The 72,089-nt window shown below is 36.1% G+C and overlaps 3 protein-coding genes across 4 annotated transcripts in view; 2 read left to right on the top strand and 1 right to left on the bottom strand.

The window, feature by feature from the left end:
* Nucleotides 1–6,003, top strand: part of LOC109008772 (polyadenylate-binding protein-interacting protein 7) — a 7,524-nt gene extending 1,521 nt beyond the window's left edge. Inside the window, exons 2-6 of one of the 2 annotated variants that reach the window (XM_018988994.2) lie at nucleotides 1–537; nucleotides 1,658–2,105; nucleotides 2,237–2,307; nucleotides 4,526–4,650; nucleotides 5,202–6,003. The exon at nucleotides 1–537 is cut by the window's left edge and continues 334 nt beyond it. In XM_018988994.2, coding sequence (XP_018844539.1) covers nucleotides 1–537; nucleotides 1,658–2,105; nucleotides 2,237–2,307; nucleotides 4,526–4,650; nucleotides 5,202–5,505 — 1,485 coding nt within the window. In that variant the 3' untranslated portion in view covers nucleotides 5,506–6,003. The remainder of the gene's footprint in view (nucleotides 538–1,657; nucleotides 2,106–2,236; nucleotides 2,308–4,525; nucleotides 4,651–5,201) is intronic. The other variant, XM_035691070.1, reaches the window with a different exon arrangement.
* Nucleotides 6,004–20,483: 14,480 nt separating this feature from the next.
* On the top strand, nucleotides 20,484–24,005 carry LOC109008771 (pentatricopeptide repeat-containing protein At4g33170). Its single transcript, XM_018988992.2, has one exon. It carries the CDS (start codon nucleotides 20,929–20,931, stop codon nucleotides 23,911–23,913), a length of 2,985 nt encoding a protein of 994 aa, XP_018844537.1. The 5' UTR covers nucleotides 20,484–20,928; the 3' UTR covers nucleotides 23,914–24,005.
* A 4,175-nt stretch (nucleotides 24,006–28,180) lies between these two features.
* On the bottom strand, nucleotides 28,181–48,552 carry LOC109008773. The gene is made up of 10 exons (XM_018988995.2): nucleotides 47,917–48,552; nucleotides 47,352–47,443; nucleotides 46,390–46,492; nucleotides 32,673–32,935; nucleotides 32,376–32,507; nucleotides 31,891–32,013; nucleotides 31,167–31,292; nucleotides 29,940–30,157; nucleotides 29,435–29,588; nucleotides 28,181–29,073 (listed from the first exon to the last, which is right to left on the bottom strand). Exons 1-10 carry the CDS (start codon nucleotides 48,143–48,145, stop codon nucleotides 28,855–28,857), a joined length of 1,659 nt encoding a protein of 552 aa, XP_018844540.1. The 5' UTR covers nucleotides 48,146–48,552; the 3' UTR covers nucleotides 28,181–28,854.
* Between the last annotated feature and the right edge of the window lie 23,537 nt (nucleotides 48,553–72,089).

Below are 72,089 nucleotides of genomic sequence, written 5' to 3'. Positions count from 1 at the left end.
GAAGAGGCCCACCAATACTGGCGTTGTCAGCTCCCTGATGATATTACCCCTGACTTTAAGGTCATGGGAGAAGATGATTCTCAAGGCATTGGTAACCTCTCTTTGGCAGGTTTGTCCTTACATGATGATAGTGATGCGTCAAGGTTTCCTGCTTATGAGAAGCAAGAATTATCTTCACAAAGCATTAATGGTAATAGCTTTGTTGGAAAGTCGAGATTCTCTACTTCATCCTATGTGGCAGATGCCTCTTCAGCTAGTTTTCTGCATATGTCGGCTGAGCCATGGGACAGTCAAATTGTAAACCGTAATCAACTCATTTCCCATGATGCAGAGATGCCTCCTTATGATGGCAATTCCAGACATAGATCCATGAACGATATGTTGGTTGAGCAGGCAATAGTGAAGGATAGTGATATGAACCCTGTTGAGTTCTTGGCTTCTCAGTTCCCTGGTTTTGCTGCTGAAAGCCTTGCAGAAGTTTACTTTGCTAATGGATGCGACTTGAACCAGACTATAGAGATGCTCACTCAATTAGAGGTATGCCTAATTTTCCACAAGTAAACAAGCTGCTGCAAAATTGTGGCAGATTTTCTTATTTCCGCGTAAGTGTATGTTGAATAACAATTTCTAAATATATACTTCCACCGATGTGGTTTCTGCCCCCTTTACTCTTTGTGCTCTCAAAAATCAATTCAATTAAAGCATTTCTGAAAATTGCAATGTGAAAATGTTCAAAATGAAAATTTTAATATTTATCATTGTGATAAATCTGTGGTAAGGAGTCTGAGGTTGTGAATTAAGACTCACTGGATGGACATGTACCGATGACTAAAAAAAACTAGTAAACCATGGATAAACTCTGGTTTACTTGAATCTGTTTAACCGTTAGAATTTAAATTTAAAATTATATACTGGCACCTCTGCCACTTCTCACTCTGGTATTAGTTTGTTTTTTGGTATTTTGTACATGCTGTGTACCTGGGTTGCGCCCCTTGCACTTTAATAAAATTGTGTGAATTATAAAAAACTTGCACGTGTATAAGGCTCTGTGATTTAGTTTATTGCAATAAACATATTCTAAAATAGGCATTATGCTTCATGTTGTAGTATTTTCTGTAATGCATGCTTACTTCTAATGGGTAAGATGCTAGCCTTTTGTTTTTTTTTTTCTTTTGTTAAGTTGGTAAGATAGATGCTAAATATAGAGAGCAATATTTTGATGCCTTCTTTTGGCAGTGAAGAGCTGGGAGTTTTTAGGTGACTCAATGATTTGATAGTCTAGTATATAGCCTCCATTTCCTACTTATTAAAAAAAAAAATATAGCCTCCATTTCCTTGGTCATTTCCCTGGTACAGGGGGGGAGTTAGTGATTCTCATTGGGTCATTCTCTTCTTACTGTATAGCACTGTGTTATATCACAGTCACTACTGCAATACTTCTATAGGCTTCCTGGTTCTGACAGGGCGGTACTAGTTTTGAAGAGTAACTTCATGTAACCTGATCACTTCTTCTCTGTGGGTCATCCTCTTTTAATTTGTTATACATGTATTCTCTTTTGATTCTTTATAATTTATTTTCAGTTTTATGACTTTCAATGTCCTCAATGTGATTTTTTTATATAGGGCATTTCATTGTAGATTTTTGTTTTAATTGTAGCTTCAAGTTGATGGTGGTTTCAGTCAGAATATGAACTCAAAGACCTTGCCAGCCCCCAATCTCAATGCAATGGACTTCCCTGCTCTTACTGTTCCAAATAGTCTGAATGGTCCACCAAAATATGCTGGAGATGATCTCCAACAAAGTGGCAATCTTTTTCGATCTGACAAGGACAACATGCTTTTGTTCAAGTCTGGATCTTCCATTCCATCTCGGGGTGCTATAGATTTTGCTTCAGCTGTTAGGAAATTGGCATCTCAGGATTCTGGTATATGGAAGTATGACAGAAATGGTTCTGCTGATGATACTATTGGCTCAAGTAGAAGTTCCCATGTTTTGAATAGTGCTTACAATAGTGGAAATGGGAGAAGCATCTATGGTGACAGATTGCAAAATCGTGGTTCTGCTCGGGTGGCTCCTGTTTGGCTTGAAACTGGAGATGCAGTCGGTAATATTTTATGCTTAACAGACTGATAAAAAAAATATATGCTGAACAGAATTACTTGTCTTTGTCTGCCTTCAATTTGGTACATAGGATTTCTGCATTAATAATGACTTTAATATTTGTTGAGATTGCAGCAAATATGTATTCTGATCTGCGAGAAGAAGCTCGTGACCATGCACGCCTGCGTAATGCATACTTCGAACAGGTATATGTTAGAAGTTTGTCAAATTGCAAACATTACAAAAAATGAAAAATTTGATCTGTAATTTCCTGTGCTTTGCCACATTTGAGATTCATCCTCTGTGCAATTTGTTTTTAAGGAGTTGTCCGTGATACGAATAACTTGATATTTACTACGTGACGGAAAACACGTGGCAATCTTAGACCGTCACATGAAATTTCTTTTCCTAATTTAAAAATAATCAAAATTAGCAAGAGATGAAATTAATTTTTTTTTTTTTTAACAAAAAGAGACAGGCTGAGACCACCATGGGATGGCTTGGCTGGATTCAGCAATCCCATGGTGTCCTAGGTCTTGGCCACCATGTGGGTGGCTGGCCATTATTTTCAGCCATCCAAGCACTCACTAAATGCATTGGGATCAAATTGGTGTGGCACATAGGGATTTAAAATTTTCGGTCCGGATCGGAAAAATTGACCGGACCGGACCGGACCGAAAACTTGTTTGGTTGGTTTCGGTCTTCCATTTGTGGGACCGAATGGGTTTCAGTCCTGTCCTAGGGTGGGGTTTTTTCACCCCAGACCGAACCGACCGAACTGACCGAACTTATATATTTTTAAATATTCTTTGTTATAAATTATATATATTATTTTATATAATAGTTATATAAGTGAATTATGTAATTTTCATCTAACCTATGACTATTGACAATATAAAATGTTAAATATATAATTATTAATTAACTAATATCAATTAACTAATATATAATTATCAATTTTGATAATTTGAACAACTTTTTTTAGGCTATTTTTAAGTAAAAAATGTGCAAATAAAGTTAAATAGTTGTGTTATTCAAAATTATAAACATTGTGGCTTTTTTTTAATACTAATGGGCTGAAAATACAGGTTGCGGGCTTTTTTCTATGATTGGGCCCCCATTTAAAACTGGCCCGGACCGATAGCTAACGGTCCGGTCTGGAAAAATGGACCTAAAGTTTTGGTCCATCATCCCCCCTGGACCGGACCGATTTATACCCGTAGTGGCACACCATGAAAAGGGCCACCTTGTGCCAACCAAACCCGTGTGGTCTAGCTACCACGAGGTGGCGTGATTCAGGCCACCAAGTGGTGGCCCTTTTGTTGGCCTGGGGTCACTAGGGGCTGTTCAAATTTGTCCACTTCATGGTGCTTTTTTTTAAAAATATTTTTAAATTAGGAAAAAATGTTTAACAAACTGCCAGTGTTTTTGTTGAGCAAGACAAAATTAGTAACGGAGGGGACAAATCTCAAGTTTGTCATAATACATGAGGTTACTGTTGCCACCCATAGTTCCAATCCTAGGGTGGTGATCGGGTCACTTAGCTCCACCACCCGGTGGTGGAGGGGGAATGGCACAACCACATGATATTGTTCTACCCCTAGTGCATGGAGGGGGGAAGTGGATGAGGAAATCCCACCCAGAGGGTAAATGAGTCAAGTAGCCCCCCACTTGGTGGGGTGTTGCAGTAAAGGGCTTTCCTTTTATTTTTTATTTTTTTTGTTTTGTTTATTTCTTTTTTCTTCCTTTTTGTCTTAAAAATTTCTTTGTTACTTGGGGGAGGACATGTGGCATTATATGGCCACATGAAGAAATTGAAGGAAAATGAGACAAAAATCTGAAATTTCAAAATTTGTTACTCTAAGGCCCCGTTTGGATAGTGAGATGACATGAGATGGTTTTAGATGAAAATTGAAAGTTAAATAAAATAGTTAGAATATTATTTTTTTTAATATTATTATTGATTTGAGATTTGAAGAAATTGAATTGTTTATTATATTCTGTGTGAAAATTTGATAAAGTTGTAATGATGAAATGAAACCATTTTTGTATCCAAACGGGGCCTAAACGTAAATGTTCAAAACTTGTCAAGGTGTAGCCAGTTGTTAAATGGTGGGGTGATATGAACTGTAGACATAGACATCTTTAGTTTGATTCCCCATTGGGTGTCCTATACACGGTTTTGGTAGAAGGGATCTTGTATCGAAGATTTGCATTATGGGGGTGCATTCGAAGGGCTCTGGCTTTAGTGATGTTTTATGTTGTCACAAAAACTTGAAATTTGAAACTCAGTACTTAATGTAAAAATTGAAAAAGCACAGTGGGTGCTAGCATAATTTCCTTATTTTCTGCATAGTGCGCCATTGAGAACAACATTTATTTGCCGCACTAGTTACTTAGTTGATGGTGCATTATTCGAAATAGGCACGGCAAGCGTACATCATTGGCAATAAGGCTCTAGCAAAGGATCTGAGTGCTAAAGGGCAGGTGCACAACATGCAGATGAAAGCAGCTCATGGAAAAGCTCATGAATCTATTTATCGTCAGAGGTTTGTAGTCCCCCCTGCTACTTTTGCTTAGTCTCAGGAATGACCGATGTAGATGAGTTAAATGGTTAATTGGATTATATTTCCATCTTTTCTTTTATACGTCTCTGAATATTTGAAAGTGTTGATTAGATACTTGCCCGATGGCTGATTGACATCTCATTCTTGCTATCAGAATGATTATCTTGCAAATCCCAAGCTTACATATTTATTTTCAATCTCTCCCTCTCTCTCTCTCTCTCTCTCTCACACACACACACACACACACTCACAAACAATTGTATTGAAATCATTTTGCTGCAAGTGTTGCAACTGCTGCCCACTGTCTGCCTGTTTGAAGTTAGGCTGGAGCGGTGCTGCTGGATCCCCATAAAAAGGTATAGCTGTTGAATTGCTACAACTTGATGGAATGATATAGTGACGGTAGTCCCATGTTACTCAGCCTGATTTTGATAAACAGACTGCCAATTATGATAACTTCCCACACTCGCTGGTTTCAGCATTTATTATTGGTTTTGTTTAGCTAGTTACTGTGCTTCAAACCATTTTATTAGGAACCCAGTTCCTCCAGAGATGCAGGGTAATGGAAGAGGACAGGAGCGGATGATAGACTTGCATGGGCTGCATGTTAGTGAGGCAATTCATGTTTTGAAGCATGAGCTGGGTGTGCTGAGGAGCACCGCAAGGGCAGCAGAGCAGCGCCTACAAGTTTATATTTGTGTTGGAACAGGTCATCACACCAGGGGTTCCCGCACTCCAGCTAGACTTCCTATTGCCATACAGCAATATTTGCTCGAAGAAGAGGGCCTTGAATACACTGAGCCTCAGCCGGGGTTGCTTCGAGTTGTGATATATTGATCAGAGATGATAGTGAAGTATAGGACTTTTTTGATGCAGCAAAACCAGTCAAGTCATAGTCATCACATTCATTCTTGTATCTGTATATGGGAGGAAATGCAGAGAGAGTAGATCGAGATTCAAAAAGAAAAGAAAAAATGAAAGAAAAAAAGAAAAAGGAAAAATGAAGGAAAAGAGGGTTAGAGTGAAAAATGAAGCCAGTGTATGATTTAGGTTTAACCGGTTGACAGCGGCATCACATGTTGGCAGGCATCAGGGATTTCACATCAGTGATTAGCTGATCTGTTGCAACATTTTTTCTTTGTTGTACCTTAAGTTGTATTACTTTGTTACTTTACATTTTCAAGTTCCCAGTTGTAACTGATAGAATTGAATTAAATCATAGCACAATTCACCTTACCAATTGTGTAAAGTAGTAAACAAACTAAAAGGAAAGGGAATTAAGGGATGCTCCTATTCACATTTCACACACTTGAATGCATTCTTCCGACATTAAAATATGGCTCTCTCTCTCTCTCTCTCTCTCTCTCTCCCTGATGGGAGTGGTTTTTGTCTCTGTACAAGATTATTTGTTTCTGATAAACGTTGGTTTCTGTGTATTTGTTCTCTGTGATCCGAGTCTTAGGTGTTGAATCACCTTGTTCTAAGGAGGAAATAGCAGAAAAATGGGGAAAACTTTACCTAACTGAATGCGAACAAAAAGAAGTGAAGATTGATGATTGTTTACCGAAGGAAGCATCAGATAGGGTGCTGTTAAAGTTGCTGACTGATAAGTGATACAACGAGGATACAACGAGGGGCCCTTGAAGTCTATATTTGAAGACAAGGAAGACAAAGCAAAGGTAGTGAGATATAGTCCCTGGCTTTTATTTGAAGGAGAGCTCTAACCATCGAGGATCAAAAGATGACACAGGCAGCATTTTGGATCAGAGTATATGACTCGCATTTTGGATCAACTCCGTTTGGATTAAGAGATGAGATGAGCTGAGATTATTTATGAATAGTAGTGAGATTTATGAGTTGAAATTTGTAAATAGTAGTGAGATGAGATGAGTTGAGATCATTTCTTAATCCAAACCGGCTAAATTCAATGAATGCACCGAAAGATGTTGTAGGATGGGGCGAATACTTGACAATGAGGGTGAATCTCATTGTGTTGGAACCACTTCCAAGGGGTAAAAACATGACTGGGTGGAATGGAGTATGGGTAAAGTCTAAAGTATGAAAAACTTGCTATGTTACAGTTGTGGTCATCATAAGAAGGATTGCCAAATGGAGAAGCACAATTTAGGCAACGTAGATTGTCCTCTGCAATGAAGGATGCTACAAATAAGATAAGCCACATACGAGTCGATTTTTGAAGGTTTGTAGATATGGCATTGTCGGAGAAGTCTGGGGACAACGGCACAAGATAGGTGGCATAGCAGTTGAGAATTGGCGGCAAGGTTGATGGAGCCGTTATGGCAATTACTTTCAGTAATATACAAAGTAAAGAGAGTTGATGAGGACTGCGCTCAAGATGGGCTTCTGGATCTAATGGGCTAGAGTGAATTTTGGTCGGGGCAACTGAAGTTAGCTCGTATTATTAAGCCTGATATGTGTAATATGAATGGGATATTAGAGCACAAGACAGTGTGGTATCTATTAAAAGCTTGAGACGAAAGTCGGTTGTAAATACGCCAAAGTTTCCAATTGAAGCCAAAGGGGATTACAAAGAACAAGAAGTAAACAGTCCTGGATAAAATGAAAGCATTGCGTAGAGGAAGAAGATGAGACCAGCATAACTTATCGAAGGAGGCTGGTTGCCGGCCCGACAACCGTGAGGATCATAAGCTGGAACACCGTGCTCTTGAGGTTTTAATCCAAATCGAAGATCTCGATATCCTGGTCATCTAGGAATCAAAGATGAGTAGGATTCAAATAAAATGACTGAAGGTGAGATTGAGTTTTATGGATTGGAATCAGTAGATAGTAATAGCAGAAGTGGTGGTTTGGGCATTATGTGGAAAAAAGAGGTGATCTTGGTATTGTGTAGTTTTCTTAGAAACATACTGATGCTTGGATTGAAGATCAAATGAGGGTATGAAAATGGCAATTCATAGGTATCTATGGACATCCAGAAGCATAAAAAAGAGGAGAGGGCAGGTATGGAATCTAATTAGAAGTCGAGGGAGGAGATGATCAACTATGAGAAATATTTGATAATTTTATATGGCACTACTACAACTATGTCATAAAATAATATAGTAGGGATCTTTTATTTATTTATTTATTTGCATAAGTTTTTCCAGAAGTTGTATAATGATTAGAACTATATACAATATAAACTATATAGAGAGAAATTTTGATAATTTACAAAAGATGTTCAAGGGTATTGCATTCCCCATGTCAAATTAACAAAAGATGTCATGTAAGACATAAATTACTAATCATTCAGAGATTACTAGAAATACAAAAGTGGAAGTTATGAGTAACCTCCAGGATAGTAACCCAAATACGGCTCTTATGTTTATAAAACTAAAAAAAAGTAATAAGAGAATTGAATGATCACAATATATGAGACTAGTTATTCAGGAACTCATTATTATTTCTCTCAACTTTCTTGTTTTGTATCTACCACAAATGCTTCTCAAAGACTCCCTTTTATGGGCATGAGAAGATATATGATAATAAATAGATACATGAATTTAACAATACATGAATCAAGGGGATACATGAACATGAGAAATAAGAATACATGAATAGGTAAGAATTCTAATAGTCATCTATCAAGTATATGGAAAGTATTTTACTACATTCATGTATTTACAACACTTCCCCTTGGATGACCATACACAAAGAACATGTTTTGTTAAAACCTTGCTAAGAAAAAATTCGATGCGAAAAAAACCAACGACGAAGGAAAAATAGTACAATATTCTTGTGTATCTTGGAACTTTTTAGGATTGTCTCGTTAAAATCTTACAAAGGAAAACCTAGTGGGAAAAAACCTTAGCGAAAGAAAAATAGTACAATCTGTATAATCATTTTCTCTCCTTCAAAAGAATGTAGAGCTTCAATAGTTTACAATGAAAGATCTTTGAGTTAACGCATGTTGTGTACTAACTTTTTAAATATTACAGTTGGTAATGCTTTAGTGAATAGATCCGCCAAATTATCACATGATGATATTTGTTTGACATCAATATCACCGCTCTTCGAGAGCTCTTGTGTATAAAAGAACTTTGGCGAAACATATTTGGTTCTATCACCTTTGATATAACCTCTTTTGTTTTGTGTGATATAAACAATATTATCTTCATATAATGTTACTGAACTATCTTTAATTGTGAATAAAGCACACTTTTCTCAAATGTGTTGAATTATTGATCTTAACCAAATGTATTTTCGGCTTGTTTCATAAATTGTAATAATCTCTGAGTAGTTGGAAGAAGTAGCAACTAATGTTTGCTTGATAGATCTCCATGAAATAGTTGTACCTCCACAAGTGAACTGATATCAATCATGTTTGTGATCTTCCTTTATGGGGATCGGAAAGGCAACTCAAGTCTATATAACCAATTAATTGAGGATCTGATCATTCTAGATAAAATAATCACATGTCAACCATTCTACGAAGGTAGCGTAGAATATGTTTGACCTCATTTCAATGTGTTTGAGTTTGTACATAACTATATCTTGCTAGTAAGTTAACTGAAAATGCAATATTTAGTTGAATTGCAAGATACATCAAAGTAGTAAATTGCACTTAGATGTGGCACTTCAGGACCAGGAACTTCTTCGTCATCTTCCTGAGGGTGAAATTGATACTTTTCACATCAAGTGATCGGACAACCATTGGAGTACTAAAGGATGAGTTTTGTCCATGTAAAAGTATTTCAAGACTTTTTCTTTATATGCTGATTGATGAACAAGAACTCCATTTGAAAAATGTTTATTTGCAAATCAAGGCAAAATTTTGTTTTTTCAAAATCTTTCATTTCAGACTCATTTTTTAAATAATTTGTAGCTTTTATGAGGTCTTCTAGAGTTCTAACAAGATTTAAATCATCTACATCTATAGTAATAATAGCAAATCCGGAATTTGATTTTTTTATAAAAACACATGGGTAAATTAGATTATTCTCAAATCCTTCTTTTATTAGACATCCACTGAGACGATTGTACCAGATGTTTCCAGAGAGTTTTGAACTTGGGTTAAGAGCATTGATCAACTTTCACATGATTAGTGATATCTAAAACCATGTTTTAAGCTTAATTTTCCTTTTTAATCTTTTAGCCTTTTTTATCTTAACTTTATTATTTTTATTATTGTTTCTTTTTATCATTCTTAGACTAAATTAAGAGTTTAGACTAAATTAAGACATGTCAATGCCCAAACCATCACAATCGGCCCCTTGATACATCACTTGGTGCATTATACTAATTCAACCCCTAGTCCACGCCAGTTTCATTCTTTCCTCAAGGGTATTTTTGTCTTGTAACACCTCACATTATCCCCCTTAGTTCAATTTGAGTATTGGACATTTTTGCCCCAAGAAAACTAAGCCAAAGAAGCTAACTAATTTCGTTAAAGGCCTAGTTGAAGCCAAACCAAATGACTTGTGTTTCGGTTGCACTTCTGCACATGGCTGAGCCACCACCACATGCCACCTCCTTCCTCCTCCAATCCCCAAGAGCCATTCCAGTTATCATGGTGAACCTTGACTCAAAGCCACCTCAAAAGGAGCCAAAATTGATTGACTTTTGTTTAAGACATCACTCGGCAACCACCCTCATTTCACCCTCTTCTCTGAGCTGCACATACATCATCACATGATAGCCAAACCCTCTACCTTCTACCATTTGAAAAAGCCTTCAAGGAGTTTCATGATACCTACACAAATCATCCATGAAGATAAAACAAAGGTGATGCAAGAAAAAAATTGAAAATATGTCTAGATTTTTTCTGCTACCTAACGGCACCATGGCATGACCTTATGCCTCATTTTTTTTTGCCTTTTTTTTTTTCACCTCATGGAATCTCCTGCACCCACTTAGCACTTTACAACACTTGAAATAGAGAAAATCATGAGGTATAGGGCACTATTCACGTCTGCGCAAGGATGTATGCACTCATCACCACCACTTCTCACTCCACCAATCACAAGGCTGTCCTCCAGCCAAGGCCAGCATCCCCCTTCCCTCTTGAGCACTATAAAAATGCCCCCCTCCACTCCTTGATTTCTCCACACCTCTTCTTCAAGCTCCTCTTGAGTTCTTAAGAGCTCTTCATCCCTTAGTGTGCAAGAGAATGGAAACCGAGTGAGTTGGGTGAAGTGTGTTTGAGAGCTTTTGAGGCCACAATTTTGTTCAGTATTCTTACTTAATCTCTTGCTAATTATTAGAGCAACATGTTAGGTTTTAATTTATGGCATGAGAATGAATCTTGATTGAGCTTAAATAAGGTTTAGCATGCTAAGTTCAAAATTGGGTTAGATTTGAAGTTTTGTTGGAATTAATTATGTTGGGTTGAATTTTTAGGCATGGCATGAGTTGGTATGATTTTATATGATTCATAAATGTCTTATAATTATTTTTGAAGGTTTAAACTTGAGGTTGAAAGAACGTCATGATAGGTTTTCATTCTATCGTGTTGATCATCAAAGCATGCACAATTTGATTAATTTATGCTTAATTTATGAAGATTTGATTTATTTCACCTATGTTTGAAATATGAGCATTTAGAAAACCTTGTGATTGGAATAAGAAGGGAAGTCCATAATTTAATTCTAGTTTTTGAAACTTTTATTGATGAAAAGATTAAGAGATATCATGCATGCTTAAGGACTAGTTTACTAAAGATTAAAGTTTTTAACCATGACTAAATGTTGGGATGAACTTGTTCACCCAAGATTAAGATTTTATTATGTAATTAAGGATTATATTAATTATTTACAATTAATGAAAATTGAATATACATGCATTCATAAGGATCAATAGTTGAAATTACACTTGAGCATCAACTAGAGTGCATGCCATGGGTTGAGTGTATTTGGGCTAGTTCCATTTTGATTTTTGGAATTATAAGGGCATAGATGGTTTTAGATCATGAAAAATATGAGATTTATGAAGTTTGGTTAAATTTGGAATTCGTTTGCAAAAAGTAAAAAAGTAGGGCCTCAGTGGCAATTTTTAAAAGTTCAGGGGTATTTTTGTAAATACCTATTTTTGAAACTTTTTGATTATGAACATCTTCTATAGTAGTTCAAATCCTAACTAAGTACAACTTTTATTACAGATGTACGATGTGCCAAACATAGGCAGTTTGTAAGTTAACCTCTAACTTACACTTTGATAAGTTATTTATAATTTATTGATAAATGTCATATTCATATTTTAGTTGTCATTTTGAGTATGAAATATTATGTTATATGATACATTGAGTACATGACTACTTGCTTACATGACATGTGACATTTTCACTATTTTTAGCATATTGCATATAAATATCATTTTCATATGAAAGTTTGCTATATATGCATATGTCATGAATTACATTTTTCAAGTATAACATAAAAATAATTTTGTCACGATCCCAAAGGCTAAGATAGAGAATTATCCTAGTGGAACTCCTCTGTCTACTCAGAGTGAGTAAAAATGGAGTGATAACCCCTAGATTGACAAAAAATAGTCAACGAGTTTCAAATAGGTTCTTTTTAAATAACGCCGGAGCGAAATCAAATGTTATGACACCTAAGGCTGGTAGATGTACATGTTACGATGATGTTATATTATGTTACTAATGCATTGAGAATGAGTTTGCAGACAACGTAGTTTCAACGTGAGTTGTACTACGATCACCAGCAAGTACTCACAATCCATACAGGGAATTGTGACGATACCATATGTCATAATGCTATAATTATGATTAAATGTGAATTGCTAATAATGATGAAACGTTATGATCAAATATATGTTTTTGATAGTTGAAATGAAAAAGAAATGTTCTCTATAAGAAAATGTGTATCTCAACTTTTCCGAAATGTTGAGGAATCTTTATGAGAGACATATACTAATTTTTTTCTGCATCACACACATTTCATATTTATTATTCATTATGCATAATTTATCTTTGTGCATGTTGGTTGTCTAACTGATTAAGATTTTTAAGTAAATCTCATCCCTTGTGGACCCACTATCATTCCACTCGGAATGATAGAAAATGTGTTAGGATTCAGCGATGATGGACCAGTGGATTCGATTGATTGAAGAGGAGCCAGATCTCGACAAAAGACTAGAAGTCATTTTGATGTTTATAGCTCTAACCTTTCGTACATTAAAACACATGAAACAATTGATTTAGCTATGAAGACTTGTTATCTTGAATATTTGTATTAAGATTATGCTACCTTATGATTTGAACTTATGATGGTTATGAGTGATTTGGGATGTTTTAGTTTATTCTGGCATGAGTTTTATTTAGTCACCCTTATTTCGCTGTGGTTATTGCATAGATGCATTTATAGGATGCATTGCATATTAACTGTCATGAACGGTGGTATGTAACTTTGTGTTGTATGTCCCGATGTTCTAAATCTCCATTCTATCCCAAGCGAAGGTTGGGAGTGTCACATTATTTAAAATAGTAATATCATATCTTAACTTTTTAAATTATAACTTAGCATAACTAGATTTTATCCAAATTTGTAAAATCGTAGTGGCTCATAAAATAGACTTTAAAATTTTAGTAACTATTACTATAATCCAATCTTAAATTAGTACTTAACAATATATTTTAGTCCCTTAAATATATTCTGTAAAAATAGATTTTCTGGCTAATATCTTTATTTAAATTTAAACTAAGCCCAACACAACTTAAAACATCATTACAATTTCTGAAATAAAATGACCCAAGCCTATCATAAAATTAAGCCTAACATAAGATATAAGTATAAGTCTAATTAAAATCAACCCAAGACAGTAAAACAAAGTTTAAAACATATACTATCATGAGCACTTAGCAAAAGCATAATTACATCTAGCCTAATGCTACTATGCCAATCAAGTTTGCTTACTTGGCATGTCATTTATTGTAAATTGTAATTTTTTTTAAATATTTAAAAATAATAATAATAAAATATTAATTACTTTCTTAACTATTAAATAAAAAAATCTTAAAAAATAAAATAAAATACATATAAGGTCAAATTGAAAGAGCAAATTCGGTATCACTTTTCAATTTGTAATGCCAACCGACGTATGAAGTCTAAACATACTTTAAAGAGGCTACAAGATATGAAGTCTGAACATACATCAGTTTGTGAATTTACTTTTGTGTAATGGGAAAAGCTGGAGACAGGTATCAAACCCATTTTTGCACCACCCAATAGATGAATGACACGTAGGCAACGTAGGAAAAACTTCAATTAACTCGCGTGCATGCAAATCTATCTCTTTTCTTCTGCAATTTCCCTCCAGTGCCAATGGTTCTCCCTCCCGCATATCTGCACATCGTTTTGCAGTGAACCAAAATCCACCTCCCTTCGTTCACTCGACGCGATGCCCTCGCCGATGGGACTCGAAGCGACACAACGCCCTCACCCAGTTTTGCCAAAACGCTTACTCGATGCTACGCCCTCACTCCGAATCGTTCTCCCTCCCTCCCCCATCACTCGATGCGACCCACCACTACTTACGCCCATACTCTGCCAACGCGACCCACCGCGACGCCCACCTCCTGCACTCATCTTCAAAGCCGTTGGTAGGTAAATCACAATATCCCCAGTAATTTTTTTTGAATTTCGGCTTCTCTGCGTTAGAAATGTAGGGTTTCTTTTTAATTTCGGCTTCTCTGTGTTAGAAATTTGGGATTTTTTTTCGAATTTGTTTGAATTTCGGGGTGTTAGAAATGTAGGGTTTCTTTCGAATTTGTTCAAATTTCGGCTTTTGTGTTAGAAATGTAGGATTTTTTTCGAATTTCAAATTCTGTGTTTTTACTTAATCTTCATCAATTACATTACTGCATTTTTAATAGGTGGTAGAAGGTTCTTGCCTAACACCTAACTAATTAAAGAAATAACATCAAACACACAATCAAGGATGAGTAAGACTATTTCCCATGGTTTTGGTCATCAGCAATCTCAATATGTAGCCTGGACATGATGTCATCAGACGATAAGTCTATTATTTGACCACTAATCAGAAACAAGCACTGATGCTTTTCCCTTTGTTTTTTTATATGCATTGAATCCAAGATATATTCCTATAAATTGAATGTGTTCTAGAAAGGTAAGACAGGATAGTGAAGATAAACTCATATAGGGCCCCTCTATTAAAGGGGTTTCAAATTAAGTTGTTTTACAATGTCTTATGCTCTCAAGTTCATAGCCCCTTTCCTTGGAAGATAATCTGGTAGAATAAGACTCCTTCGAAAGAGATTTTTTTTCCATTTTACATGAATATCTGATTTAGGAAAGAAGTAAGTTATAATAGTTGATTGGTGTTCTATGAATGAGAGAAGTGGGGGGTTGATCACCGTTTCCTTCATTGTGAGGTAGCCAACACCTTATGAATTATGATAGTCTACTTTTGGATAACTTAGGTCATGCCCTGTCACATGGTGGACTCTTTACATGTTGGAAAGAGTAGTTTGGCAGTCATTAATGTGCAGTATAATCCGAGATAATCCTGTCATGAGAATGAAATGGGCGTAGTTTTGAAGATTGTTATACATCTGTGATAGATCTCAAAACACTCTTTCTGAACACCTTTTATCACTGGATGATTATTTATAATTGTCGCTCTTTTCCAGTTTCTAATTCCAAGACTTTCTTTTCTTTCATTTTATTTTTAGGTATATCTCTTGTATGCTCCCGTATCTTAAGAAAAAGAAAAAATGAAGCTATAGAAATACAGTCAGGACCAGGAGCATTTGTTACCATTCAACCTCCTAACTGCCTCCCACACTCCACTTTCTGCAAACTCCCTTTCCAAACAATCTCTCTCATATGCATCAATAGATAAATTGATAGACCATCAATTTTTGGTTGCCATGAAAATGGTTAAGAATATAATAGGAATTTGCCTCCCAGTGAAAAGATTTAGCAAACTAATAGTAATAATGCAGAGTGGTGCACGCAGCCAAACTTCTTAGTGTCTCGACTTTGAGTGCTGTTTTTCCATACATGCAACAACCTTTTTATATATTTTCTTTTGGATTTGTAATCTTATCTTCCTACTTTTACTTATTTTTATTCTCTTTTTTACAGCAATATGAATAGTGAAGGAGACACCATATCTAGCTTACAAAAATTGATGTGTTATTGTGGCATTCCATCCAAAATGCGAACGTTGGGCAACCCAAAAAGTTTTGGTTGGCGGTTTTTCAGTTGTCCAAATTATAAGGATAAAAAACAGTGTGGCTTTTTCAAATGGGTTGATCTTCTAATGGAACAAACGGATTGTTGTAAACGAACGTTAGAATTAACACAACGAAAAAATGAAAGAATAGCAGCTGAATGTGCAAGAATTGAACACATCAAATTCCAATCAATGAAGAAGAAGTACAAATGTGTCTTAATTGCATCTTGGATTCTATTTATTGTGTTATTTCTTACTCTGAAGTTGTATGAGCCTTCATGTTCTGTAAATCGTTTAATGCTACATTAAGATGTACTTGGTTTATCGGGACATGTTGTATTTATTTTTTGGATCAGTTTTTGTAAAAGACTATATTTTATGGGATTGGTGAATGTGTTTGGTTTTTTATTTCTGATTCTTTTGGATATTTTCTAGAAGTGTTGGTGTGAACTTAGGGAACACAGTGTATGAAAAGATTAATAGTACGAAATTATGTAATAGATTAATAGAAGCATATGTCCATATTGGAATCATGAGGTTGTATGAAAAAATAAATTCCAACATAGGAATGTGTCATTTATTCATTCAATTTCTGCATTACAGCCAACCTATGGCTACAAACACATATCATGTCTGCATACGACCAACATACGGCTACAAAAAATATCATACCTACATACAGCCAACATATAGCCATCATATAGCCACCAATATGGCTACAAAAAATCACTTCTAGTAATACAACCAACATATGGCTACAAAAAATTTAATTCTCATTAATTCATCATTAATTCTCTTCTGAAAAGTGAAAATTCCACGATGCTCCATACTCTTCATCTTGTGACGCTGTTGAGAATTGCATATTCCTACAAATGAAGAAGAATTTTCATAGGATAACAATAAGTGACCCAATCAAACATTTAAATATAAAATAAATAAGATAAGATTAGTATTTATACATATCAAATGTTGTTGACATAGTGGCCGGGTCTGGAGGTAATGTAATTGAACTTAGTTTGCCCATACCACTATAAAAAAAAAGGAGAAAAAAAAAGCAAAAGAAGAAGAAAGATTTCATCAAGTAAAAAGCTTCACATAACGAACATACGACATAATTAGAAATATAATTAAATCATTGCAAGTACCTGTGTGATGGACATTTTGTTCTCACATGTCCTTGTTTACAAATGCTACACTGTCACTTCTTTGTTGGGATATTTTCTTTTGGATTTTTTTATTGTAATATTTTGGGTTTTCCTTTAGAAACAATGATTGGGAGATCTTGCAATGAAAAGTTTGAGACTATTTGACTCTGGACCGCATGTCCTTCTGGGTTATTTATTGCGTCGTCATCATCATCATCACCCATCAAGAGAAGCTCTTGATGAATAGTCTCTATGCCCCGTGAAACATGCTCATATTTCTTAATAGAAAGTGACCCCATCTCACCAACTATATAAAATTATTTTATCAAACGATGTTTCTTCTCAAATGCAATTAGGATTGTCTCCAATGGCCCCTCATCGACACATATCCCATGTACCATGCAACTCTTTGCATTGATCGTCCACCTCTCTAACACATATGATTGCAGTACAAAGTTCAAAATATTTTTTCTCGTCAAAACTTGTAGGATGTGCCGGCATAAAAAGCCAATAAATTCAAACTTAAGACATGTGCAAGACACAACATTTTTATCATTCCCAAGTGTTACTTTATATGCTGGCTTTTCTCTCCCAGGAATGGCCATCAAATAAATCTTCATTCCATATTCCACACGTGTTTTGTGTTCCTTGAATTGCTGGCTACAAAATAACTCTTCTTGAAAGATCAAAAAAGATTTTCTTATATAGAGCTTGGCCACTTCCTCTTCAATACTGAAAAATTTTTCATAATTGGCCTTGATGTTTTTGTCTTCACATTTTTATCTTTCTCACTTAGATAACGAGCATTCAAAACTTTATCATATTGATGGACGAAGTCACTTACCATCGTACTTGAACGAACATAATCTTTACAAAACTTGTTCATACTCTCAATTCGTTGAGTTGTGGACATTCCAGCGCAAAATATAGATCTCAAATAAATAGGTACCCACTTTTCTCTCTTGACATAAATAGTTTGCAACCAACTATTTGTTCCAACTTGTACTTACCCAACATTTCAGTCCACTCAAACTCAAACTCCTCAATAGTTACCGTGTTATGAATACAATGGTTAATATCATATTTAAATTGTAAAAATCTGTTATAAACATGAGCTAGATGTTCAAGGACGTTTTGTAAGATATGCCATAAGCACAATTTGTGAGTTGTATTGGGCAATACCTTCACGATGGTCATAGCCATTGACTTGTCATCATCAGTTAATATTGTTGAGGGAGCACGACCAAGCATCGCTTCCAACCATGTTTTCAATAACCATGTGTAAGACTCAGCTATCTCATTTATCAATAATACACATCCAAATATCACAGATTGATGATGATGGTTAACTCCAGTGAATGAAACAAAGGGCATCTTGTAGTGATTTGTTAGATACGTAGCGTCAAACGTAACGACATCCCCAAAATATTGATATGCAGCTCTTGATCTACCATCTGCCTAAAAGCAATTTTCCATCGACCCATTTGCATCAACTTGGATCGAATATACAAAGCCTGGATTATTACGTTCATTTTTCAAAAAGTACTCATATAACTTTTGTGTATCTCCCTCTTCAAGAACATGCTTCCTACGATTGTCCAAATAATTCTGAATGTTCTTAGGAATGCAACCAATATTATAATCACCACCATGCTCCTTACTCAACACGGATATTATTCTCCGTGTTGGTATCCCCGACTCATTCAGCATGTCTATTAAATTTTTTTGTGCCGCAGTCACTCGTCTATGCCCACGAAGCAAACTTGTACTCATAGGTGTCAACATCTCATGATTATGTTGAAGTAGAAACTTGGACACAACCTATTTTTCTCTATTCTTCTTTATTGTCATCATCGCCTTACAACCACACCTTGTTTCCAGAGCCTCGGGTCTTGCTCTCTCTTTAAGTTTAAGATTATACCGACGGAATCCTTCTCTCGAACACACATACTCTACTCCAATTAATGATTTTTCTATGCCTGACAACCGAGTATGATTTGTTCGAATGCTAAAACCAGTTCGCCTGGAGAATGCTTTATAGCAACTAAAACACACATACTCTACTCCAATTAATGATTTTTCGATGCCTGACAGCCGAGTATGATTTGTTCGAATGCTAAAACCAATTCGCCTGGAGAATGCTTTATAGCAACTAAGTGATCCTCTATATCGTCAAACTCTAGCCCCACATTCGGCTCCACATATGAAGATGATGTTGTATGGCCTTCCTTGGGCATGTTCATATCAAGTTCAACCTCACTATCCTCTTCAATCATCTCAACTTCATTGGCGCTAGAATTAAAACTGTCTAAGATCTCAACATGATCTCTTGATGTACTCATCATTCACGCAACCTGACATTATTTACATGGCAACGATAGCTCAATAGACAATCAAAGAAAAGAACTTTCATCAACTATAACATATACCCAAACATTACCAAACTAATCACAAGCTTATTTATGGTTGAAATACATTTTAACCATAAATAAGCCCAACTACTGGGGATGCAGAATTAGGTAATTCTAGGCGTCTAAAATGCCAACTACTGGGGATGCAGAATATTATAAGCCAATGCACTCAATGCAAGAATGATATGATAATTCTAGCTTCCGTTAACATATTATAGGCCAATCCCAATAATCTGTTAAAACAACAATTTGGCAAGAATTTAAAAAATAAAGTCCGAAAAAGGGGAATCGGGTGGGAAAAAAATTTCAACATTACATCTAAAATCCCAGCTAACTGTATGTAAGCTCATATAAAGCCATGAAAATTTCAAAAAAATTGTAAAAACGCGAACTTGAGGACCAATGAAAATTAATCACCCTGTCGGGTTTCTCAGAAATGTGGTGCAATAGAGTTTACCATTCGTGTGGACATCGCGTCGCGTCGAGTCAGGGCGTCGCGTCTGTGTCGAGTGGCCGTTTCGACGTGAGGGCGTTGTGTCGGCGTGTGTGGGCGTGAGTCGTGGTGGGTCGTGTCTCGCGTCGAGTGATGGGGGAGGGAGGGGGAACGATTCGGCATGAGGGTGTTGCGTTGAGTGGGCGTTCCAGCGAAACTGGTTGAGGGCATCGCGTCGAGTGGACGAAGGAAGGTGGATTTTGGTTCACTGCAAAACGATGTGCAATTATGAAGGAGGGAGAACCATGTGCACAGGAGGGAAATTTTAGAAGAAAATAAATGGATCTGCATGCACGCGAGTTCATTGAAATTTTTCCTATGTCACCTACGTGTCATTCATCTATTGACTTGGTGTAAAAATGGATTTGATATCTATCCGTGTGAAAGCTTTTTCGTTGTATAATATCTTTGTGTTAAAGTATTTTCCTTTTATAGCAAAGGAATACCATCAAAAGTTAAATAATTGATAGTGGGCTGCAAATTGCCACGTGCTTGGGTTTTAAAGGGCCTTTTTGTAATACTATAAGCTTCTGGGTATATTACGATAAGACCAAAATTCGAAAAGAAGTCCACTGGAATTTACAGGACACGAGAGAGGAAGAGAATTCGTGCGATAACAGGGGACTAGAAAGGCCGAAAACGACGATGGTGGCTGTGGCAAGAACCACGGCAGCGGAAATTTCGGGACGGTGAAAGTTTGAATGAAAACATTTGACCGGTGGTTTATGTGGTGGTTTCCGGCGAGGTAACTGCTACAGTGGCTGTGAGAAAGGCTACGGGGCTTTCCTGTGTAGCAGAAAAATTTAATTTTTTCACCTCGGGAGAAAATTTATAGGTGCAGATGCTGGCGTGTAAGTCGGTCACAAATTAGAAAACTTTCAGACGAAGAAATTTACCCTGAAGAAGATGGCGGCGTAAAGGTGCGGCACGACATGAAGGGCGGCAGATCTTGGGCAATTAATCTTGGAAAATGATATAAGAACAACTGTACTACAATTTGTTTACAACTAACTACAATTTGGAAAAGCGGACAATGCAAACAGGAAATGCACTTGCAAGCCAATCTCGGAGCACGCTTTCTTCCCTCTCCAACCTTACCTCTCACCCTATCAATTTCTCATCCTCATCATCGTCTTCTTCCTCTCAATGTTTCTCCATCCTCCGTGCCGCCATTTCCAAAACCGATTTGCTGCTAGGCAAGTCTGCGCATGCGCATATGATAACCTGCGGACGAAACCCAGATCGTTTTTTGACCAACAATCTCATAAATATGTACGCCAAATGCGGGTCAGTCGCATTTGCACGTCACCTGTTCGATAGAACCATTGACAGAGACCTTGTCACTTGGAACTCCATTCTAGCCGCCTATGCACACTCCACGGACTCTCAGATTGATAATGCTCAAGAAGGCTTTCGCATATTTCGTTTGCTTCGTGGGTCTGGTGTTTTAACTGGTCGACTCACTCTGGCACCTGTTCTAAAGCTCTGTCTGCTCTCTGGATATGTATGGGCGTCCGAGGCTGTTCATGGTTACACCATTAAGATTGGGTTGGATTTGGATGTCTTCGTATCCGGAGCTCTTGTGAATATATATGCTAAATTCAGGCGGATTATGGAGGCCCGTGCTTTGTTTGATGGCATGCCAGATAGGGATGTTGTGTTGTGGAATGTAATGCTCAAGGCCTATGTGGAAATGGGTCTTTATAAAGAAGCACTTTGTCTCTTCTCTGCTTTTCATCACAGTGGGTTGCGTCCTGATGACATCAGTGTGCGTGTTCTTAACGGCATTAACAATGTTAGTTCTGATGAAGGCAACAGTCTCATTGAACAGGTTAAAGCATATGCGACAAAACTGTCTTTGAATCGTGAGGACTCAGAAGTATTTTTCTGGAACAAGACATTATCTGAGTATCTCCAAGCTGGTGAAAATTGGACTGCTGTTGAATGCTTTATAAATATGATTAGAGCAAAAGTGGAATGCGATGCTGTGACCTTTATGGTTATTCTCTCTGCAATTGCAGATGCCAACAATCTGGAGTTGGGGCAACAGGTTCATGGTGTTGCGGTGAAGTTAGGGGTTGATTCAGTTGTTTCTGTTGCAAATAGTCTTATCAACATGTATTCTAAGGCAGGTTCTATTTGTTTTGCACGGAAAGTGTTCAATTCCATGAAAGAATTGGATTTAATTTCATGGAACTCAATGATATCAAGTTGTGCACAGCGTAGTTTAGAAGAGGAGTCCGTGAAACTATATATAGATTTATTACGTGGTGGCCTTAGACCAGATCAATTTACAATAGCAAGTGTTTTAAGAGCTAGCTCATCTCTGAAAGAAGGCTTGTATCTCTGTAAACAGGTTCACGTTCATGCAGCAAAAACTGGAATCATCACTGACAGTTTTGTTTATACTGCCCTTATTGATGTATATTGTAGAAGTGGAAATATGGAGGAGGCAGAGTTTCTTTTTGGAAACAAAGGTGAAATTGATTTTGCATCTTGGAATGCAATGATGTTTGGGTACGTAATGAATAATGAGAGTCAGAAAGCATTGGAACTCTTCAGTCTGATTCATAAAAGTAAAGAGAAGGCAGATCCAATTACTTTGGCAACGGCAGCTAAAGCCTGTTGTTGCTTGGTTGGGTTAGAGCAGGGGAAGCAAATTCATGCTTATGCAATAAAAACCAGGTTTGACAAAGATTTATGTGTTAGCAGTGGCATCCTAGATATGTATATTAAATGTGGAGATATGGAAAGTGCACACGTGGTTTTCACCCAAATCCCTGTGCCTGATGACGTTGCATGGACAACTATGATCTCAGGATGTGTGGAAAATGGAGATGAGGACCGTGCTCTTTCTATATATCATCAGATGAGACTTTCAGGGGTGCAGCCTGATGAATACACGTTTGCCACCCTTGTCAAAGCCACCTCTTGTCTCACAGCATTGGAACAAGGGAGACAAGTTCACGCAAATGTTATAAAGTCCGACTATACTGTAGATCCTTTTGTCGGGACCTCACTTATTGACATGTATGCCAAGTGTGGGAACATTGGGGATGCATATCTTTTATTCCAGAGGATGAACATTAGGAACATTGCCCTGTGGAATGCTATGTTGGTTGGTTTGGCTCAACATGGAAATGCCAAAGAAGCCCTCAACCTTTTCAAAACTATGGAATCTAATGGTATTAAGCCAGATAAAGTCACCTTTATTGGAGTACTTTCTGCTTGTAGCCATTCTGGTTTAATTTCTGAAGCTTACGAGTATTTTGATTCAATGAGCAAAATTTATGGCATTAAGCCTGAGATCGAGCACTACTCTTGTCTAGTTGATGCCCTAGGCCGGGCAGGGCATGTTCAAGAGGCAGAGAAGCTGATAGTATCAATGCCCTTTGAACCTTCTGCCTCAATGTATAGAGGCCTGCTCGGTGCTTGTAGGATTCAAGGGAACACAGATACTGGAAAACGTGTGGCAGAACAGCTATTGGCATTGGAGCCATCCGATTCGGCAGCTTATGTTCTCTTATCCAATATCTATGCTGCAGCAAACCAATGGGATGATGTAACTGATGCTCGGAAAACAATGGAGAGGAAAAAAGTAAAGAAGGATCCGGGGTTCAGCTGGATAGATGTGAAGAATAGGGTGCACTTGTTTGTGGTGGATGATAGGGACCATCCACAAACTGATTTGATATATGATAAGGTGGAGGATGTGATAAAAAGGATCAGAGAAGAAGGGTATGTCCCTGATACCGACTTTATGCTGCTTGATGTGGAAGAAGAGGAAAAAGAACGTGCCCTTTATTACCATAGTGAGAAGCTTGCTATCGCTTATGGACTCATAAGCACTCCTCCATCCTCCACTATTAGAGTAATTAAAAACCTTAGAGTTTGTGGAGATTGCCATAGTGCAATCAAGTACATCTCGAAGGTTTATAAGCGAGAAATTGTGTTGAGAGATGCAAATCGGTTCCATCGTTTCAGGGATGGAATCTGCACTTGTGGTGATTACTGGTGATGTTGAATAGATCTATCTTATTGTTTTTCCCCCCCAACTAACTCCAACTTTTGGTGACAACACAACCTAAAGATCCTTGGATTTTTTCTAAATGCAGAGAGGAAATTGTAGTCAGTCAGACATTTGTGAGAATTACAATAGAATTTTATTTTATTTTATTTTATTAATTAATAAATTTGTTTTTTAGTTGAAAAGAAGCATTTGATGAGCTTTAAAACTTGCGTGTTTTCTGCATTTATACCAAACAGAGAAATCATCTTGCGGACTCGGCTCATTTAATGGCATATATACATATTTTATCATGTACATGTATGTTACCGCAAATATATTCGGTAAATTAACGTTCAACTAATCAGTTCTTAGAAGTCAAAGGCATTCCCTATATCATCGGTCACTATTTACTACTCCTCACTCCAGATTCTATGAAAAATATCTCCACACGTTATGAAAAAGTTATAGATATGAGAGTGAATAGTAGCTGTTGCATATCATTCCTCGGAAAGAAAATGCTCGGATCTTGAAAGTTTCTGAAAATATTTTATGATGTCCCATTGAAATTTTTTGATTAATTGTATGTGACTATGATATATTTTTTATTTATAAACTTTGTATTATTTTACTATACTTTGAACTATGTGCAAGGATCAGGACATTAAAGCTAAAACCAATGCAAGAACTAAGTATGACAAGCATGGGATGGCAAGGATAGGATAGACTTGATGTTATATGTTGCTTTCGACCTTGATAAAATAAACACTGAAATTTTGATTAGAAAAGCGCAAATGGAATGAATGAGGGATAAAATAGAGACAAACGTGAGACTATTTTTAAAAGGTTTGAGAGAGCAATACAATAAATTTTATGGGATTAGTACATACAGTTCTAAGTAGTGTTTAATGAGGTACAACTTGATTCAATTTTAAATGAAGCGCCATTTTTCAACCGGTAAAATAAGGCGGTATTTGGTAAGTGAAATAGTCTCAAATTACTTTACTATTATTTATTACTATTTACAAATAGTTCACTATTTATTATTATTATTATTCATAGATCATCTGAAATCATCCTAGCATCTAAACGTAACTTAAGTCTATTGAGTTAAGCATATGAAGAAGTTGATCAGTAGAATATATTGCCATACATGCAATGTTTTGAATACCGTACTGGTGACCATTTCGGTCGAGGCATTGAAATAAGAAATTTTGGTACTGGTAACGTTTCAGATTTCATTTTAGAACAGTCTATATATGAATAAATTATATATAAAAATATATATGTAAATTATATTCTAAAATAACAGTCTATATATGAATAAATTATATATATAAATTATAAATAGTCTGGTCTGAATTGTGGGGTCAAAAAATGAGCTTCTAGTTTGAAGAAATGAAAAAAAAAAAAAGATGAAAAAAGTAAAGGCCAAAACATTGGCCGATATGAGCCAAAACGGCCGAAATTCTGACCGGTACGAAACTATACCCTTCTTTATACTGGCTAACACCACATAAACGAAATATTTCGGCCGTACTGGCCGGTACGGTACGAAATTTAAACCATTGCATACATGTATACAAATATTTCTTTTGACATTAATAGAATTAAGGGAAAACACAAATTCTTCTCAAACTTTCACCTAGTCCCCGATAATTCAGAGACTATAATTTTATGCTATCATCCCTCCATAAAAAAAAAGGACACTAACAAACTTGATATAAATTAAAAATCTGAAAACAATTAAAACTAAAGTTAAAACGATAACAAAATGATGACATTAAGATATTTAAAAAAAATATATACAGAGAAAGTATAAAAGATTAAAACTGAAAACTAAATTTTAGTGTATAATACATATAAAAAACATAAACTAAAAAAATAGAAAACAATTACCCCTTAATATTATTTTTGAAACATAAAACAACTTTCAAATGCTTTTCTTAATTAGGTTTGACTAAAAATAATTTTTTTTTTTACGTAATTGGATATTTTGTCTTAACAAAAAAAGGGGATAATTTGTAATTTAATGTTTTTTTTAAAAAAAAAAAAAAAAATTGGTTAGTAATCCCTTATAATTTACCCCAGTGGAGATTTGCCACTCATTTTTCTTTTATGACCATAGCTTTAAAAAAAAAAAAAAAAAAAAAAAATTCCAACCTACCTGAGAATAGAATAATTCAAAAAGAAAAGAGATTATGACCATTTTTTTTTTTTGGTGGGGGTGGTGGAATGTTTAGGAGGGACATTGCAAATGGTATAGTAGTTTGAGGTGGATTTTGTATTTTCTACTAAAATTAAGTCAATTTTTTCTCCTATAACCTAGTTTATAACCATAAAAACAACTCTCAAGATTCATTATCCAAACTTGATATGGCCAACGATCATGTTGAGTTCATGTACGAATCTTTTGGAACAATAAATGGATATAATACATGTCACTTTAGAGCGAATGATGGAGAAAATGGAGAAGATATGAAGAGAAATTCTACTTATCATCTCCTACACCACACACCAATATGTAATTTGTCATTTTTATCCTTTTATTTCAACACACACACATTGATGTGTAAATATGCGTGTTTAAATAGAAAGATGAAAATAACAAATCACATATTGGTGTGTGGTGTGAGGATGATAAGTAACATTTCTCAAATCTCAAATTTGATAGCTCTGTTGCCCAAAAAAATAAAAAATAAAAAGCTTAGAGAGCTAGCCATGGACATGCTAGACGTTGCTAATGGTAAAGATAAGTAACAGATTTTGATTTTAGAAAGATAAATATGGACATGTTCTAGTTTTGAAAGTTTAGCATAAATCAAAGTTTTTAAAAGCCAATATCAAATTCAACGAAGTCTCAAATTATAATGTTGTTTAGAATGGTTGGATGTGGACAAGGAAACAAAGACAACATTCAGTCGACAATCCTCCTTGTATCTTAAGAACAACCATTTTGAGCTCAGAGAACTATTAGTTGTCATATATAGTACTTCTTGGTTTCTTGTTGCTTGGTGGTCAAAGTGTTTTGTCTTTTAAGTTGTTTAACATTTTTCGTATTCATCTTTAACCCAACGAAAATGATAACCTTATAACTATTTTACAATTCTATATGAAATGGAGGGTAGTTTTGTAATATTAAAACTTATTTTTAATGGAGTGACATGATTTTATTAATTATTTGAAAATGAGTTGTAAAATAGTTGTAAAAGAGTTGTATGTGTATGATTACTTTCAATGGAAAGGTCTAGTTTGAGTATTGAGAATGATATTCTCATAATACCTCACTACTATTCATTATTTTATTATTACTATTCACTACTATTAAATATTCTATCATTATTTTTTTATTATTTTTTTACTACTATTCACAGAATCCCTGAGAATAATACCTCACTACCCAAACTCAATCTTAAGTCACTTTTTCAAACTCCAATAAAACATATTTACAAGTTTTTTTTGTTCTCATTTGAACAAACATATTTTCCATATGACCCAAACTTAAAAAAAAAACCCATAAAAATACATCACCATAAGTTTGAACTTTTAGCAAAATCTTCAATTCGTATAACCCCCAATGACAGAAGTCTTTTGGTAAAGCATATGAAGAAGCTCTAGTCTTTTTGGTCCAATGGAGTCATATTTTCAGGAGGATATTTTGCTATTATTCCAGTGCTTTTAAGTAGTAAAATTAGTTATTTCTTTCCAAACTATGTTATGTCTGAAGGAGATTTTAGATTCCTCCCACAACATAGTTTTCACCATTTAATACTCCTTTGTCATGGACTCAGGATATCCATTACTTAGGATCATAATAAATTATATTAGAGAGTTGTCAGTGTCGGACTAACATATGTAGTTGAGCAATATTAGGTACAGTCTTCAAATGGAGACTACAATGTAAGTCTAGACTATTTTAACTTTAAAATTTTTTAAAATTACAAAATTATCCCTCCTAAAATGATGTTTTCTCTCATTTAATAATGTACCTGCACGTGCAGTCCCCACTTGAAGACTGCAAATAGAATTTCTCTATGTAGTTGGGTATAAAATGTAACAAACCTAGCCTGCAGAGAAGCCCACCAGCAGAAGAAGACGAGACAGAGATAGCAGGGAGGTAGCTGGAAAGGAAGGAAAAAATGGGCAAAGACTGACATCAAACAAGACATGAAGAAAGTAAGGTATTTGCTACAAGGGGGAACTACAAAAGGCATAGGGGACTTCTTCATTGAGAGCAAAGTTAAGTCACCAAATAAGTAGATTTTGCCCTCAAAGACCTCGAATGTAGGCCATTGCGTCGAACTACGTAAATCTCGGTACCTCGTCTTATTTACATTTTTTGCACTTAATTTAATTTTTAAACCATGGATGAGCATCCAAGCATCGCACAACCGTTCAAGCACTACCGTAGGCTATTCGATCAGTACTGTTGACATCCACTCTTGACCAAAAAATACATCAAATAATCTCATTACGAGATCCATTACTCGGACGCCCTAACAACAGCACAGATATATTCAACTCAGCACTACCATCGTTGATATCTCCACAAAGCTTTCTTATACTAATGAACGCTAGTTGATGGTGATATATTACAGAGCAGAGTTTGTCCAACCGTTAAAGCTGAGATAGATTGCAAAACCTCAACCATAAAAAATATCTTCAATGTACAATGCGATCTGAAATTCAAACCAGCTCTATCAAGACACACAGACATTTGGATGGGTATACTTTACCATTCTGATAGTCCATATATAAGTTAAAAAAATTTGAAGAGTTGCCCTACATACGGTAGAAAAACTTCACCATTCTTTAGATTTTGAAGCAGCAAGCTAGGTTGAATGCATCTGTCTTCAAGCTATGTACCTGTGGCCAGTAGTTCAGAGAGGCAACTTAACTTGCAACTGACTTGGGACTGGTATATGGAAGGGATCCATCACTGCTAAGATGACATCAAGCCCTGATCAAAAGTTGGTAGACATTACTGTTGTTCTCGCCATTGACACGCTTCAACATTTCAAAACTTTTGCAGCTCCCTAAGAAATCAATTCGTTTAAAGACCACATAACCACATTCTGCCGTTTCTTTACTACAGTAAGTTGCTCTGAGCCGGTCAGCATGCCTTGAATCGGTGTGAATTGCAGCCTCAATTTCGTCAACTGACATGTTCTCCTGCCAGAGAACAAATTACACACATTAAGGTCCCTGATAAATAGAATCACCTCAACTATCTGGTCAATGCAATAGCCAATAGGTTGCATTAACAACATAAACCTGAAAATATATAAAATCAACAGACCCCTTTTGAGTTTGAAAAAATAGTCAACACAATGTTACAAAAGATGATAAATCTACAATCATACTTCCAATTACATTGTATTTGTTCTTGATGTGCAACAGAACACCCATTGGCATTGCAACTTATAAAAGAAAAAAAAAGGAACAAACAAACGAAAGGGCTCCTCTTTTGAAATATGGTTGTGCGTGTGCGGGCACATAATAATCCAAGTTAGGAAACATATCTAAGTCTTACCTGATAAAATGCATAGATGTGATCTAAAACCTGCAAACATGTAAAGCCGTTATCACTGAAAAATGTTCTTGAAGAAGGCCCCATCTCAGCAAATCGATCAACGGGAAACAGTATGGTAAGAAAGTGATTTTTAAATATCAATTCTGATTTCTCGCTGCAAATAGGCCACATAAAAAGAAAACACAGTGAGACAAAACAGTCCATTCGGATAAAAAAAACATTGATAAGCAGAAGCAATTCGCAAATCTCAGGTGACGGTGCCATCTGACCACGTCATGGAAAAACAATTGTTGAATTATTATATAATTTACAGCAAGATACAGAGATAGAGGGACACGAGACAGACATAGATGCATTATATAGACAGATCTTGAGGTTATAAATCTCTCAAGATCCAATATTTTCAGTGATATGGAGCAGACTTGACAAATCGATCCATCAATCTAATGCCGACTGGCAACAATGAGATCTTCAATAATAGAAGGAATAAAGAGATATTAACAACCTTTCTATAAGTGGCCTAGTTAAGTGTGCAAATGAAGCTTCTGAATCCTTCTGATCTGCTTCTGCATCTAGGAATATAGATGACTGATGTTCACTTGCATTGTCTACACTGAAAGAGTCTGTGTAAATTGCAGCAGTGGAAGTTGGCTCAGATATAGACCAGCAGATTGAGTCCAAGAGGTTAGCTGGTGTAATTGGCCGTATTGGAATTTGACAAGTCTGTAATAGGAACAGAATTCAAAATTAAGTGACTTTACGTAACACTCATCAAAACCATATTTTATGGCAGTTGAATGATACACCCTGAGAGAGAGAGAGAGAGAGAGAGAGAGAGAGAGAACAGTCAAGATTGCAGGATATAGCATTTGTGTACTTAAGACAAGTTTGTTTCTATGTAAATAAGGAAAACAAGAAAATATTTTGGTTTAAAATAATTGTTTTCTGTTGTTTGGTGGGGACTCAGAATTTCCAGCAAACATTTTCTGGTGTTTGGTTGATATGCAAATTATTTACAGACCACCACCACTCAAAACCGCTATGCTGCAGTTTTCTGATTCTTCAACCACAGGAAAAACTGTATAAAACAGCCGCAAACCTGACTGCCACCATTGATTCTTGAAAATCCAATCGGTAGAATTGTTGTGGACTAGAGATCTAGGTTAACTCAAAACATGAGGGATGAGTTAGAACTGGGTGACGTGAGACCTAATGGACCCTTGGAGTTAGAGAAGCAGGATAGTTGGAGTCAAAGTCAGCTCTCATGGCAAAGGGTTGGTTGCAACAAGACAAATAGATGACATCTGGTTGTGTCGGCAAGGTGATGGTAGACAACAGAGGTTAGTGTTGGCAGAGTAGTGTTGCTGGTGGAAAAGGTGAGGGGTTGGCCTGCTTTGGTTGAGGGATACGGGCTCCGTAGTGACCATACAAAAAAAGGAAGAAAACGGTTTCCTTAAAAACCTTTTCAGCTGAATACATAGCCCACAGTGAAGGGCAAGCACCGCTGTGGTGACCTTCCATCATACAGATGTTATGAATCGGGATCTTTCACCAAAAAATAAGACTCGGAATCTTGCAGATCAAAATTGCTAGCTGATTCTTCTGTCAATTAGTTAAACATGTTCATCTATCATAAAGTTCACCATCAGTACTGTTAGAATAATAGCATGGCAAAATAATCATGCACTGACGTGAAGCACAATAGGAAAGTTAAATATGATTAACCTCTTACCTGCATACGGCGACCACGACGATTTCTAACAGAAATTTTAGCAGAACTTGCAACCTGTTGCCTTTCAGTGAGGCTTGCTTTATTTCTAAACTTCTGATCTTCAGGAGCATTTTTACCATTTGTTTCCTACAAAGTTTTTATGATAACGAGAAACTTTAAGAAGAAAAACGCACATAGGACATTAAAAATTTAATGAACATTAGGATTAAAAAAAAAAAGCACTTGGCACTTTGAAAAAAGCCTTTTCCCCATTATCAGGATAAAATTTGACCCAAAATGAGAATTTCAGAAGATTGAAATCTGAGCTATAGTTAATTGAAATTGTCCAGCTAACACAAATGTCTTAAGTATCAGGTTGACCATCACAGACTTCGTTGAATTACAACAGATTCCTAATTCTCATTCATCCCAGGATACTAAAATGATAGAATCTCTTCTTACATCCACGTTGTCTATTACATGGTGTCAATTTGTTATCCATACCATTTTACAGCCCAAAATATTATTTGATGATCCCCCACTCCAGCCACATCAGTAATATATGGTATGAATTGAACCTAAAATCTCATCCAACTTCATGCCACCCATTTACCACCAAATTGAGGTGGGGTGTAGAAAAGAGAACGAAATGAAACAAAAGATTAATATTTTCGATATTCACAAAATGTTTGATATAGAATAGAAATGGCATTTCATAATTTTAAAATTAAGAAACAATATTTACCTTCCTTGCAATGCCTTTTTGAGAATCTTCAAGCAGCATACTGATCTGCCTGGCCAAGTCAGCAGACATATGAACAAGCCGTCGCACATATTTCTCCTTTGCTGTTTTCAGAACCCATAGTGGCTGAGAGACATCATTATATCAGATAAATCTCATCGTGATTAAAGTAATTACATAGAGCACTCTGTGATTCCTATCAGGTATATCAATGTTACCCACAGTGGCTGAGACACAGATAAACTTCATTGTGAATAAAGTAATTATATAGAGAAGTCTCCAATTCCTATCAGGTATATTGATGTTTTCCATACTACAGAAATTTCACCAATATGATGTGTGAATAGGAAGACCGCCGAAAACAGATACAGTGAAGCATACCAACCATCTACGCAACATATTACTTCATAACAGAAATATCTATCCTCAAAGCTAAATAAAACATAATTTTCATTCACAAAGATATAAATGACTGTGGAGGCACTCACCGTGACAAGGTTGTTAGAGTAGCCAAGATATCTTTGGACAGAAGTGCCTTCACAAACCACATGACTGGCATTGCAACCAGCAAACCATTTTTCTACAACTTTGGCACCTTCTCTAGTAGCAGCCTCAACAACCTACCAAAGATATCAATCATCTCAGGAGTTGCTTGAGGTACCTATAGAGATGCTTACTCGACAGAAGCAGGTGTCCCCCCCACATAATAACCGATTTACAGCTGGCATCAATCTCTCTAAACTCCAAACGAAACACACTATTTCCCACTAAACATTCAAGTTTACCTTATTATGCAGTTCAGCTGAAATGTCTGGATCAACATACATGGAATGACCGGAAAGAGAAGAGTCCACACTTGTGCTAAACTCTCTTCCCGATAACCATAGATGTGATTCTTCCATCTTGTTAGATTGCGTGGCAACATGAGCACCAACAGGAAGACAGGAATTTTCAGAGCTAGCAAACCCAGCAAGCCGACTTAATTCATCCAAGAGCATACCATTTTCTTCAACACTCTTAACACTGTAGAGTGATTCACTCAGTCTCACTGCATCAGACAAAACAAGCTAATTTTCTTTTTTGATAGGTGACAAAGCAACAAACTAAATATAAAGTACCGAATAAGATCATATGTCAATTGGCTTATATTTCTTGGACCAATACTTATGCATGGAATGATTTAGGTTAAAAAAGTTAAAAAATCCTTAAGAGAGAAGGTCTAGACCTCAAAATACAGAAAGAGAGGACATCATTTAACCTAAATACAACCCAAACTTAACCATATGTTGTTTGTTGAAGGATTTCTTAATCCCCGATCATCACAAAAGTGCTAAAACTTCAGAAGATACCACTCACTAGTATGTGAATGGTTTGAGAAACTTTACCATCTATTTTTGGAACAGCCATTTTTCCCATCCAGATTCCATTCGGTGTGAAAGTAGAACATAAAATGTCACACTAATGTCATACTCGAGTGCCCAGGGTTTTGAGTAAATGAAATTAGGGTTCCTATTCATATGGTTGAATAATTTTGAAATAAGCTCTAAAATAACGTCTTTCAAGTTTTCATTTAAGTTGGCCTTATGATTGATGTGCAATTGTACCAAGAGATAGAGGGGTGGGAGCAAGCCATCTTGTACGGTCCATATCCTATATGGGCTGCAGGCACGTAACTGAGATCCTTGAGATTGTCAGCCCTTAAATAAGTGGTGTAAATGTGGGTTGGCCACATGAGAGATTAGAAGGAAAATGTTGTTATATGCGTAAATGTTCTCTAAAAATGTGTGAATGTCAATTAAAAATAAAAATCAATTTTACCTTGATATGTAATGTATCTATTTACTGTATTCAAATCTCTCAGCATTTGGTTTGTGTCACAACAAAATGACATTGAAAGTGTTTGCCAACTTTTCAGCTAATGTGATTCGCTACTATTATCATTAAGTTCTAATATAAATTTCCATTCATGCTTTGAGGTATTTTTGGATCTTCATAACCTGGCGAAATAAAATTTTATGAAAGTGAAATTCCCAACCCTAGAAAAGGGCATGTTATATACGTTATTTACGTTTATTAATAAAGTTTTCTTAGTCGTTTATTTGCCGATTTTTTGAATTAATGATATGTAACATTGTATCCTTGACAGAAAGGGATTATATACTAAATGCCAATAAGGCTTCAAAAATGATTGGTCTTTGAATCAGAAAAGGAGGCAATGCTTTCTGCATTACAGAAAACAGTAGGAAAACTACTATGTCTTTGCACTTATCTGGAGGTTTGGTTGTTTGGTATGCTAAGGTGATGGAGGATTATCTGAAGAAATTTGGTAATATGTAAGCTTATCAGACTAGAAGGGAGACAAAGTTTTTATGTTGCAGAGGGGTCATAATCAGTCTGGTAGGTTTTTGAAGATGATAGAGTATGGTACATGAGTGGGTAAGGGTATTTTAGTCATCCCTGAAGGGTGGAGAGGTTGCGGATGAGCAGATTTTGTGAGATACTTGAGAGACATGGTTGGGTCCTCCACTGTGTCTGCTCTCGTTGACAGGGGTATGTTCAAGGCTGGGTATGTTAATTAAGATTCCAGTAGTAAAAAGGTGGCCACTACTACTTCGTATGGTGGTGATAAACAGTCTGGAGGAGCTTCTTATGTGGTGGCACTAATGAAATCTATTCAAATTACCGAGAGTGGTGGTGGTGCAAAGAACAGGAAGGTGGTAATATTGCCGGAAGATGGATTGAGGAAGGAAGGTGGGACAGAAATCCGGCGAAATAACTCTGGTGTAGTAATTGGAAGGAATTACGAGGTGATGAAAAAAATTGGAGAATTGGAAGGGTCCCTTTGGCATTTATGCTATGAATTAATTGGTTGGAAGGAAAAGATTGATTTTATGCTGAATAAGGTTGATGGAGGGCTTCGGGAGGCATCATGATAATGTGGAATAGGAGGGTGGTGAAGCTGATGGATCATTATTTGGGGGAATTCTTGGTGGCGTGTCATTTTAAGAGTATAGAGGATGGGTTTGAATGGGCGTTTGCTGGTGTGTTTGGTCCAAATGTGAATAGTAGAAGGAGTATCTTATGGGATGAAATGTCGGGTTTATGTGGTTGGTGGAATTTACCTTGGTGTTTTGGAGGGGATTTTAATCTTACTCATTTTCCTAGTGAGAGTGGGGGATTCTCACTATTCGCATGCTATGACTGCTTTTTCAGATTTGATTTTTGAGCTAAATCTGATTGATTTACCTTTGGTGGAAGGAGATTATACGTGGTAAAATGGTAGGACTTGCTCAAGGCTGGACAGGTTTTTGGTTTTGCCCTCATGGGAGGCTCATTTTTCTGGTTTGAGTCAGAGAAGACTGCTGAGATTGTGTTCCAATCATTATCCTATTATGTTGGATTGTGGTGGAATTGAGGGTGGGCATAGGTATTTTAAATTTGAAAATATGTGGCTGAAGGATGAGGGATTTGTGGATAGGGTGAGAAGATGGTGGTCTTCGTATAATTTTTCAGGTACTTCAAGTTTTGTTTTGGCTGGAAAATTGAAAGCTCTTAAAAAGATTTGAAAATATGGAATAAAGAGGTGTTTGGGAATTTGGACAGCAAGCAGAAGCTTTTATTAGAAGAGTTGCGAGGCTTGGAAGAGAAAGAGGTGCAAGGGGTTATTTCGGAGGAGGATGGGGAGAAAAAAAAAGGGTGGTTTCTGAGTTGGAAAATATAGCGTTAATGGAGGAAATATCTTGGAGGCAAAAATCTAGGATGTTGTGGTTGAAGGAAGGTGATAGGTGTACTAAATTTTTTCATCAAATGGCGAACTCTCATAGAAGAAATAATACGATTGAGGTCCTTCGAGATGGGTATCGACTTATTACGGATCAAGAAGAAATAAAGGATCACATAGTGAATTTTTATGAGAAGCTATTTTCGGAAGATTTTTCTTGGAGACCTAAACTGGACAGGCTATGTTTTGATTCTATTGATCAGTTTGAAGCTGAATGGTTGGAGAGAGTTTGAAGAAGAAGAAGTTCTTGATGTGGTTAGGGGTATGGAAAGGGATAAGGCTCTAGGCCCAGATGGGTACTCTATGGCGTTTTTCCAAGCATGCTAGGACATTGTACGTGAAGATATCATGAAGGTGTTTGTTGAGTTTCAATCATATATGAGATTTGAGAAAAGTTTTAATGTGACTTTCATTGCACTCATTCCGAAAAAGGTAGGGGCTGTTGAGATGAGAGATTTTCGGCCTATTAGTTTGGTAAATAGAGTGTATAAAATCATTTCAAAGGTGCTGGCCAACCACTTGAGCAGGGTGATGGAGAGGATTATTGTGAAATCTCAAAATGTTTTTGGAAGGGGGAGACAAATTTTAGACTCTATCTTAATTGCAAACGAGTGTTTCGAAAGTAGAATTAAAATGGAGGAAGCTGGAATTTTAACTAAATTGGACATGGAGAAGGCTTATGACCATGTTAGCTAGGAATTGCTTTTCTATTTGCTTAGGAGATACGGTTTTGGAGAAAAATGGTGTTTGTGGATTAAACACTATGTTTCGTCGTCGATATTTTCAATTTGGTGAATAGTTCTCCGGTTGGATTTATTAACAGCTTGCATGGATTGAGACAAGGTGATCCCATTTCTCCCTTCCTTTTTGTTATGATTATGGATGCTTTGAGCAGAATGATTGAGAAGGCGGTGGATGGTAACTTTTTGTCGAGTTTTGTGGTGGGTGATGAGTCCCGGAATAGTTTAATTGTCTCTCATTTATTATTTGCTGATGATACTTTGATATTTAGTGAGCCCAATTCTGATCATCTTCGTGCTTTAAGAGCACTACTGCCGTGTTTTGAAGCGGTCTCAGGGTTAAGAGTTAATTTATCCCAATCTCAAATTGTTCCTGTGGGTTCCATTCAGAATATTTCAGATCTGGCCAATATATTGGGCTGTAGAATTTCTTCGCTTCCTATGAGATATGAGATATCTTGGTCTTCCATTGGGAGCATCGCATAAATCGGTTACTATCTGGAATGGGGTGATTGAGAAAATTGAAAAGAGATTAGCTGGTTGGAAAATGCTTTACTTGTCTAAAGGGGGAAGATTAACATTGATAAAAAGTACTTTGTCAAATCTTCCTACTTATTTTCTATCTCTTTTCCCATTGCCGGCAAGGGTAGAAATAAGAATTGAGAGTTTATTTCAGAATTTTTTGTGAGGTGGTAAAGGAGAAGAATTCCATTTGGTTAGTTGGAAAAAAGTTTGTCAACCAATATATTGTGGTGGTTTGGGATAAAAAATTTGAGGTTGTTTAATAGAGCACCACTTGGGAAATGGCTTTGGAGATATCACTTGGAGAGAAATGCCTTATGGAAAAACGTTGTTGATGTAAAATCTGGAAGTTTTTTCTTTTTTTTTTTTTGGGGGGGGGGGGGGGGGGTGTTGGTGCTCAAATGAAACTAGAGGTGTGTATGGGGTGAGTTTGTGGAAGTTCATTCGAAATGGTTGGGGAGAATTCTCTAATCATATTAAATTGACTGTGGGAGATGTAAAGAGGATTATTTTTTTGCATGACATTTGGTATGGACATTCTAAGCTTAAGTTGGACTTTCCCTCTCTTTTTAGGATTGCAAGGGATCAAAATGCAGCTGTGGAACAATCTTTCTCATGTATTGATAATAATATTCAGTGGAATGTTGACTTTCTTAGGGAGAATGCAAACGATTGGTAAGTGGATGACGTTACTGCTTTTTTGGGAAGACTTTATTGTTCAAAGGTGATGCTGGGAAGGGAGGATAGTATGCTGTGGTTACATGAAGGAAATTCCAAGTTCTGCATTTCTTCTTTTTACAGTATTTTAACCTATCACCACAGCTGTGAGTTTCCTTGGAAAAATATTTGGGTGCAAGAAGGGTGGAGAATCTATTAATCATCTTTTTCTTCACTGTGAAGTGGGCATGTCTTTGTGGAAAGAGGCTTTTTAATCGGACAGGTTACTTTGGGTGATGCCTAAGGATGTGGTGGATCTACTTGCAGGTTGGTATGGATTAAAGGGAAGAAATAATGCTGCTGATATATGGAAGATAATTTCTTCATGTCTAATGTGGTGTCTATGGCTCAAAAGGAATGAGAGATGCTTTGAAGACAAAGAATGTTCGATGAGAGAACTTTGGGATTTTTTCTTTAGTGCTTTATGTCTGTGGGTTAAAATTCTTGTAATGGATGATGTCAACTTCCAGAATTTGTTGTAGCTTTTCTTTTGTTTTTCGCGAGGTGTAGGTATTTCCTTTGTACTTGGACTTTACCTATTCTTGGGAATAAAGTTTCTAATTACTTATAAAAAAAAATGATCCAACAGATAGGTAGCAGGTATAGATGACAAAATCATTATCACAAGTGATATTGCAATTCCTTGTTCATAAACAATACAACAATAGAACTGATTTAGTAGCCTTAAGGTTCCAAGAGCCAATGTATCACCTACATAATTCGATGTTATATGTAAGCACTTCATTATGCATTAAACTACATTATGTAAGTACTTTATCACTACAGTTATGGTTGGATGCTTACACCTAAATACTTTATTGTGCATTAAAGTGTTTTTACCTATATTACTCCCTACATCCCAATTAAACTTTTTGCTTTATTTCTTGGAACATGCCAAGATACACATCCCATGTGAAACCCCCATATTGAGTGAGTACAGGTAGCATATGGGATCTCACATTTCTTGGAATAGAAAAGTTCTTGATCTTTATAATGATTCCAATATGCTCCAATTATACCATTGATAAGTCCTTTTGGAGCATAGGCTCAAATGTAGGTTGGGCCTCATTTGTGGCGGTACAAATGGTATTAGAGGCTATCCCAACCAGAAGTGTGGGACTTGAACCATGCCACCTATGATAGAATGGTCCAATGATGATGTTTGTAATTTGAAATGGATGATTGTGATACCCGACATTGAGGGACTGACTATAGGTGGTGGATCCCACATTGCTTGGGATGGAAATCGTTTTTCCTTTTTATTGGCATTGGGTGTCTGGAACAAAGTCCCAATTCATCCCAGGGCTGCAGAGACCTTGGTTTTCAACAAGTGCACTTTGGATAATTCAACGGAAAATTCTCCAACCAGATGTGGCTTGGACCTCCCTTAAGGCATTACAAATTTACCATCACCCTCAATACAGGATCTCATAAACCACCTATACTCACCACTTAGTACAGCATACCACAATCCCTCCCCCTTATACTCCCAACGTCCTCGTCAGGCCATTCCATAATAGGTGGTATGGCTAAAGTTCCACAATTCTAATTAAGATTGACTCTAATATCATTCGTAACATCCCAAGGGAAAGCCCAAGCCACATTTTGGCCCATTCTCCAAAATGACTAATCAATGGTACAATTGGAGCCCCATCGGAATCTGTAACACACCATTCCTGTAGGTTAGGAGTGTTATGTACTTTCGTAATTGTGTCCAATAAAGAGACCCAAATTGATAAAAAAAAAATATCTCATTTATTGAAAAGAATAAACTGGAAAATATACATAAAAAATGTCTAGAAAAATATTAAAATAAATATTGTCTCATAGCAATGAAATTTTAAATTGTTCTTTGTATAAAAACACTATTAACTAATTCTGAAAATCCCTTGAAACATGATCTATGCCTGTTGTATGCTCTTCAACACTATCTTCTTTATTTTTGATTTAAACTTGGTAGATCTTCCATTAGCAGGGGGTCCAGCTACTTGGTCAAATAATCAGACACGGTCCCGTTTGGATCGTTTTCTGATTTCTTCTGAGTTTGAAAGCCATTTTCCGGATGTATGGCAAAAGCATTTGAGTCGTATAACTTCGGATCATTGGCCTATTCTTCTGGATTGTGGAGGTGTACGTAACAACAGAAGGTGTTTTAAGTTTGAAAATATGTGGTTGAAGTCAGAAGGTTTTGTGGAAAGGGTTAAAAGATGGTGGACGTCGTATCAATTTGAAGGTACACCCAGTTTCATTTTTGCAAACAAACTGAAAGCATTAAAAAAGGATCTAAAGGAGTGGAATAAACAAGCTTTTGGAAATGTGGAAGAGAACAAAAATTCCAAGTTGATGGAAATTCAGTATTTTGAAAGACTACAAGAAGGGAGGCCACTAAATGAAGAGGAACAAGCACAAAAAGTTTTGTTGGTTGCTGATCTTGAAAGGATAATCTTACAGGAAGAAATCTCATGGCGCCAAAAATCAAGAGCTCTTTGGTTGAAAGAAGGGGATCGGAGTACGAAATTTTTCCATAGAATTGCGAACTCACATAGAAGAAATAATAACATTGAAGTCCTGAGAATTGAAGGGGTTGAGAATAGAGAAGAAGAGGTTATCCAAGACCATGTGGTTGTTTTCTTCAAAAAGCTTCTCACGGAAGAGGTGGGTTGGAGGCCTACGTTAGATGGTCTAGCTTTTGACACTATTGAACCAGGGGATGTTACCAGATTGGAGAGGGCTTTTGAAGAGGAAGAGGTATTTGAAGTGGTTAGAAAGATGGCAAAAGATAAGGCTCCCGGACCGGATGGCTTCTCTATGGGTTTTTTCCAAGAGTGTTGGGAGGTGATTAAAGCAGATCTTTTGAAGGTATTTCAAGAGTTTTTCTTGTTAGGAAAGTTTGAGAAAAGTCTTAACACGACTTTTCTTGCACTAATCCCTAAAAAGGTAGGAGCCATTGAGATCACAGATTTTCGGCCTATAAGCTTAGTGAATGGTGCTTATAAGATCATTGCAAAAGTGCTGGCAAATCGATTAAGTGGGATATTGGGGAAAATTGTTTCCAAACCACAGAATGCTTTTGTTAAGGGTAGACAGATTCTTGATGCGGCTCTTATTGCTAATGAATGCTTCGACAGTAGACTGAAGATGGGCAAAGCAGGGATTATGTGTAAATTAGATATGGAAAAGGCGTACGATCATGTTAATTGGGATTTCCTTCTTTATTTACTGGGTAGGTGTGGGTTTGGTGAGAGGTGGAAGTCATGGATCAGATGGTGTATTTCTACGGTACGGTTCTCGGTGTTGATTAATGGTAGCCCAGAGGGTTTTTTCCCTAGCTCTCGTGGTTTGAGACAAGGGGATCCGTTATCTCCTCTACTTTTTGTCATTGTTATGGAGGCATTGAGTAGGATGATCTCAGCCTTAGTGTCTAATGGTTCCATCAGTGGTTTCCAGATTGGATCACCGAGTAGGGGTATCGCAACTGTTTCTCACCTGTTGTTTGCAGATGACACGCTTATCATGTGTGAGGCTGATCACGCTCAGTTGAGGGCGGTGAAGGCATTGCTGCTGTGTTTTGAAGCAGTTTTTGGCTTGAAAGTGAATTATGATAAATCTGAGTTGGTACCGATTGGAGAAGTTCAAGACATAAGGGATTTGACGGGCATTCTGGGGTGTAAAATTGCGTCTTTACCTATGTCTTACTTGGGATTGCCGTTGGGTATAGCACCAAAGTCTCGTATGATTTGGGATACAGTAATTGAAAAAGTAGAAAGGAGATTAGCAGGGTGGAAGAGAATGTATTTGTCGAAAGGGGGTCGGACTACTTTAATCAAAAGTACACTTTCCAACCTTCCCACCTACTTTTTATCTTTATTTCCTATACCGGCAAGTGTGGCGGGTAGACTTGAGAAGTTACAGAGAGGCTTTCTGTGGGGGGGCTTGGGAGAGGAGTTTAAATTCCACTTAGTTAAGTGGGAGATGGTATGTCGGCCTATCTCCAATGGCGGTTTGGGTGTCAGAAATTTGAGAGTTTTTAATCGGGCTTTACTAGGCAAATGGTTGTGGAGATATACCAAGGAACCAGAGGCCTTATGGAAGTCGGTGATTGAAAGCAAATATGGTGATCTAGGGGAGGGGTGGTGTACCAGAGAAGTGAGAGGAACAGCGGGCAAGGGGTTATGGAAATACATTAGAAGAGGATGGGAGGTTTTCCAGCGATACACTAGATTGCACTTGGGGACAGGTGTCAAGATCAGATTTTGGAAGGATGCATGGTGTAGTACCAGTGTACTTTTAGATCTGTTTCCGTCTCTTTTCTTGATTGCAAGTAACAAAGATGCCACAGTGGCGGAAGTTATGAAAGTCTCAGTCACAGGTAGAAACATTCATTGGAACATCAACTTCAACCGGGCTGCACAGGATTGGGAGATGGGAAGTTTTGTAGAATTTTATAGCCTCTTATATTCTGTTCGACCGAACATTCAGCAGGAAGATGAGATGTGTTGGCATCCTGCAGAGAAAGGGGTATTCTCAACTCGCTCTTTCTATAAGGTTCTCACACAAGAACCAGAGATACAGTTTCCTTGGAGAAAGCTTTGGCGCCATAAGGCTCCTCCCAAAGCCTCTTTCTTTGTGTGGACAGCGTCTTTGGGTAAGATACTCACTACGGATAATCTAAGAAAGATAAGGATAATTATTGCAGATTGGTGCTGTATGTGTAAAAGAGGGGGTGAGACGGTAAATCACTTACTTCTACACTGTGAGATAGCTAAGACTATTTGGGATGAGGTGTTTAAAAGGATGGATATGGCGTGGGTGATGCCGGAAACAATTTTGGATGTATTGGCTTGCTGGAATTCTATCTGGGGGATGAGACAGATTAAAGCAGTGTGGAAGATGATCCCTACCTGTATTATGTGGTGTCTATGGCAGGAACGAAATGAGAGGACTTTTGAAGACAAAGAGAGATCTGTGGAGGAGCTAAAATTGTTATTTTTTAAAATTCTTTATACTTGGGCCATTGCTATAGACTTAAATGGCATGGACCTTCATGAATTCCTAGTTTCCAACATGCCTTCATAAACAGGGCATTTTCTTTGTATCATGTTACTTTGGTAATTCAATAAAGTCTTATTTTACTTATCAAAAAAAAAAAACATAAAAAGCAAAAGACAACCAAAATATATCGAATACTCAATAAGTAATATATCATACGGTAAACATAATAAACATGTGGTTTTCTTATAAAGCATGCATACTTAAATACTTATACTAACATAAACATATAACATGTATTATGCATAACTCATTAAACTTGTCTTTCCTTTTCTTTAATGGCCAGTACACCTTAACCCCTTTGTGTGGGGTTGTGCACCGGTTCAACTAACTATGGCCACAAGAAGAACAACTTAACTTATCATAACATACGATGCTGGACCACACTTAGATTCATGGCTAGCACATCCACCCACAACTGCATTGGTACCATGCATCTCTTATGGTGATTCTTAAAGCTACTTTCATAACTTATCTTTTATCTTTCTAATCATGATGAATGTAGAACACATAATGACATAGCTCATTGTAATCATAAATGAAAACATATCCTGATGCATGGAAAAAACATAATAACATGACATTCAAAAATCACTTTCGTCACAACTTGGGGTGTAAAAAGGGGCTTTCAATAAAGGGTCATACATGCATAATACTTGAAAAAAAAAACATTTTTTACCATACATGTAAGGGTGTATGATCATGCTACTTACCTATTTGCTTCTATCGATAACAAACACGTCAATAATCACCTACTTGAAGTTGATGGAAAAACATTGGACTTGATAGGGTGAGGCTGGATTTTTTTCAATATCTTGAAAGGAAAATTCTATTTGTTGGGACTGCATGCGCACGGCTAAATGAATCGTTTCATTTAGCCTTTTTCATTTACTCAGTTCCCTCCCTGCTTCCCCCTTACCCTTCCTCCTCCTTTGAAACCCCTTCCCCCTTCTATCTGAAACGAATTGTTCGAGTGGCAAGCCTACGACAGTAAATCCCTCAACCACATGAGCTTTGGGGAAAAGGAAGATATCCAAGCCAGGCCATAGCCGGAGACACCATCTGGGGAAGGAGTGGGTTTGAGTTTTTGTTGGACAGGTAGAGTAAATAGGCTTCTAGCAATGCTCTCAATGTCATCAAGAAAGTTTCGAGAGATGTTATGGGTTGTAACTTGGAACTCACCCCAAGTTTGACATGCATGGCCTACTAGTGTGAGAGCATTTGGGTCATAAAGATCAACAACTGGCACGAACTTTGAGCTAAATGAGTCACTGACTGAAGGAGAAGACTCGACGTCGAATTGTCCCCATGCGTATGAGTCAGGCAAATCTTGGAGTGAGGTGAAGTCAGGGTGTTTGTGACACAGGTGGACAGGATGGGCTCTAAAGGCATCTGATAGTCTTGAAGGCATAGTGAAAGTTTTGTTGTGGAGCCTTTGTATAAGCGAGAACTAGGGATCATGTCAGAAAGAGAGAGGAGGTCGACGGTGATGGAGGACAGAGATTGAAGAGTGGATAGAGATCAAGTAAAGAGAGGCAAAGGTTTGAAAAAAACTGAATCGAAAATTAGGGGTTGGAAGTCTGAAAGATGGCCTCAAGGTATTTATGTAATTTAACCAAAGTTTTAGGCCTCGTTTGGATTGAGAAGTGATCTCAACTCATCTCATCTCATCATTACAACTTTCCCAAATTCCCACATAAAATATAATAAACAATTCAATTTTTTCAAATCCCAAAACAATAATAATATTAAAAAATAATATTATAACAATATTTTATGCAATTCATCTAAACCCATCTCATCTCAACTCACTATCCAAACGGCACCTTAGAGTTTTCGGCAATTTACTCCATTTCGTGCACATGCAGTCCCCAAACGGTATGTAGACGAACTCATCCTGAAATTGCAGCAGCATTCCTATTTTTCTTTAAAAAGATCAAGCAAGAAAACAAGGCTGGCATCTTCCTTGGTATTTACAGCAGCTATCTTGAGTTAGGGATTGGTTTTCTTGAAGAACATCTCATGAGATTGCTATAAAAAATTTCCAGACTCACAGCAGCCTCTATTTATCTAGTTTTGAGGCCATATATAGTCCTTTTAATGAGACATGAAAAACCTAATAATAGGGCTATACGATTTTTTTTTTTTTTTTTTGATTGGTAATCAAGAAATTTTATTCATAAGAAAATAGGACTATACGAATTTAACTCAGTTTGTTTTGAAAAAGGGTTTTATGAATCCTAATGGCTAGGAGTTCTAAGGTAAATATGTTTCTAATCCATGGATCCATTTCAGAGTCATAAATGAGGCTGATTTCTACTTCTCCAGATCTGGAACAACTCAAATCCTATCTCAAAAGAGTCCTAGAAGGCTGTAACAGACTCCTATTGGTGCAAGAATTCTTCCAAAAACTTGTATAACCAAAAAAAAAAAAAAAAAAGAATTCTTCCAAAACAACCTAAGTGGTGATAACCTTCATCTAGAGGGTTTCTTGGCATCTAAGCTGGTTCTAACTTATCCGAAAAAGGCTAGTTTCCAATTATCACGAATTTAACAGCCAAAAATCAAATGGGCGTTGGCTAGAAAATACTTGGGCCTATCCATCCATATATGGGCCAAATGGGACGAACCTACTCTATTTTTAATCTAGGTCCATAATTTCATATCCAATTCTATCTCCTCAATACTAGATCCTCAAATAATATGTATTGCCTAATGGGCCCAATAAAATAATCTTCCTTCTAGCTTTAACAAAATTGGGCCTGTGGTCCAAACTTATAAAGCCTATAAAATTTGGGTTTGGATATTACAGATCATTATAAAGAGTAAAAATTTCTCCCACCAAAGAAATGTGGGTCCCATATATCATCTATAATCACTCATAAAAATAAATTTCAGATATACCACTATACTTTTATGTTTCCATTAATAACTATGACATTTCAAACAAAAAACAAAGAAACCAAGACAGAGAACATCTTTAAGAGAAATGTTTGGTTCACAAATAGATCTCAAAAAAATAACTTCACAAATGCAAGTTGTCATGGTACACTATTTGCAAAGCCTTTTTTACTATAAAGTAGATCTAACTTATCACATCTAGCCACATGATTGTGAACTTTACTTTTGTGATATCTCTTTGTGTACCTAGCACTTCTCCCATCTTTTATTCTCCAAGTGGGGTATATACATATATAGAGACCATAAAATCCTTAAGAGAATTGTGTGTGGGAGTGGGAGTGGGAGTGGGAGTTATTTTATTGGCTATAATTTAGGATGTTTAAGTTCTCAAGTGTTAAGAACATCTATGTGTTAGGAATATCTCTTTTCATTTACCTATCAAAATATATATATATATATCTCTATAAATAAAATAAAATCACAAATACGACAAAAATTTGACATTGTTGAGCATAAGGACAGACATTTAGGATCCTAATATATCATTTAAGTTTGTGTTCCATACCTTTCAATCTTCATTTGACAAAAACATTTAATGCAACTAGGAGATCAATTGGTTCAAAAGATTGTAATCTGAGTCATTGTATGCCAAGAATTTTAACTCTACATACAACTTAAATCTAAATAACAAACTGACAGAAAATTTGAAACAAAAGCAGATAGAAAGTAGTTAGTTTATAAAAAAAGAAATACAAATAAAAAAAGCTTATAACAGAAAGTAGCTCATTATACCATTTCTCCGGACGCTATCCACAAACCACCCAAGCGTGACGATAAAGAGACTATTTTTTGATCCATGCTTCAAAGCGTGCTCAAACTTACGTCCACCAAAGTTGTAATAAGAGTTAAGGAGTTCAGAAAAGCATTAAACAATTGAAGAACATCACAGGTATTAGAGATACTGATTTTTTTTCTTGATCGGTATTAGAGATACTGATGCTAGGAAATCATACAAAGCCCCCCCATTAGTCTACAATACATCTCATGAGAAAGGGGGAAGCTATGATTTTTTTTCCTTGTAGGGGCCAGACTTGTCCCAATAGAAAGGTAATACACCTCCAGTCATTGTAAGGACTTAGATTTCTACAAACAACCTAAAAGAAAAATAAAACAATTAAACATAGACTATCTAAGCAACACAGTCTAAAATAACAAATAAAATCAAATGAAGGTAATTTTTATACTTTTTAAGAAGAATTATCCAACATTGTTTTGGGGTCAAATTTTTGAGTTTTAAAAAAGGGTCAGATGTTTTGTGGGGCGAATTTTTTCTCCAAGGTTTTTTTTTTTTTAGATTTTGGGAGGAACAAGGGGGATTCTTGCAGATATTTTCCGGGCCAAGGAGTGGGGATTTTCTCAGGATTTTAGGGAGGCCATGGCCACCCCCCATCTTCACACTCCCTTGCCCCTGCCTTTACCATGAATACGAATAAGATCATCTTGAAAAATTCTACAAAATCAGCGATAATCAAACCAATTTCTTTTTCCTCCTAAAAAGCTTACCAATTGATTCAACTAAAGAAGATTGGAAATGAAACAAAGAAGCCACAGCACTTGTCCACATATAGTGTACACTAAACAAAATGAGAGAACACATCATCAGTGACTAAGTCTTAAGTTAAGCCGATCTTACTGGGTTTGACCACTATACAATAAGACTATTGAAACCATTTGAAAAACAAATTAAAGGATATTTGGACCACCAAATGGGTACACTGAGGATGCAAATTAGGGCTGTATTGGCCACCTAATCTCTGTGTCGCCTCCATCACTTGATTTCTAGTTTCTGCCAAAACAACAAACGCATACATTGACTTTAGCTACCTATATATATAAATGAAAAGTAATTATAAAATGATGAAGCAAGATTTCCACGGAAGAAAAGTGAGTCGTGTGCAGGGGAGTATATCAGAAAACCCATCCATACTAACTCCATGACGACAATGGGCCGATTTAAACTCCCTATACTATTAACTTCTAACAATTGAATTTTTACATGAAGTGAAATGTTCATTCAAAATACCAATCCTTCATATTGACAAAAAAAAAAATCGAAAAGAAAACAACAAAAATGAGTATTTTGGGAAATAGAAAAGCAGAAGACGCATCCCCCAAAAAACGTGGGGCGCGAACCGAATTAGAATTCCAAAAACTCGCATGAAAACAGTAAGAAAAAAACAAATAAGCATATGAGGGAATTTAAATTGAAAAAAAACAAGAAAAAAAAATTGACGATATCTAAATCGGAAAACTTTATACCTTTGGATAGACCGGTAACACAGATAACAAGGCCGGCAAAGGGACCGCTTGATCGGACCGGCGCGAGCTCAGACGCCGCAGAGGACGAAGCAGGAGACATGGGTTCCAACGGTTGAAGACCTCTAAAAGAAGACAAAGGAGATGAGAGCCCAAGGAATAGCCTAGAACACCCTTTGCTGTTTACCACCTCAACTCTACCACCCCTACCACTACCACCACCACCATTCATTACTACCACCTTAACTGCTATTTATTTGCCAACAAATAGTTAACCATAGCTTAACCCAGTCTGAATTTTGAAATCAAAGCAAATGGGAAAGAGACGGAAAAAAAAAAAGGATAGAAATGGTTCGAGGAATAAAAGAACTAAAGAATCTGCTAGAACTGTAAAGAAGTTCAAGATTCAAAGGATGGAGACTTGAGTGAATTTTGAGAATGTGTATGATCATTCCTTGATCAATATACATCTAAGAGTTTCGAGAAACAAAAAAAAAAACGACTTTTCTTGAATGACGTGAAGAGCATGAAGGACAGGTCGCTTCGAGGATGCTTTTTGTTTCACTTTAGTAACTGTGTGTTGGGTCCAAAAGTGAAAAAAGGGGGAAAATAAATCGCTAGTGATTCATGGCGTTGAAGAAGATAGTGAGAGACAAGACTGAGGGAGGCACGCGTTCAGAGTCTTCAGACGTTCTTTTCAAAACTTTTCTTGTAAACTGCCAAAAGGGCTTATACTTCCTGGAATTACAAAGGGTACCCATGAATCTCACAGAAGGCGTCGGTTGGCCGGGCTCGAACTTCACAAAGAATTTGTTTTTGTGATCTGTGCTTTTTTTAAGGATTAAATAAAAATATTATTTATCATTATTTTAAATACATAAAATCCATTCATTTCGAGCTAAATTAAAGTATTTATTCTTTGCGTTTTTATTGGTTTTTACTCTAATAAAGTGTATGAATCATTAGGTGTCATTTATTTTTACTAAAAGTTAAATAAAATATTATTATAATATTTTTTTAATATTATTTTTATTTTAAAATTTTAAAAAATTAAATTATTTATTTTATTTTATGTAAAAATTTTAAAAAATTATAATAATTAAATATGATTAGAATGGTTATGAAAACAAATAAGATCAATTAACTATTCCTTCAAAATTTCACTTATAATCAATAAGAACTAATAATAATTTTTTTAAAAAAAAGTAATAATAATTCACATGCGTTACTTGACCGATTATGGACAAAGAAAAAACAAATACTATAAAAATTATTGAAAAATTCATAAACAAATTAAAAATTCAAACAAAAAGAAAAAGAAAATTTCCAGTGACAAAAGGGCGAAACAAAATGTATAAAAACTTTGAAAAAATGGTAATGTCAAAAAACCATAAATTAATTAAGAAATCGTAAATGTCTTAAAATTAGAAAAATTATAGGTAGCCAACCACCGCTAGCAAATCGGGTTTTGATTTCTTAGAGTTTTTGTCCAAATTCTAAGATTTAGGCTGCATTTGAGAGTTGAGATAAGTTGAGTTTTTTATGAATAATAATAAGTTGAGATTGTAAAGTAAGTTTTGTAGAGTCTACTTAAGATAAGCTTAGATGTATTTGGATGTTAAAATGAGTTTAGATATATTTATAGAAAATTGAAAAAAGTTATGGGTCCCACATATAAAGAGGTGTTGAGTTGAAAAAGATTATGAGTCATATGTGTAAAGAAGTTTTGAGTTAAGATGAATTTAGTATTTGAGAGTTGGGTATTTCGATGTTAGATTCAGCTTAAAATGAGACTAAACCGAGTTAATCTCAATGCAGTCCAACAACTAAAAGAGGCATTAGAGTTGAAGAGAGATAGACTCATAAAATAGATCATAAATATTTATTAAGCATTTAGTACTGCAAAAATTCACTCAAACAAGTATCAATATTGTGGGACTCACTTGAACAAGCAGCTAGCTTTATGGCTAACCTTACATTGTAGAAAGTGGATAGTCATGGCCTGATTGACATAAACCCCCAGCCTCCAAAATGGAGGTCTTGGGTTCAAAACTCCTTTCCCCAAATATATCAAAAAAATAAAAAAAATGGATAGTTGTGGCCAAGATTTTGATCTAAGGGTAAGGGGTGTCGTACAACCACCCTGACATATGTCGAAGGTGGATGGGGAATTTTAAATGTACTTGTAGATTTTATGAAAAACAAAATCTATTTATTATCTATTTTCTTATCATCATTTCATTATTTCATGATATGACATTAGATAATAAGTTTACAAGTGAAATATAATAAATAATCTCAAATCATCAAATACAACATCATGAGATGATGATAATTAGGATAATGAGTAACATTACTCTTTATTATGTATGAAATAACAGGGAATTAAGTTAACCTTCCATGGCAAAATCTTTTAAAAAACAAAAGTACTCGTACCAAAAGAAAATGAGAGCATGGCAAATTTGGATTATACATTACACAAACAAAAAGATATACTAGGGCGGAACTAATTTGGTGTGTGGGGGTGATTAGTAAAGTGTGTCGTATATGTTAAAATAATGTGTTTTTTGCACTTGATCATATAAAAAACAATAATCATACGTCATAAATTGTATACAAAAAATACATGTCTAAAAATTTTCTTATAAGATAATTTTCCTTTTTAAATGCAAAAAAAAAAAAAAAAAGGTTCCTAGTAAATTCTTGGCAATTTCTTTCTCAATATAAATTAGCAAATAATCTGCAAAAAACTCATCTTCCATTTGAGTATGCAATCTACTTTTTATAAGTTTCATAATAAAAAATGATTGCTTTGAAGTAGCAGTAAAAACATGAAGAGTTAATACTAGACGTATTAGCATGTCAATCAAATAATAAATTTTGAACTTTTTTGAAATTGCTAGTCCTCTGCTGTAACAACCCGATCCTAAGAGTAGGCCATAACATAAGTTTTATATATTTTTCATATAACTATAAATATCTTATTATTATTATTATTATTATTTCTAATTTTATTAGATTTTACAATTATTAATTTTAATAGGATTATTATTATATTGTTATTGGTATTTTATGTATGACCCGATTATGCAATAGCCACTAGAGTTTGGTTCGAAAATTAAGTCTTATTTCTTCCTATCTCGTCAGCCTCATCCTTATCCCTTAATCGATAAATCCAAATCCTAATGGGAGACAAACTCATATCAGAAAATCCTACCATATATCCTCCATATCATCTATAAGAACCTCACAAACCCTCTGTTTTAAACACAAAAATACTTGGAGGAAAAACATCATACACAGTCTCACAAAACCCAGAAAAAACCACATAAAACAACCCCTGTGTTCTTGCCCAGCCACGACCAGCACCACCGCAACCTCCCTCCCAGCAACCAGCAGCCACCTCGACGGACCACCTCTCCACGGCCACAGAAATCGCCGACCAGTTCAGCACCATCTAGATCATCTCCGTCGTGTGCCTCCCTCTCGGTAAGCCCTGCCGCCAACTCCCTCTCTCTCCCTCTCAACGTCGCACCACCATTGCCCAGAGGAACCCAATAGCGTTGCCAGTACACCCAGCCATTGCCATCTCATCCAGCCTAGTCAAGTGCTCCTCCTCCTCTCGATGAGTCCCCTGCCTCCTCCTCTCGGTGAGTCCCTTGCCTCGCATGCCTTTCCCATTGCCCTTTGTTTCTCTCGCTCACAGCCATGTTTTGTACCATGCGTTTTAGCTTCCTAAGAAACCTTGATTCACAACGGCCATTGGGCCCTAAGTATGTTGGGCTTATTTAGATGGACTCATGTAGTAATATTATTATGGGCCAGATTACAACTTTTACAAATTCTAGTGATCTTTAAATAGACTTGTATTTTAAATTGAGCTCGATCTTATATTATTTCAACAACTATTTTAGTAATTTTATTGGGCTTAATATTTTAAAGGTGAGTTTTTACTTAAAATAAATATATTAGTCAAAGGTTCATTTTTATAAGGAAATGTTTAAGGAATTTGAAATATATTTTGAAGTATATTATTGAGCCTATTATTTTAGTTAATATCTTTCTTTGTCTATTTAGTTGGGTTTTAATAAAATCATTATGTTATATTTTAAGTAGAAAAATTAAGAAATATGTTAAGAATATTCAAATGATATTTATGAGATTTCTTAAAAGATTGAATAATTATGTTAAGAAAGTAGCCTATTTAAAGAATTGGGATTTTTATTATTTATTTAAAGTAAGCCCAAGTATTCTACTAAATTATAATATGTTATTCGTATTTAAGTAATTTAAAATATCAGGATTTATCGATTATGGTGTTAAACAAAGATTTATTTGACTATCTTCTGGATTATGAATTTAATTAAGTAGGATATTAGTACATATTGTTTCTAGATAGATTTAGTGATAGATAATACATCGTATAGGTGACGAGCTACGAAATGAGATTCAAGAAGAAGCACAGCGAGGTAAGTAATTTGATCATAAATTAGGATCATCACATTTCTGCTTATATATAAGTATTATTCAAGTCAGTTCATTAACAACCATTATTTATGCACCACTTATGTCATATGCAAAAATGTCATCCAGCATAGCATACAATCATGTCATTTCGCATCATGTTCAAATTCAGAAATTATAATTATGTACGTATTATGTCATGCATCTCATGTGTATAAGACAAGTAAGCTATCTTAAGTTCAAGTGCAAGATAAAATCAAATCAGTTAATTAGATGACCATTCAAATGTATGATACCAATACAGTTTAGTTTCAGGGTGGATGTGCAAGCCATAGACTCAAGCGTGGTCCACCATAGTATGCCAGAATACTATCAGCAGCTCCCCTCATTGCCGCAGGACGTGGGGCCGGTGCACAACCTCGCACACAAGGTTAAGTGTGTTGGCCAGTTAGATTAGTCAGTTAAATCAGGTCCGTCAGATCAGTCAGTTAAGTCAGACCAGTCAATTAATTCAGATAAATCAGTCATGCATAACATAAGTAACAGTATGAACAATCATGATTTTAAGCTCTAAGCACGAAAAAATTTTATGAAAACCTTATGTTTATTATGTTTATGTTATGGTGGATTTATTGCTGAGTCTTCGACTCATTTTAGTTTGTTTCATGTTTTTAACCACCTAGGTGAGGATAATGAATACGAGCAGACAGACTAAGATTAGAAGGAGCAGTTGATTTAGTTTTAGACCTTTTAGAATAAAATTGCTTTTATGATATTAATTTTATTCATTTAATATTTTTGAAAGACATTTTATTAGACAGTTTTTCTACAAAAGAAATTCTAAATTTCATTTATTAAATGTGAGATCTCTTACTGGATTTATTTTATGAAAAACATGTGACACTCCTAACCTACGAGAAGGGGGTGTTACATCTGTATAGCTCGGATAATTTAGACATATCTTGAAAATCTGAATGCGTTAGCACATCAAGTTCATAATGTTGCAATTGAATTCTCAAAAGGAATTTATCTTGCTCAGTTTTTTTATAAAACTTCTCAACCAATTTGCATATATCATCAATTTTAAATGATTTGTATGCACATTTAAGGTTTAAAGCAACAATAAGAATGAAAAGTTCCATTGTATGGTCATTGTTCAATTCTTGCAACTGAAAGTCTATTGTAGCAGTAAATAATCCTAAAATGATGCTCCATTGTTGTCAATGACTTGTCAACTTGAGAACAAGGTTTACCTTGAGCTCTAGTATAATGACTATTCATATCAGAAATATCAATTTGTGTTATTCACAAAATGATTTAACAGCAAGCAAAGATACCCACCCATCATTTCTCAGCTTTTGAATGGGTACTTTTGTAGTTGAAACTAGGCTCATGGCATTCGCAATGTCTTGGGGACTTTGTTACAAAGAAAGTGCATTAGTGATTCCCATGATTTTCTTCATCATATGTAATATCATAATAAATTCAAATGATGTTAATACTATGTAAGCTACTTCAGCATTATCATGTTGTGAATAATTTGATCCCTCATTTGAGATAGTATTGATAACTGAGCAAGTAGCATCAAGCATCCTCATCAGGCTATAAACAGACTGAAAATGAGATCCTTTTATGGTATCTCAAGCTCGTTGTAGCATACTAGTTTGATTTGCCCATTTTCCAGTCTCCATTTCACTGGAAGCAATCAAACTTTCAATTTCAACAGTTTGAGCATATTTTAATTCATCATTACGTTTAGAAGAACTACCAACAATATTGATAATGAATTTGAAATGGACAAAGAACTAATGAAAATGTTTGGCTTCTCTAGAGGATGCAGCCGAAGCTAATTGTAGTTTATGAGCTCAACAATGTACATTATATGCATAGAGATCATATTTAAGAAATAAAACTTGTAATTCATTCCATTCACCATATATATTACTTCATCCATTATATCCCTGATCTCGAATATTCTCGTTTTGGAAGTCATAACAAGAAAGAATAACATATATCTCTTCTTTTAGAGTTAGTGTCATAGTATCTTTGGCATGCACAATATGAAAAAATCGTTTTCTAATAAAACCATCTTTATCAACAACTCAAAATGATAGTCTATTGTTTTCTTTTGGACTTATCCCAAGTTTCATCAACGAGAATACAAAATTTGACATTCTAGATTTCTTCGCGAAGCACATTTCGCACTTTATTTGCATATATATGCAAAATTTCCTTTTGAATTTTGGATGACGTATATTTAGCATTTTATGGAGCATTTTCTATGACAACTCCATCAACTTGATCTTTATAGCATACTAGAAATTTTATCAGTTCAATGAAATTGCCTTAATTTTAGGAGTCAGAACTTTCATCATGACCTCTAAAGGCACAAGCTTGGAACGTAAGCCATCGATTATTATCTATCGAAGTTTTGAGCTGCAACTGATTATTCTCCATCTCTTGTGATACTTGTTTTTAACTAACTTGTCAATATGTCTTAAATGATTCATTAGTTTCTCACAACATTTCACAGCCTTTTTATGTGGTAAATAGAAAATTTGGCATCCTCGATTTTTTCGCGAATCACATTTCGTATTTGTAACGACTCGTTCCCGAAGGTCCGGAGAGTTAACTCTTAATACTTAAAATTAACTTAAATAACACAACTATAAAATCCAGAAATTCCATAAAATATTAATCCACTTAATCAAACCAAAAATCTAAGTTCCTCCATGGCTACAATAAAGAAATCCCCAATAACATAAATTAGAAATTCTCCAAAAACTCGAAAACATCCTCAACTCATCAAATCAAATACCCGAAAAAATAAATAAGTTTACTAACTACGACCCTCAAATAAGCATTTGTACCCTCAGACACTTATTCCACTACAATCATCACACCTTGCTAAACTTCCTATTCTTGTTCTCCAGCTGAACCATCAAAATTATCTGAAAAATATATGGAGATAAGGGGTGAGTTATCAACAATTCAGTAAGCAGAAGACATAGACTAGTGTGTAAACATGAGCATTTACAGAAAACAGAATGCATAACAAAATATTTTCTTTCAGAATGCATAATCATAATAATGTTTTTAAAATGCAGCGTCAGAACATGTTATCAAAAATATCAGAGCGAAAGTTTGAAAATATTCATAATCAAAATCCTTTTGGCATAGCATAAACTGAAACATCACATCTTATCTTATCATATCAGAACAAATACCATGTTTAACCCTAGTGGTAGGGTTGTGCAAACCCAGGTAGCTAACCGAGCATAAACAGAATGTGAATCTTCCCCTTATTCATTCTCGGAGCTCTGAGAGTGCACATAGAAAAGACCACACAGAAAACCACTTTGTTTCCAAAGTGGGTGCACCAGAAACAGAAAAGTTGGTACCAACCCGAACAGAGGCACAGTTTTACACCCGTGGTGAGGTCAGAACGGAACAGAAATAGAAACAGAAACAGAATGTTATGCCAGAGGTTTTCAGAAATCACATCAGATCATATCAGAGTACATAAAATCTTCAGAACAGAACAAAATCATTACACAACATAATTTAAGCACAAAATTTCATATTCGTTCTCTTTTTCAAAGTTCAGAAACAAAATGTCAAAAATAAGCTCATGTCTACACCAGTCATGACAGAAAAATATACTTTCTTCTTAAACAGAATCTCATGAGTAATGCTGAACAAATAACTGAGGTAGTTCAAATTTATTTTCATAACCAAATATGTATATTTTCCAAAAATCAACCTCAGCTCATTTTATTTTAATGCAAAGTCTAGCATAGAAACTCCGCTTACCTGAACTTCTTAGCTTTTTGAAAATTTCCTCAAAATGCCGAACAAATATTAATCGTCACCTATAAAAATCACATAATTCTCGTAAATTTCCAATTAATCTCATATTTCTATATTCAATCCTACACTTCTAAAATAACCTATTAAAATCCTCAAAACCTAAAATTTCAAATCATCACTTTCTAAAATCATCACTGTTGATTTAATAACTATGACAAAAACATTTAAAAGTCGGACCTATGTATTAATGAAAACAACTTATCAAGTTCAATACTGAAAAATATAATTATCCCACAATATTTTAAAATAAACCATAACTATTTTTAAATAGACTAAAACATATCTAAAATGTAAAAATAACATTACACCAATATTATTTACTTTAAAAATAAAACTTTACTTAATAACATGATAAAATACATAGGTGATTTTCTGTAAGCAAAAATAAAATAGAGTACACTAATACATATTTAAAAGTTTAAAACACACCAATACAGCTTGTACTCAAAGTGTAAGGATGTAACTTACCTCAAGTAATATATGCTTGACCAACTATATGGTAAACTTTGTTATTTGAAAACATGCTCATACTACGTGAGGTACGCGGTAAAGGCACATCGTGAGAGAAGGAAACGTGCGACAACGTATGGAGCTGGCTGAGGTTGGCGGTGGTGGGTGCGGCCCTCGGTGCGGTGGAAGGTGGTGAACTCGGCAGAGCACATAGAGAGAGAGAGAGAACAACACGGTGAGAGAGAGAAACACGATGAGAGAGTATGGCATGCGGAAGGGGAGAGAGCTCACCGTGGGACAGCGCGAAGGTGTGCGACTGGTCGGGAGCTACGTGCGGTGGTTTCGGTAGTGTAACGTGGCTGAAAAATCGAGGGGCACCGGGAGATGGAGAGGCCAGCGGAGGAACTCAGTGGAACGGCTTGAGCAAAGAATGCTCTGTTTCGGGAGTGGAAAAATAGAGTATGTCGTGTGTTCCTCCTTCAACGGCTGGGCGACGGTGGTTGGCCTTTCGTGGTGGCGAGGACGACTTGGAGGGTGGTGCGCTGCTTGCAAGGAGGAGTTGCTGTCTGTGAGTTCGTGTGGCATTGTAGAGGCGTCACGGAGATTCAACCCGTGTTGCGCTACGGGCTTGGCCAGTGACTGGGTGTTGCACGACTGCACTGAGGGGAAGGTCTCACATTGAGGAGAAGACGTGGCTATGGTGATGCTTTGGGCCCTGGGCGATGGTCGTTTACAGTGGAAAAGGGTTGCTTGCAGAGGAAACGTGGTCGCTGTTTATTTGTGGGGAGGACTGTGCAGTGGGAGAGATAGGCCGCGACTTGTTGGGGATAAAAAAGTGTAAGCGGCAACCCTAGTTTGTCAAAATGAGGAACTGCTAAACGTGAGTATAAATATGTATATCTAATACACAACAGTTGCTGTGAATGATGGAGGGATATGGACGATCATGCCATGGAAAAACGGACGAGTAAAACGCACCAGACGAAAATCGTGCATGACTAGAAAACTGTGGGGCTAACCAATGCACTGTGAAGTTGCTGTGTGAAAGAAAAAAAAATGTTTGAAACAAAACAACCACAATAAGAGGAGAAAATAGAGGCGTACGTGCATGTGATGATTAGTGCATAAAAATATATCAAAGGGCAATACGGAAAAACCTAGAGAAAAGAGAGACGTGTGCGTGAATGTGTCTTGTGTGTATGGAGTGGACGAGAGCTTTCATCATGACCTCTAAAGGCACAAGGTTGGAATGTAAGCCATTGAACACTATCTCTCGAAGTTTTGAGCCGCAACCGATTTTTCTCCATCTCTTGTGATACTTGTTTTTTAACTAACTTGTCAATATATCTTCAATGATTCATTAAATCTTCATAACATTTCACAATATTTTTATGTGGTGAATTTGGATCTCTCCCCGCATATCCTATTAAAGGAAAATTCATTCTATCATTCACTTTTTTTCAATTGTCAAAACCTTTATCAGTAAATGCATATAATCTTGGATGACCCGTTGATTTCTTAGCCAAAAATAACATGGAAGATATAAAATACAACATTTTTCAATGGTGAGTACTCCAACTAATTTGAATATCCTAGAAACTAAGAAAATTGAAATCAGCGACACTGATTGCCTATTCCTGAAAATAGATATTTTGAATGTTTAGGTTGATATGGACTGGTTTTAAGATATGCATATTGGATCTCATGTTGTAGGTTAGTAGGAAATTTCCATATTTGTAAGAAGGTAGCATCCATCTCTTCAGGTTAGATTCTTGAAGATTTAGAGGGACGCTCATTAGTGACAGAATGTAATACCCAAAACTATTAGGGAAAATTGCATCTCAATTATCTACTTAAATCAAATTCTTTCTCCATATATTTTAATTTAGGAGTCTTCATTATTATGATTTTTTTTTCTTTAAATCCATTATTTAATTCATAAAATGATTTTATGTCATCTTAAATTTTTTTTGAAAAACTCCAAAAATATATTTTTCATAATTAAACGAGACTAGTAAGAAAAAAAGATATATAAATATATATTTTGTGTTACCGATTGTCCCTCTAGTATTATTATTTTGTGTCCTAATAACTTTGCTCCTTTTAATCTCATCCATAGATAGGGTCTGAGAAGTAGAGAAATATCTACTTACTTTACATCCCAGCCACTCATTTTTATGAGTACAATAAATAAGTTCAGCCCTATCACCCGATAAATCCATGAGAAATGATACTTATAGTCGTGAGTGTGCAAGTGCTGTACAATCACTTTGAAAAAATGGCTGCATGTGAAAAAGTAATAATTTTTTAATAATAGACCTCACTCTTTTTTAAAGTGACTGCACGACACTTCTGAACTTCACAACTGCATGTATCATTACTCATAAACCCATATACACTTAAAAAAAATTTAAATTTTGCCTTATGGCGTTCAACTTATTTTTGCTTCTCTTCAGCTCATCTTTCAGCCTCTTGAAGTGGAACCCAGAGATTTTTGTTCTACACAATAAATAGCAACCTAAGAACTTTATTATCGGAAATTTCTGCAAGTTCCAGCCAAGAACATCTTCCTTCCTTTTCTTTTAGCTCACACCTCTATCTTTTTGCTTTGATGCTTCAATTCACACCATTGGGAAGAAGACTAAGTCAGGTAAAAATCTAGTTCCAAATCCTAGTTTGTAGGTCTTTTCTTAGCACAAAACAACAAAAATACAAGTTGATTTCTTAAAATCCTGCTGCTGTCTGAATTTGTTTAGTGACTTCCAGATTTGAATTTTCTCACACATTGCTTCTAATACTTGATTTTCTGACCTGTTTTGTTCAAAGTTGTACAGTTTCTGTAAAACAATTCTGCTATAGTTTTAACTTTGCCTCTTCCTCTATTTGAATCACTTTTTAACTATGTTTAAGCCTTCATTTTTATGTGTTAAACTAGTAGAGATTAGTATGTATTTTTAACCTTTTCCTCAAGCTAATAGCCTAAGTAAACAACAAAGAATTTCACCTAAACTAGTAAGTTTTCCCTCTTTGAATTTTCTGGTTTACCAGGAGATCCTTTGTTTATGTAGTTAGGTTTATGGTTAAAGGAATGGAGTTTTAAAGCAAGAATACAACCAAGTTGCTAGTTTTACAAGTTAATGCATAAATTTCTGTTATGCATTCTGTTATAGTTCAAATCAGCCATTTTCATCTATATCTTCCATTTCATTTTTCACTCAACTAAAGTTACTTATTTGTGTGATAAAATACTGAAAAACTAGGGCAAAACCAGCCATCAAGTAAGTCTTAGTTCTTCACACTTCTTGGTTCCAACAAGGTTACCAAAAGTTGTCAAATAACCATTTTGGAGAAATTTCTAGATTTTGATACTTTCTCTTGTTCCTTCAATTCCTGGCAAATTCCTATCATCTATATAGTATTAATACATGATTTTCACCTATCTTTCATGTAGAAAACTCAATAGCCTTTATTGGACAACAAGCATGCTATTAAACATGTTTATAAATTTATTTATAATGCTTGAAATGAGGAGTTTGAAATGGCTTGACTTGGTGCTAAGTATGGAAGCATAACATGAAATTGTTATATCTTAAAGAAATGGATGGTGAGAAGGAGAGAATAAAGTTGGATTGACTTGGTTTCTTGTTGAGCTTGTTTGATATGGAAGGAAGTTGAAAGGATAGAGATTGTGACTTGTAGTTTACTTTCTCTAAGTGAAGAGGAAGTTAAGGAAAATGCTTTACTTCCTCCTTGGATTTAAAGTAAACAACTAGCTAAGAGTATGGTTAGGAAAGCTTAGTATGAAGTGGATATTGATATGTTCATTCCATTTCATTAAATAGGATTTATTGAAGTGCAAAAACAAACAAAGGTTGAGTTTGGAGGTAAGTAGCTTTGACCATACTTCTTACACAATATTCTCTTCTACTAAATGTTCTATTTTTCTTCAGATGCTTCTTTGTAATGCAAAAGTAAATGTATATAATGTATAAGTCTTTCTTGGTAGCTCATGTTAAGTATCCTATTAATTATCAATGTGTGTATAAGTATGAGGTAAAGTATTCACATTCAAGGTTGAGATCATGAAATTTATCATGTACATATTTTCTTAAAAATTAGTGATTTCTTAATATAAAGTATAGCATGAAATGCATTCTTTAATAAAAGAAAATGCATACTATACTGCATTGGACTAAGATAGATAATGAAAACATTATGAAAGGAGAAAGGAAATGAAGATTTTATATATGAAAATACGTAATGGCTAACGACGAAATGATGATGGTACCAAAGAGGGGTAGATAGCAATGCCGGATCGGTTCCATTGGTAGTGCACCCAGTGGCACCATCTTCACTGAGAGATTTCCAACCCGCGACCATGGGCAGAATCGGGTTTAAAAGATTGCTAACCCTAACACACAGGGCGTAATAATGTGTACTGACCCAAGGAAAGTGAAAATTGATTCAGAATGTTTAATTGAGATATTTTAAATTTGTATGAATTTCAAAAGAAATGAATAATTGATGTATGCTATATAACTGTATGGTGTAACTACTTACTGAGACTCACTTTTTATGTTTAATGTTTTAAACGTCCAGGAAATGATGGAGATGAAGCTGCAGAGAAGGACACTACTCAAGATGGAGAGACAGATGCTTAGTAGCCTTGGGTTGGGTCTTGTTAATGAAGTTTTAGTTTTGGTTGGTTTTGTGAAACTATTTGGACCATGTATTTTGAGAAAGCAAGCATTTTGTAAATAGGGTAGATGCTCATACTATGAAATTAGTTATGGTTTTTAATATGTAACTAACGGGACAGTCTTATATTTTGATAAACATCTTATTTTGAGTTTTGAAATTATGAGAAAAGAAAAAAAATGCGTCCCTTTTATAAATTGTTAATATGTTTTTGGAGTATAAAATGAAAGTATGGCAAAATCTAGCAGCTCATTCCATCTCTAGGGAGGGGTTGTTACACAGAAGCATCACATTCTGTTGTTACTGAGATCTCTAAACATATATTAATCTCCGAATTATCCACATTTTTTTAAAAGAATATATATTTTTGCTTGCTCATATTTTTCTATGCTTTAAGAAAATTTTATAGATAAAAAATAAACTTGAAAAATACCTAATGATATAAAAGTTGTTAGATTTGTTTGTGTAGTTTGTTTTACTATTAATAAGTAAGTGAACAAAAAAAGAACACGTGAATAACAAGTAAATTCTTCACAAAATAATAATTTTATGTTAATAGATTCCTTTTACTTTGAGGCTTTTGTTTTGTTTTTGTTTTTTTTTTGAAAGATAATGATTTCATTAATCAGATAAAATTACATCATACATAACTGCCTCCCTCAGGGTTGAGTTTAAGACCTTAGGGGGGCCATCCTTTAGCCAAACTTTTTCACAAACATCTCTAATTGCTAACTTTGCTACTGTGTGAGCAGCTTTGTTTGCTGACCTGTGTACAAAATTAAGGCTCCATGCTTGGTTGCTTTTCATCAACTGCTGCAAATCCTTTATCATTTATCCAAGCCACGAGTTATCTTCATTTTTGGATTTCACTGCATCCACAACCACCTTGGCATCCCCTTCAAAACAAACTTGATTTAAACCAAACTCAGTGCAAAGGTCCATAGCTCTATGAAGTGCTGCACTTTCAGCTTGGGCAGTTGAAGAGATGTGATCCTTAGAGGCTGTCACCATATCTAGCAAGCAGCCTTATGAATCTCTAACGGTTACTCCCATACCCATCATGCCATTAGCTTTTTCAAAGGCTGCATCGAAATTCACTTTGACATATGGCCATGCAGGTGGCTTCCATTTTTGAGTTGATCCTCTCCCATGAGTCCCTTCTATACTCTTTAAACAGGTCTGCTTTGTCTCTTTAAAAAACGATAGATCAACTTGAGCCTTTTTAACCAGTATACTAGGTTGCATAAACTAATTTTGAAAAATGAAGGCATTTCTTCTTACCCACAACTGGTAACACATGACTGATGCCAACTCCAAACTCTCTTTACTCAGCTTATTCCACATCTCAACCCACAACAGCTGGAAATCAGGTTGATATCTCTTCCATTTACAAAAAATGATGGTCTCTCCTCCCCATACAAATGCTGTAGCAGGGCAATCCATCATAACATGCACTAGTGTTTCCACTTCTCGTGTACATAGTGGACAAAGGTTGTTCTCAATAATGTTCTTCCTATAAAGATTATCTTTTGTAGGAAGAATATTATTAAGACACTTCCATATGAACATTTTAACCTTACCAGGTACTTCTAAATTCCATACATCTCTCCACATCACTTGATTCTCCCCCTTTCTTGAGACTTCTCCTACTTTTCTGTTCAAAATCATACTTTCCAAAAAGTAGGCACTTTTAACAGTGAAGATTCCTTTTTCTGACCCCACCCATATCAACTTATCTTTGGAACCTTTACTGCTAATTGGTATGGAACATATAACTTGAATTTCATCTTCATTGAAAACTGCTTCCACCAATTATTTCTTCTAAGAACAGCTACCCATTCTATCAATTCATCTACTCCGGCCTCGGGATCCAGTATATTGATGGGAGACTGAATCTGATATGTCACAGGGCTAGGTAACCATTTATCATTCCAGATCTTTATGCTATTTCCATTACCAACCCTCTACACAGCCCCCTCCTTAATCAGCTCCAAGTTGGACCATAGACTTCTCCAAATAGAAGAGGAAACACCTTTCAATTTAGCCTCCATTAGGTCACACTTCTGGAAGTATTTTTTCTTAAAAACTAGAGAGACCAGTGAATTAGGTTCTTTTATCATTCTCCATATTTGCTTGGCTAGGAGAGCTTTGTTGAAGCTGCTGAGATCTCTAAACCCCAGACTTCCTTGATTTTTAACCTCTCCCAATGACCTCCATGATTTCCAATGGAAGCCTTTCCCCTCACCTTTATTATACCACCAGAATCTAGCCAAAAGACCTTCTATTTCTTTGAGAAGCAACCTAGGCAGTTTGAATATACTCATGGTTTAGGATGGGATAGCTTGCAGCACACTTTTTATAAGGATCTCTTTCCCTGGGGACAATAGTTTGGTTTTCTAGCTGTTGATCCTTTTCCATATCTTTTCCTTCAAAACTCTGAAAGTATTATACTTAGATCTCCCTACCACAGTCGAGAGACCAAGGTATCAGTTGTAGTCATTGCATCTTGATCCATTCACTTGTTGCAAGATAAATTCCTTGGCTTCCACCCTAGTATTCGAACTGAAAAAGACACTAGTTTTTTCTTTGTTTAGAGTTTCGCCTGATGCGCCCTCATATAGAAGTAGTAAGTCACATATAAGGTACCATTCAATCAGCCTTGCTCTACAAAATATTACACAATCGTCAGCAAAAAGGAGGTGGTTTATCCTCAGACACCCCTTGTCACTGCCACCCGCTTAATGAGACCCTTAGATTTTGTATTGTACAATAGAGAGCTGAGGCATTCAGCACAGATTAAGAATAAATAAGGTGACAAGGGATCACCTTGACGTAAGCCTCTGGATGGTAAAATAATTTCACCAGGTTCCCCATTAGTCATAATAGCATAAGAGATTGTCTTGACACACTCCATCACTAGATCAATCCATTTCTTTCCAACCCAAGCTTAAGCATCATTGCTTCTAGAACAACCCACTCCACTTTATCGTATGCTTTTGACATATCTAGCTTGATAGCCATAGAGCCTTCCCTGCCTTTCTGTTTAGAATGCATGGTATGGAGTAGCTCATTTGCCACCATTGGTGATGAAAGCACTTTGGTTCCAAGATATCACCTTATCCAACACACCTTTCATTCTATTTGCGAAGACTTTGGAAATCAATTTGTAAACAACATTACAGAGAGAGATAGGCCTATACTCATGCATTGAGTTAGGGGAGTTTACCTTGGGGATTAACACTAGATCAGTGTGGTTTAAGTCCTTTGGCATCTTCCCTGTTTTGAGAAATTCTAAAACTGCTTGAGTCACCTCGATCCCCACTAGTTTCCAGTGTTCTTGGCAAAAGCCTGAACTGAATCCATCGGGCCCAAGAGACTTAAAAGGTGACATTTGCATTAGGGCCTCTTCCACCTCTTTCTCTGTAAAATCCTTCTCCAAGTGTTGTTGCATTTAAGTTGGCAGCCTTGTATTAATCCCCTTAATGCATTGATCCACACAATCTGAGTTTGGCTATGAAGATTGAAAAATTGAAGAAAAGTATCTCTTAAAGACATCTGCTATCTCAGGTTTCCCAATTAAAGCTGCCCCATTCATATAAGAGATTCTATTGATCGAGTCTTTTTTCCTACTCTGGTTCACACATGCATGATAAGACTTTGTGTTTCTATCCCCACCTATCAACCAATGTCTCTTTGCTCTGTCTCCACCATGTGTTTTCTTGGTCTAAAAGGAAGTCTAATTCTTGTTGTAGCCTTTTCTATTGAATCATATTGCCAGGTCCTTCTTCATGCTGCAACTTGCTTAACAATTTGGTCTTGTCCCGAATGGCTTTGGTTCTGTCCCTTACTAGATTTTTACTCCATTGTTTCAGTCCCTTCTTGGTTGCTTCCAACTTACATATCACATTATCCATATGACAGAGCCCCCCACTTCTACCCTTCCAAACTTCAGAAACAACATCACTGCATCCCACCTCCTTATTCCAGCCTACTTCATACTTAAAGAAATTATGAATCCTTCAGATTGAAGGCCCTCTACTACTACATTGCAGTAGTATTGGTCTATGATTAGAACACACTGCAGGTAGAGTTTCCATTGAGAACTTAGGGTACTCAACTTTCCAAACATTGTTGGCAATGGCTCGGTCAAGTCTTTCTTTGATAAAAGACTCATCTTCATGAAGATTGCACCAGGTAAACTTATTTCCCCTCCACCACAAATCAAAGAGATTTCCTTCCTCCATCCATCACCTTCCTAAACATACTCATTAGTCTTTCACTTTGAGGTCTCCCCCCCACCTTCTCTTCCTTGTACAATATCTCATTAAAGTCACCTATAACTCCCCATCCACCATTTTATAGGCTTGAATGAAGATAGTAGCTTCCAAGTCTGGTTTCTTAGGTTAGTTTTTGGTTGACAATAAAAATAAGACAACAACCATTTAAAATTTGCACCTTTCATCCTTAACAAATACATTGATATGATGTTGGGAGTAATTTACCAATTCTATTAGGTCTTCCTGTTTCCACAAAAGCGTAAGTCCTCCACTCCTTCCTCTAGCCTCAACTACAATGCACCCATCGAACTTTAGCCTCTTTGCAACCCTGAGGCCATTAACATATGACAGTTTGGTCTCCATCAAGAAAATCAAATCGGGCATCTTATCCTTCACAATCAAGCAAAGGTTTTGAACTGTTCGGGGGTTCCCAAGCCCCCAACAGTTTCAGCTCAATAGTTTCATTGGTATCAGCAGGGTTGACTCGTAGCCACCACCAATTCCACAAGGCTAGAGCTGTCCACCTTATCATCAGCTCGAGTTTTCCTACTTTTTTTTAAGGGAACTAAGCTAACCTTTTTTACATCTGCATACCTTTTTTTCCTAGGGGAAAGATGAGATATGGGTACTGCTGGAGGATTTCCTTTAACTCGGGCACACCTCTTCCATTTTCAACCCTCCACATTCATCCTTCCATTGTCTTTCCCGACTTCCCTCCCCCCTTCTCCTCTACCATTACTGGAAGAAGATGACCACCGTCTCATGATTCTTTCAGCACTTAACCACGGCTCAAACTGTGAGCTTGACCCTGCTTTTTCTTCTTTATCCTCACGAACTGACTTACACCCCTCGTTTCCATGAGTTATCCAACTGCATTGGAAGCATATCTTAGGTAAATTCTCACATCGGAATTGAACCCAGTGTTTAGAGCCCTGACAGCTTATAAAATGACCTCTTGCGATGGCTTTATAGAAAATGACCTCCACCCCTACCCGTAAACATTTTCTCCATCCAATGTCGTCTTCCTCAACATCAACTTCTAGAACTCGTCCCACAGAACTTCCAATTTGAGTCCCCCATTCTATCGTCATGCAATCTAAAGGTAAGTCATGTATTTGCAACCAGAACACTTCCTTATCAAAATTGAGTTTTCCTGGTCGCATAACACCATCATATGGCCATAACTGAAACAAAGCATTATCAAACATCCATAGTTTGCCCTCCAGAATTCCGTGCATATCCGCATGGGTCTCAGACGTAATAGTGAAAACATTTTTATTGACTTCTTTAAAGATAGCCCTTTTACCAATCCTCCATATTTTTTCCGTTGTGTTGCTGATGAGATCCTTTCCCACAACTTTATTTGTGCAAACCTTCCCAATGGTCCTTAAGCCCATCTATCCTAGTTTCCTCCCTCCTCACATACCATAATTGACCCTGCTAGAAACTAGTAGACCCCAACTCGCAAGCCAAAGAGGAGACTAGTATGCACATAAAGTTTACTTTGAGGCTTTTGTTCCACTTCAATTAAATACTACAAATTTGATATAATTCTCATGATCTCATACAATTCTTGAGCAAACAAGCTAGCCTAGTGGCCCATAAAAAATGTAATATGAACTAACAAATATTTCATTTTTTATTTCTTAAATGAATGGATCGGTAGATCAAGGACCTTTTATAGAATAGTTGACAAGAAACTTCTAGTTCTTTCAACATAGTTACATAATACTCCACATTTTTAGCACCTCATTTTTTTTTGTCATATAAGTACATTTAACATTATATCTTCATATCTTTCTTTTTTTCTTGGTGTGCGTGGAAGTTTAGGCTTACCTAACTTCACAAATTTATACATGACAAAATATATTGAAATAAAAGAGGGATTAAATTAATCTTACTATGAGAATTGGAAGTCCAAGCTTCTAAACGAGGTGCAAGACCAGACATCAACAACAAGTAAGCCAACAATTCTACAATTTTCCAACTCCAGTCTCCATGTCTTGAAGAATAGGAAAAAGTAGAAGCGAGTGATAAGAAAAGAAGAAAAAAAAGTGGAAGATAGTGATAAGAGACTTCTCTTGTTATTCAGTCTGTCAAGGGGAAAATAAACTCAATTTATATCACTTTCTATCACTAGTGAGAGTGTTGAGAGTGTTTGATGAAAACCACCACACTTGCAAAGTGGTAAGTATATTCTATTTATAACCATTTACAATATACAAATCAAATAATCATAAAGACTGATTACAAAATATATGGCAAGTAGGAGGAAATTGATACAATGAAATATTCCTAGAATTAAGCCTAGAATTAAGAGTCAAATATGTCACATATGGTAAGCATATGATAAGCCGTAGACTAAGGCTTTGTATCTTCAACACCCCCCCGCAAGCTGAGCGTCGGATTTGAATGGACGTGAAGCTTGGATCGAAAGAATTCAAAAAGACAACGAGAGACACTTTTGGTGAAGATGTCAACAACCTGTAAGTGAGACGGGACATACTGCGTGCGAAGTTTTCCAGCAACAACAAGTTCCAGAAGAAAATGGTAGTCTAACTCAACATGCTTGGCCCGCTTGTGAGAAACGGGATTGGAACTTAAAAAAATTGCACTTTTGTTGTCACATAAAAGAAGAGGCTGCTGCTGAAGTGGAACCTTGAGATCGTGAAGAAGATGTGTAAGCCAAAGAAGTTCGGCTGAAGCCATTGCAAGGGCACGATACTCAGATTCACAGCTGGAGTGTGAGACAGTTGGTTGCTTCTTGGCACTCCAAGAAACCAAATTGTTGCCAAGATAAATAGAGTAGCCTGAGGTGGAACGACGAGTATCTGGACATCCTGTGTAACAGCCCGCTAGAAATTCATTGGTGGAATTTCTATTGACTTTAGGAATCTCGTGAAAACCCTATAAGTTTTTACGAATCGACCAATTGCATAGGTTTTAGTCTGTCAACATAGTCAGTGTTATCACTCACTGTGCTGCTAGAAATATGAGTTTTATTTATTTGAGGTGGTTAGAAGTGTCAGAATACATTATGGTCTACGCCATTAGACTCGGTGGATTATTTAGGATTTTATGGCACAATAGCCTATTTTCATAATTCCGGACGAAACGTCTGTTGGGAATTGTGAAATTATTTTTAGGGGCACTTCGAGGTTAAATTTCGGTAAAATATTTTCACTGTAAGTTAATATGAATATTTAAGAATTTTTAGTACTAAGTTAATGATTCACTTTTTCGGAGTAAATAGTAATCTCGGTAAGCGCACCAATTGCAGTGTTTCGAAATCACAGTGTGGAATGTCCAAATTAGATTAGAGAAGTTTTATTTGGACACTTGGCAAGATCTTAGCCACATTTAGTGAATAATTTTAGACACTTGGCACCATAAGGAACGTTTGTTGGATTTGAAGGAATCAAGGTGTGAGATCATGTTGCTTAAGCAAAACTTTGTTTCATCTGCTCAACCAAATTGTGCCAGATCAAGGATGTTTTCAATCCTAGTGAAACCCTAAATGGTGGGAATCCAATTGAAAGCCCAAAAGCATGGTTGAAATCAAAACCCTAAACGGTTTCCCCAAAACCCTAAAGTTGGCCTCTAAACCCTTTCTAATCCGATTTCTAGCATTGTGTTTAATCACTTGATTAAATCACTTCCACATGCTATTAATCCTTCAAATTTGTGTTAGAACATCATTATCCAACCTTGTTAACCTTGAAAAATTGATTGGACCAAGTGATATTGGATTTGGGCTTGATAGCAACCAAAACCCTCTTTAAACCCCAAAATTTAGGCCCATTCGGTTTAGGCCCTTTAAGGCCCACGAATTTGGTCACCATAGGATTGCTTCATGGCTAAGTTTTGTACCCCCACTTGGCTGGCCAGATATTTACAAGAAAGGCCTAGAAGGTTCTTGAAAGACAAAGCTAGAGGGCCACCTCACTCTTTCACTCTCACACTCCACCTTGAGAAAAGATCTTGGTCTGATTTTTATGAGAAGAAAAGGCCAACACTCAACCATTCCTTCAGTCCTATCACTTTACACAGCTTGTGTAAGAAGCTCTTCAGTCCACTTCCCACGAAAAAGCAACTCTCCTTTACACTTTTCCTTCATAGAACACAAAAGACACTCTCGGACAGTTTTTCTTACCTCTTTTGAATGCCTGTTTCGAAGCTTTTGTAAGTGTTTCCTCACAATGTTTCCTTCATGAAAGTTCTTTATTTTGGAGTCTAGTTTATGTGGATACATTATTAGTTCCATTTGGAGATCATTTGATTGGTCAAAAGTTGTTTAGACCCCAGAAAGGTCATTCTGGGCGATAAACTAGAGAGTGTGTTATATTTTGGAGTTTTTGACCAAGCTAATGAATAGATCTTGGTCCGAAATTTTTATGGAGTACTGTTAACATGTGTATATGATTATTGGTTGAGGATTTGTTGCATGATTAAAAGTTTTGGTGAAATATTTTCTTAGGTCTAGAAACTTAGAAACTGGAAGAGGAAAAACAGTTTCTGTTTTGAGAAAGTTTAAATCTTTTATGGTTTAATCTTATTCCAATGGCTTTGATATTTTTATTGGAAGATCCTAAGCCTCTTATATACATGTTAGAATGTTATTTTGAAGATATTTGATGTTAGTTTCGAAGATATGAAATTTTATGCAATGAGATATTCGGTTAGACCAAAGTGATGATGTTCTTGGCTAAATTTATGTTTTGGTTGATGTTTACCCATGTGATCTTGAGTTTGAAGCTTGGATCTGTTTTAGGACACCTTTTTGAACCATGTGATATTTTGGTTTGAAGATCACATCTTTATAAGTCATGGATCAAGAGGTTGATCAAAACAAGTTGGAAACAAATTCTGTTTTGAACTTAGAAGAGAAACCAAAAAGTTCAAGTATGGTTTTAGTGATTTTGATGAATTTTGTTCATGATTCAAAACATGATTATTCTTAAGAATATGTTATGAGTATAGTAGAAGAAAAATTTTGGTTTAATCATGAGTTTTGAAATTTGAAAGAATTACAACAAAATCAAAGGAAATAGCTTTGTAAGTTTCGGCCCTATAGAGTTTTAATGGTTGTGTTTAGTTTTAAATTTTTTTTGAATTGATATTTGAGCTTAGGACAAAATTTACATAAGGTATGTAAATTTTGGTGATTTTTGGAGTTAGGATGCAAAATCCTTAAGTTAGGGGTAAAATGGTCATTTTCCCACATGTAGAGGGTAAAATGGTAATTTTACTCGAAGTTGATATTTCTCCATATTCCTAATTGTTAGTGATTAAGTTCTAATTTTTAGAAATCACTACTTTCAGTTTCTCGTGATCGCACTTGAGTTTTGTCTCGAAGCACGAAGATCGAGGTAAGTTAGCTTTTAACTTACTATCAATTTAATGTGTATGTGTGATAAGTAAGGGAACTAAATTGTATGTATGCATGTTATCATATATGCCATGCCAAGTCATTACATATTTATCTGCTACACATAATTTATTCTGTCATGAATTATTCATCTGTTACACAAGATATTATGTCACATATTGCTATACATTGCAAGTATGTTAAGTTAAGTATGCCATCTGTTACATGTATTTCTTGTGACGTAATATTCACTGTCACATGTTACGCCATGTTAAGAAATGTTGTCTGTTACATGATATGCTATGTTACGAAATGTTGCCTGTTACATGTATGCCATGTTATGAAATGTTGTCTGTTACATTTATGTTTCAAAGTATGTCATGTTTGTCGTCTTACGTTCATGTCACGTTACGCTACGTCAAGATTTCTATCTTTTATGTCACGTTCATGTTACGTCACATTACGAAATGTCATGTCTGCCAGTTAAGTTATTCATGTCAATCACGACCCTAAGCGCTAGGATGGGGTAATATCCTAGTGGAACTCCTTTGTTCACGCTGGAGTGTGTAAATAGGTGTGAAATTCCCTGGGTTGACGAAGTACAGTCAACAGGTTGTGAATGAGGCCTAATTAGCTGGTCACCAGAGCGCGCCAGGCACTAATGCCGATGGTGCCACACATTATGTTACGTGTGTCCACAGCAAGCGTGGCACAAACAAATAAGTCATAGGGCCACAACAACTGTGGAGCATGAAGTATGGGGCCACAACAACTGTGGAGCATACACTATGTGAGACACAGCAATTGTGACACGTAGAATACGTGGGGCCACAACAACTGTGGAGTACGTATTAACGCACTCACAGCTGGTATAGACACCTGTGATGTGATGCGGTAATCGGCAGGGACACACGGCTCAAGGGGACCTGTGTAGCACCCATATGGTCACGTTAATGATTAAGTCTATTGAATAAGATTATAAGTTCAAGTCATGTTTCACGTTATGTTACGTTCAAGTTTACGTTCACGCAATCATGGTAATCCCATGA

Source organism: Juglans regia, chromosome 6, assembly GCF_001411555.2.
Source record: "Juglans regia cultivar Chandler chromosome 6, Walnut 2.0, whole genome shotgun sequence".
NCBI classification, from domain to species: domain Eukaryota; kingdom Viridiplantae; phylum Streptophyta; class Magnoliopsida; order Fagales; family Juglandaceae; genus Juglans; species Juglans regia.
Note: the sequence above shows the minus strand (reverse complement) of the source record. Positions and strands in the feature narration are given on the sequence as shown.

Excerpts from the sequence above, each read along its gene's own strand:
- LOC109008771 (XM_018988992.2), top strand. The coding sequence starts at position 20,929 with ATGCAAACAGGAAATGCACTTGCAAGCCAATCTCGGAGCACGCTTTCT.
- LOC109008773 (XM_018988995.2), bottom strand. The coding sequence starts at position 48,145 with ATGAATGGTGGTGGTGGTAGTGGTAGGGGTGGTAGAGTTGAGGTGGTA. Across the intron at positions 46,493-47,351 it reads GTACCCATTTGGTGGTCCAA|AACTTTGGTGGACGTAAGTT; the intron begins ATATCCTTTAAT and ends AACTCTTATTAC. Across the intron at positions 29,589-29,939 it reads ACTAGGCCACTTATAGAAAG|CGAGAAATCAGAATTGATAT; the intron begins GTTGTTAATATC and ends GCCTATTTGCAG.